A 72,089-nucleotide genomic window follows, 5' to 3' on the forward strand; every position below is an offset into this window, starting at 1 on the left:
ATAAGTAAATCAGAATCAAAGGACTTGTCGGGCATTATGGAAAAAGATGAATTACAACCGAGGAGGGGCATTTTGGTCAATTCACTCCTAATAGTGACTTTTGACCTAAATATCCATTAAATTGAGTGAAATTACAATATTGAAAAATAATCAAAAGTAAGAAGAAAGATGTATGGAGAAGAAAATAGATAAGAATTCAAATTTTATTTTACATTTATGACATCATAATGACATAAGCATGACACAATTAAAATTTAATAATCAAATTATTTTCTTGTTATGGATAATTATAAGAGTAAGAGGACAAAAATTTCACTAAAAATCAAAACTATTTTCTCTCTTCTTCCTCATTAGGCCGAAACCCATTCTCTCTCTCCCTTCTTTCATTCTTCCACCATTAATGAATATACCAAGCTTTGAGTTCTTGTGTTTTCTTCCATAAATCACCTAGCAACTTGAATAAAGACTTAATCTTGGATCTTTATTAGAAGATTGGGAGCCAAAGTAGCAAGGAAATTGAAGAGTTTGGAAGACTAGAAGTTGGTTAAGTTAGGTAAGTCACTCTTCCAACTTAAATTGTTGTATACTTATGGAACTAAGGGTGATTAAGTGGAAAGTAACTTGAAAATGAAAGAAATCATGCATGTATAGGGAGGTAAGAATTTCAGCTAGCCATAGGACTTTAGGGTTTTGATATGTTTTAAATGAATTGGACATGATTCCTAACTTAGATGATGATGTATGCTTGATTGGTGTATTGAATTTATATGGGTTACATGAAATTGCGAAAATGGAATATTAGGGTTTTGGGTGAAATTAGGGTTTTTATGATAGGTTAATCAATTGATGTTGTGATGGTAAATTAAGGTCATATGAGGTGCAATTGATGTTGAATGGATGAAAGGAATGAGTGAATTGGTAGTGTGCCTATGAGCTGGAATCTAGACCCTTGAGTCTAGCATGTTTAAATGGGTATAAATTGAGCTACAAAGCTCCAATTGGTGTGAGGCCAATTAGAGATGAAACTTAAGACATAATATTAGAAATGTCATGAAGACACCTTGTCCATAAACTAATTATAGGTTGCCCTAAAATTATCTTGAATATGGATTTCAATTCTGGACCTGACCAAAAATGACTAAATGAATAGTGTTTAGTAAATTAGGCACAAATCACTCTAGAAACCTTCAAATTAGGTGATTCTTGAACCAATGGAAACCTTAAACATAGGAGAACAACTCTTGTGAAGAACATAGAGCAAAATTATGATCCTAAATTGATCAAATTGCTAGCCAAATTTGGCACAGCAAATCTGTCCTGATTCTGTACTAACCTGGAAATTCTGAACAATTACCTATCCGATCAGTTTTGGCAAAATTGCCATAACTTGGGCTACAAAATATGTAAATTAGGTGATTCCAAAACCAAATTTCTCATAAGGCATAGAACTAAAAATTCCATGTTTTGACCAGAACCCAGATCTTAGGGCAACTTAGGGAAATTGTTAGATCAAGTTAAAAATGCATAAGCTGGATTTCCTACAATTCAGCGAAATGGCCTTATGACCCCCAGATGGTTAATAGGTCATAACTTTCTCTACAAAACCCCAATTAGAGTGATTTAAAATGATTTGGAAACCTAAGACAAAGACCTAAAACATTGTTTTAGGGAGCAGGGTCAAATTATAAGCTTAAAATGCTCGGTTATAAAATACAAAGTTGGGACACAAATTTGGAAACCTGGAATTTTAAGATATGGCACCTAGAACAGTGTTGAGTAATTTGGCCATAACTTGAGATCCAGAACTCCAAATTGAGTGATTCAAATTGGAAAATAAAAATGAGAGGAAAAATTTTCATGAGAAAACTTCACCAAATTATGAATAGAACTAGGTTGAAATTGGATTCAAAAGTCAGGGCATAAAACTGTCCAGAACCCAAACTTCTTGAATTTGCATAAATAACTTAAGCATTCATTAGGCATTCATTTGATTAGTTATTAGAGATACTTGGGATAAGTATTGAGACAATTCCATTGTGTATTTTCAATGGAAAAAGAGCCTCCTAAAGAGGGGAAAAGTTGAACTAAGTAAGAGGAGTATAAAGAGGTTTCTACACAACTAAACCATCCCCTTTTGTTTCAAATTGTAAATGGTTTGAATGAGTACTTTAATTTTGAAAATTAAGTTTATGATTTTAGAAAGGCAGATGCTAGCCATTTTATACCATTGTAGCAGGAGGCGGGCCGATTTTGAATGAAATTTAAAGTGTTTGAGAAATGGTGTGCTGCCGACCCTTTTTGGGTAATTATTTTGAATGAAATGTGATTATGAATTGGTAAATATATTTTGATGAATGAAATTGTTTTAAAACCACAGTTAGCATGACAGTCTCATTCGAAATTCTCCAGTAGTAATGGCTATTTGGGGTCTGATAATTGATTATGATTATGTCCCCCATTAATAACGGTTAGTGGGTGAGACTATATGAGTACTCATTAGCTAGATAGCCTTCCCTCATTAATAACGGTTAGTAAGGTTGATTTGTTTCGTCGTAGTGTACAACACGGCATTGATTGTGAAATTTTGTATCATGGTCCAAACTGTGTGTTCTTGGCAACACTTATGTTTTGTGGATTATGATTGTAATTCTTAAATGAAATGTGATTTTAAATAAATGATTATTACTGATTTAGAACTATGAAATGTTTCTTTAGTTATGGAGATCCTAATTTATTGTGTTTTAATATATTATGCTTGATAATGAGTTTTAAATTTTTAGTTATGTACCACTGAGTGAATTACTCAGCGATGGCCGTTTCATGCTATCGCAGATAAGGAGAAGGGCAAAGCAGCAGAGTGAGCTACTGGTAGTTATGGTTGAAGCCTCTTTTGGATCTTTTTCAGGTATATTATTTCTACCCTTGTAAATTCATTTTGATGTAATTTAGTCCATATGTTTCTAAAAGATAACTGAACAGTTATACAAATGAACTTGTAATAATATTTTGTTATTTGTTTTGAATTGTAGATTTGTAAATAAATACCCATTTTGATTTGTGTATGAGATAATCACAATTGCTTGGTGTTGGTTGAATGAAATGAGTTTGATTGAGTTTCAATTGAGTATGCTATACTTTATAAATTGCTTTTTAATAGGTTTGGAAGAACTATTTTATTGTATTTTTAGCTGGCACCATGCAGAATTTTTACAAAATTTTAAAACGGCTAAATTAATTATAAATAGTTTATGTGGCTTTTATTAAAATTAGAAACACCTTAATAACTATTTAAACACCATGCTACATTTAAAAATAAAATGGAATTGTTTAAAATTTCTTATAGTATATTTAATAGGTTATCGGTAGATGAAGCTCGATAATTCATTAGGTATACTATAGGAGCATGTTATACCTTACAGAAGGGTAAGGTATGACATGTTTTAGTGGTATCAAAGCTTTCGTTTTGAATTGTAATTTTGAAAAATTTTTTATTAGTACAACTGCTTAATTGTCCTTGATTGATACATATAGTATATTTACATCTTAAATATAGACTAATGGAGAGAATTCTCCTTTTTGTTGGTTGTCAGGAAGTAGAAATCCCTGTGAATTAAATTGGAAGAAGGGGATCGCTTAGTAGAGCAGTCTGTTGCGGCTGAGGCACAGGGGGAGGCCCCAACTCCTAAGAACGCTGGTGGGTCAACTACACCAGCCCCACCCATGCAGTTTCCAATTCAATTTACTCAGCAGATGACAGCCTTATTCCAACAAGTGGATGGCAATGTACCAATTCAAGCACCAATGCAAGCACTAGCAGTACAACCCCAACCTCCAGTATGATAGTATGATAAATTAATAAAGTATGGGGCAACAGAATTCAAGAGCATAGTAGATCCTTTGAAAACAGAACAGTGGTTTAAGAGGATGGAAAGAGTATTCAAAAAGCTGCATTGCACTGATGAATTGAAATTTGAGTACTCAATTTCCCTACTACATGGGGACACATATGAATGGTGGAAGACCATTCCCCACAGTCTAGTAGAGCCACCAATCCTAACTTAGGAGGATTTTCTGAGGAATGTAGACAAAAGTACATTCTCGACACATATGTAGATATGAAGCTACAAGAGTTTTTGGGTTTGAAGCAGGGGAACAGAATGGTGGCCGAGTATGAGAGGGATTTTTCCCGTTTGAGCCACTATGTGGGGAACTTGCTTACTACCAATAAAGACCAATGCAAGCGGTTTGAGTCTAGCTTGAGGCCCAGCTTGAGGTTGCAAGTGGTAGGATTATGACATGAAAATTTCTCTGAATTGATCTCTCAAGCCCTGGAGTTAGAAAGAATAGAGCTGGAAGGGATATCTGAGAAGGGGACGATAGAAAAAGAGAAAAGTGGAAAGACCACATGTCAGAGTTCAAATGGTAATTAAGGTAAGAGAAAGAACTTTGGGGAACCAAGTAGCAAAAAATCTGGTAGGGGAAAGTTCTTAAGACAGAGACCACCTAGATCCAATCAGCAAACATCCAGAGGAATAGTACCAGTTCGAACTTGTGAAACATGTGGCAAAGTACATAGAGGGGTATGCTTTAAGGCCACAGGAGCCTATTACAACTGCAGTGGAACTAGGCATTTTGCCAAGGATTGCACTAGTGCCCACAGATCTGGGCCACCTACCACCACTGACTGATCTGTTCAAGGTTCTGCTATTAAAGGCTCACAGTCAGTTAGCAGAGGCTGGGGCAGAGGTAGAGGTAGTACTTCCAGCAGCCAAGGCACAGTTAATCAGCTAGAGCAGGGTAGTGCTCTAATTAGAGTATATACTATACGCCAAAGGGAGGAGGCTGAAAGTTCAGATGTGGTTGCGGGTACTTTCTCCATCCTTGATCAAGATGTTTATGTGTTGTTTGATCCTGGCTCCACTCATTCTTATGTTAATGCCAAGATTATTTGTTCTACTGTTATCCCTTGTATAAATAGATTGTATAAGGATTTTCCTTTGGTGATCCAAGGACATACTTTCCTATCTGATTTGATCGAAATGCCCTTCCGAGATTATGATATCATCTTGGGCATGGATTGGCTAGCCAAGCATCATGCTATGATTGACTGTAAACTGAAGACAGTCACTTTTGGCCTTCCCATGTATGCAGATGTAGTGATACACGGGGAGTGGCAGTTATTACCATCAAATCTCATTTCGAATGCACTTGCTAGAAAAATGATTCGAAAGGGGTGTAAAGCATATTTGGCCCATGGGATAGACACCCAAATAGGAAGTCCAGAATTGAGGGATATTCCTATTGTATGTAATTTTCTGGATGTTTTTCCTGAAAAGTTTCCAGGATTACTTCCGAAAAGAGAAGTGCAATTTGAAATTGAGGTTATGCCTAGTGTGGAACCAATTTCCATTACTCCATATAGAATGGCACTTGCTGAATTAAAAGAGTTGAAGGTGCAGTTGTAAGAATTACTTGATAAGGGCTTCATTCGCCCTAGTGTGTCACCTTGGGGAGCACTAGTTTTGTTTGTTAAGAAGAAGGATGGTACTTTCCATCTGTGTATCGACTACAAACAGTTGAATAAGGTGACCATAAAGAATAGATATCCTCTACCATGAATAGATTATTTATTTGATTAGCTGAAGGATGCAATTGTATTCTCCAAAATTGACTTGAGATCGGGTTATTATCAGTTGAGGGTGCAGGAGTAGAGCATTCCAAAAACTACCTTCAGGACTCGCTATGGCCACTACGAGTTCTTAGTAATGCCATTCGGGTTAACTAATACTCTAGCTGCTTTTATGGACCTGATGAACACTATCTTCAGGCCATATCTTAACCAGTTTGTTGTGGTATTCATTGATGATATTCTGGTATACTCGAAGAATGCAGAGGAGCATGACAAGCACCTGAGAATCGTGCTGCAGACTTTGAAGGAGAACCAGTTATATGCCAAACTGTCAAAATGTGAATTTTGGCTGAAGGAAATTGCATTTTTAGGGCACATTGTATCAGCTGAGGGTATCAAGATAGATCCTAGAAAGGTAAAAGCTATTTTGAATTGGAAGCCACCCAGAAATGTCATAGAAGTTTGGAGTTTCCTTGGTTTGGCTGGTTATTACCGCAGTTTTACCTACTCTGGGTAAAGAATACACCATATACAGTGATGCTTCTCACAATGGTTTAGGCTGTGTGCTGATGCAAGATAGATATGTCATGGCATATGCTTTACGCCAGCTTAAACCACAGGAGAGGAATTATCCTACACATGACTTGGAGCTAGCAGCCATTATATTTGCTCTGAATATTTAGAGACACTACTTGTATAGGGAGAAGTTTTACATCTATACAGATCATAAGAGCTTAAAATATTTAGGTACACAGAAGGAGTTCAATTTGAGGCAAAGGAGTTAGTTAGAGCTGATAAAAGACTATGATTGTTTGATTGACTACCAGTCTGGGAAAGCAAATGTGGTTGTGGATGCCTTAAGTCATAAGACCATGGCTAGTCTGAGGATTTCACCTTTGTCCATGGTCTATGACTTGAGGTCCTTACATGCTAATTTGGAGATTGATGATAATGGGCAGATGATAGCTACTTGGAAAATGAAGCCAATGTTGATTGATCAAATTAAAATGGAAGCTCAAAATGATGATAAGTATGTAAAATTGATGGAAGAAGCTCAGGATGGCAAGAAACCTAGATTTTTAGTGAATGATGAGGGCTTATTGCTATACCAGGGTAGAATGTGCATTCCTAATGATGTTGAATTGAGGCAAATCATTTTGAAGGAAGTACATGACTCACCATTTGCTATGCACCCTGGTGGAACCAAAATATACAGAAACATAAAAGAACATTATTGGTGGATTGGCATGAAGAAAGATATTGCCGAATTGATGGCTAAATGCCTAACTTGTCAGCAAGTAAAGGCAAAATACCAAGTTCCAGTAGGGTTGCTACAATCATTGCCAATTTTTGAGTGGAAATGGGAACGGATTACAATGGATTTTGTGATGGGACTTCCATGGACACAGAAGAATCATGACGCAGTTTGGTCATTATGGACAGATTAACCAAGTCTGCACACTTTCTGCTAGTGAAAATGGACTACAATCTAGACAGATTGGCTAAATTATACATTGATGAGGTAGTGAGACTACATGGAGTGCTAGTGTCCATTGTGTCAGACAGAGATCCAAGATTCACTTCTAGATTCTGGGGTAATCTCCAAAAAGCCCTAGGAACTAGATTGAACTTCAACACCACATTCCATCCACAGACAGACGGCCAGTCTGAGAGGATCATCCAGATTTTGGAGGACATGCTTCGAGCTTGTGTGATTGAGTTTGAAGGAAGTTAGGATATACACTTTCCCTTGATTGAATTTGCCTACAACAATAGCTATCAGTCAAGTATTGGGATGCCTCCATATGAGACTCTGTATGGAAGGAAGTATAGAACTCCCTTGTATTGGGATGAAATGGGTGAGAGAAAGCTAATTGGCCCAGAAATTGTATAGCAGACGGAGGAAAATATTAAGCTTATTAGAGACAGACTTAAGGCTACATCAGATCGCCAGAAGTCCTATATAGGTCTAAAGAGAAGGGATATTGAATATTTTGTGGGTGATAAAGTATTCGTTAAGGTTTCTCCTTGGAAGAAGATCATGAGGTTTGGCAGAAAGGGGAAACTATGTCCTCGCTTTATAGGCCCATATGAGGTTATGGAAAGAGTCGGTCCTCTTGCATACAGACTTGCATTGCCTCCAGAGTTAGAAAAGATTCATAATGTCTTCCATGTTTCTATGTTAAGAGGTACAGATCAAACCCCTCTCACATCTTACCAGTAGAGGAGATTGAAGTGAATTTAGACCTTACTTATGATGAAGAACCCATAAAGATCTTGGCACATAAGGTGAAGCAGCTAAGAAACAAGTAGATACCATTAATTAAGGTGTTTTGGAACTATCACTCAGGCCAGAAGGCTACATGGAAATGCGAAGAGGATATGAGGAAACATCACCCATAGCTACTCAAAGACTGATACCAGGTAAAATTTCGGGAAGAAATTTTTTTTAAGGAGGGGGGAATTGTAACACCCTCATACTAAGTAGTCCTATACATTATACTATTCCGATGACTAAGGTCTATCCGAATAGCTAGAATGTCTAGAACTATACCTAAATCACATAGAGAAACCATAAATAAAATTGATAAAGATCAAAAGAAGTTAGATAAAATATAAGAGAAATAAATTACAATCGGTTAAATGAGCCGAAGGTCCCGGTGATGGGTGACCGATCTGGGAAGTGACAGCGAGCTCAATTGCCACCCTAAATTCATGTGGGACCCCATGACATCCTTAGTTGAGGGTTAATTGTGAAACTACTAGGAATTAGAAAATCCTAAAAATAAAAAAGGAACAAGCACAAATAAGTGAATCAGAATCAAAGGACTCGTCGGGCATTATGAGAAAATATGAATTAGAACCGATGAAGGGCATTTTGGTCAATTCACCCCTAGTGGTGACTTTTAACCTAAATGTTCATTAAGTTGAGTGAGATTAAAATATTGAAAAATAATCAAAATTATGAAGAAAGATGTATGGAGAAGAAAAGAGATAAGAATTCAAATTTTATTTACATTTATGACATCATAATGACATAAGTATGACACAATTAAAATTTAAAAATCAAATTATTTTCTTGTTATGGATAATTATAAGAGTAAGAAGACAAAAATTTCACTAAAAATCAAAAACTATTTTCTCTTTTTCTCCTCATTAAGCCGAAACCCATTCTCTCTCTCCCTTCTTTCATTCTTCCACCATTAATAAATATACCAAGCTTTGAGTTCTTGTGTTTTCTTCCATAAATCACCTAGCAACTTGAATAAAAACTTAATCTTGGATCTTGATTAGAAGATTGGGAGCCAAAGTAGCAAGGAAATTGAAGAGTTTGGAAGATTAGAAGTTGGTTAAGTTAGGTAAGTCACTCTTCCAACTTAAATTGTTGTATACTTATTGAATTAAGGGTGATTAAGTAGAAAATAACTTGAAAATGAAAGAAATCATGCATTTATAGGGAGGTAGGAATTTCGGCCAGCCATAGGACCTTAAGGTTTTGATATGTTTTAAATGAATTGGACATGATTCCTAACTTTAGATGATGATGTATGCTTGATTGGTGTATTGAATTTGTATGGGTTGCACAAAATTGGGAAGATGGAAGATTAGGGTTTTGGGTGAAATTAAGGGTTTTATGATAGGTTACTCAATTGATGTTGTGGTGGTAAATTAAGGTCATATAAGGTGCAATTGATGTTGAATGGATGAAAGGAATGAGTGAATTGATAGTGTGCCTCTGAGCTGGAATCTAGACCCTTGAGTCCAGCATGTTTGAATGGGTATAAATTGAGCTACATAGCTCCAATTGGTGTGAGGCCAATTGGAGATAAAACTTAAGACATAATATTAGAAATGTCATGAAGACACCTTATCAGAAACTAACTATAGGTTGCCCTAAAATTGGCTTGAATCCGGATTTCAATTCTGGACCTAACAAAAAATGATAAAATGAATAGTGTTTAGTAAATTAGGCACAATTCACTCTAGAAACCTCCAATTTAGGTGATTCTTGAACCAATGAAAACCTGAAACATGGGAGAACAACTCTTGCGAGGAACATGGAGCAAAATTATGATCCTAAATTGATCAAATTGCTAGCCAAATTTGGTCCAGCAAATTTATCTTGGTTCTAGACTAACCTGGAAATTTTGGACAATTACCTATCCGACCAGTTTTGGAAAAATTGCCATAACTTGGGTTACAAAAGTGAAAATTAGGTGATTCTAAAACCAAAATTCTCATAAGACATAGAACTAAAAATTCCATGTTTTGACCAGAACCCAGATCTTAGGGCAACTTAGGAAAATTGCTAGATCAAGTTAAGAATGCATAAGCTGGATTTCCTGTAATTCAGCGAAATGGTCTTATGACCCCCGGATGGTTAATAGGTCATAACTTTTTCTAAAAAACCCCAATTAGAGTGATTCAAAATGATTTGGAAACCTAAGACAAAGATCTAAAACATTATTTCAGGGAGCAGGGTCAAATTATGAGCTTAAGATGCTCAGATATAAAATGCAAAGTTGGAATACAAATATGGAAACCTGGAATTTTAGGATATAGCACCCAGAATAGTATTGAGTAATTTGGCCATAACTTGAGATCCAGAACTCTAAATTGAGTGATTCAAATTATAAAATAAAACTAAGACATAGGGGAACAATTTTCATGGAGAACACTTTACCAAATTATGAATAGAACTAGGTTGAAATTGAGTTCAAAAGTCAAGGCATAAAACTGTCCAAAACCCAAACTTCTTGAACTTGCATAAATAACTTAGGCATTCATTTGATTAGTTATTGGAGATAATTGAGATAAGTATTGAGACAATTCCATTGTGTATTTTTAGTGAAAAAAGAGCCTCCTAAAGAGGGAAAAAGTTGAACTAAGTAAGAGGAGTATAAAGAGGTTTATACACAACTAAACCCTTCCCTTTTGTTTCAAATTGTAAATAGTTTGAATGAGTACTTTAATTTTGTAAAATGAGTTTATGATTTTAAAAAGGCGGATGTTGGCCATTTTGTACCATTTTTAGCAGGGGTGGGCCAGTTTTGAATGAAATTTGAAATGTTTGAGAAATTGTGTGTTGTCGAACCTTTTTGGGTAATTGTTATGAATGAAATGTGATTGTGAATTGGTAAATATATTTTGATGAATGAAATTATTTTAAAACCGCAATTAGCATGACAGTCTCATTCAGAATTCCCCAGTAGTAACGGCTATTTAGGGTCTGATAATTGATTATGATTATGTCCCACATTAATAACGGTTAATGGGTGAGACTATATGAGTACTCATTAGCTAGCTAGCTAGCCTTCCCTCATTAATAATGGTTAGTAAGGTTGATTTGCTTTGTCGTGGTGTACAACACGGCATTGATCATAAAATTTTGTGTCATGGTCTAAACTGTGTGTTCTTGGCAATGCTTATGTTTTGTGGATTGTGAATTGTGATTCTTAAATGAAATGTGATTTTAAATAAATGATTATTACTGATTTAGAATTATGGAATGTTTGTTTAGTTATAGAGATCCTGATTTATTGTTTTTTGATATACTATCCTTGATAATGAGTTTTAAATTTTTAGTTATGTACCACTGAGTGAATTACTCAGCGATGACTGTTTCATGCTATCGCAGATAAGGAAAAGGGCAAAGCAGCAGAGTGCTCTGCTGGTAGCTATGGTTGAAGCCATTTTTGGATCTCTTTCGAGTATATTATTTATACCCTTGTAAATTCATTTGATGTAATTTAGTCCATATGTATCTAAAAGACAAACGAACAGTTGTACAAATGAACTTGTAATAATATTTTGTTATTCCTTTTAAGTTGTAGATTTGTAAATAAATACCCATTTTGATTAGTGTATGAGATAATCACCATTGCTTGGTGTTAGTTGAATGAAATGAGTTTGATTGAGTTTCAATTGAGTATACTATACTTTATAAATTGCTTTTCAACAAGTTTGGAAGAGTTGTTTTATTGTATTTTTAGCCGGCACCATGTAGAATTTTTGTAAAATTTTAAAATTGCTAAATTATTTTTAAATAGTCTATGTGGCTTTTATTGAAATTAGAAACACCTTAATAACTATTTAAGCACCACGCTACATTTAAAAATAAAATGAAATTGTTTGAAATCTCTTGTAGTATATTTAATGGGTTATCGGTAGGTGAAGCTCAATAATTCATTAGGTATACTACGGGAGCATGTTACACCTTGCAGAATGATAAGGTGTAACAGTTATCAACCTCTGGATTCAAGATCCAAGTTCATTTTAATTTCCTGCAATTTAAATTTCAGTTATCAACCTCTTAACTCAAGATCTAAGTTGATTTAAATTTTCAACACTTAATTTCTGTTATCAACCTCTGGATTCAAGATCTAAGTTGATTTTAAATTTTTCATAATTTAAATTTCTATCATCAACCTATAGATTCAAGATCCAAGTTGATTTTAATTTTCAATTATTTAATTTTCTGTTATCAACCTCTGGATTCAAAATCCAAGTTGATTTTAAAGTTTCCTCAATTTAAATTTTTGTCATTAATCTTTGGATTCAAGACCCAAGTTGATTTTAATTTTCTAGCATTTAATTTCCTGTTATCAACCTCTAGATTCAATATCCAAGTTGATTTTAATTTCCTGCAATTTACTTTTCAGTCATCAACCTCTAGATTCAAGATCTAAGTTGATTTTAATTTTCAAGCATTTAATTTCTTGTTATCAACCTCTTGATTCAAGATCCAAGTTGATTTTAATTTCTTGCAATTTAATTTTCAGTTATCAACCTCTGGATTCAAGATCTAAGTTAATTTTAATTTTCAGCATTTAATTTCAGCTATCAACCTTTTGATCCAACATCTGAGTTGATTTTAATTTCCAACCTTTAATTTCTTGTCATCAACCTCTGGAATCAAGATCCAAGTTGATTTTAAGCATTTAATTTCAGCTATCAACCTCTGGATTCAAGACACAAGTTGATTTTTAATTCTCAGCAATTTTAATCAACCTCTGGATCCAAGATCCAATGTGACTTTTAATTCTCAGCAATTTTAAATTTCCTGTCATCAACCTCTGGATTCAAGATCCAAGTTGACTTTAAATTTTCCTTAATTTAATATTCTATCGTCAATTTCTGGATTCAAAATCCAAGATAATTTGAATTTCAACACTCCGTTCGCCCAAAATATGCTTTTAAATCTTTACATGATTTCTATACAAGAGAATATCATTCTCTTGAATAGAAAACATGTAAAGAGGGGCAGCTGTAGACACCGTATTTTGGTCCATCTTCAAAAGGCGTAACTCGTGTAATTAATATACAATTTTTAAAAAGGGTTGTAATTTAGTTTATCTCTCATGATTATTGTTTTATCCGATCTCAACCTGTTACCTAGCCACAGGTCATCTTCCCTGAACTGGTAGTAACCTAAGTTATCTCTCAGATAAATAATAAATTCCAAGTTTATTCGACCTCATGTACGTCCAAGTCAAATTTTTTCGATCTCTCCGTTTCTACTCAACCTATTTAGATTAGTGTCGGATCTTCGAAATGCCTAATCTTATATTTTGTTGTTTTTCGATCTCTTCGTGTTCAAAATTCCAAATTCTAGGTAGTTTTGTGATTAGGTATCTCGCTCAAATTGTTTAAGTATTTAACCAAGTTGATGTGTTATCCAATCTCTAAATAAGTGGTCCCGAACTTAACAAATTCAGACTAGGACCCATTCTCAAATAATTTTTTTTTTTAATGTTTCCAAGTTTTAATTGATTTCCAGTCACAAGGCTATCCGATCTCATATTCACGACTAATATTCTTCGATCTCTTTAAGCAATCATGTTTTATGATCGATAACCAATCTTAGGTTCTATGTTCGAACTTATCCAATCAATTGGGAGTTGATTCAGTACTCATCCAAACTTAGTTTGATATTTTTTGATCTCATCAAGAATTGATCACAAAAACTTTAAAATTCATTTCAAGAAATAAAAATATACAAGTTATTCAGCAGAAAGGTCTTCCCTAGCCTACTCTTTAGGTACATTTTCAATGTTCTCTCCCTTCTCTCTCTTCTTCCTCTTCACTCTTGGCCTCAACACCCGGGGAGAGCTTCTCCAGCCAGGTGAAGTCTTCTTCTGGATAGCACTTCACTAGCTCGGCTAGAAGATCGCTATGGGCATTCAAATAGGCATCGACTCCTTCACCAGAGCTTCTTCCTCCTTGGCCTTTATCTCTTTAGAGAATTGGTCTAGATCGATAGCCCGACAGGCCCGAACGTCTTCAAGCTCCCTCTCCAGCTGAGCCATTCTTTCCTTAGAAGACGTCACCTAGCCTTCAAAGTCAACGAGCTAATCATTAGCAACCGAGAGTTGGGTCTTTACAACTGCTGCATCCTAGACCGCCTTAATGATCTCCCTCCTTAAGAGATGGGCTTTCTCCCTGATCACTTGCTGGTTCGCAACCGCCTTCAAGACCAAACTCATTGTCTGAGTCAGGAGATCATCAATGCTATCCTGGGCCACCCGAGTTCGATCTTCTTGAAAACAGATTAAAGAGCCCAAGACTTTAGCCAGATTGGGATTTCCCCAAACTGAGCGGTTCCTCTCCAGTGATTGAAGTAGAACTTGAGCGCCCCGGGAAAGAGATCAAGTGGCTGGGACAACTGGTCCAGAAGGACCGCCCTCTACATCTGAAGAGACCGAAGGCGGAGGAGGAGGTTCAATAGGTTGAATAGGAGGCTGCGAGGTGATGACCTCTACTTCTGAGGTTGGCCGTTCTTGAGGTCAAAATGGAGAGCTCTGCACTTATTCCAAAGCCTATCTCTGAGTAGCGGTAGTGGCTTCTTTCATCTCCAACACTTTTTGGGCGAGTTCCCTCTTCTACTTATGACTCTCCTTTGCGAATTCGCCCCCAGCCATACTTGCGCATAAAACAAGTTAGTGAGTTCACTAAGACTAAAAGACCTAAGGTTCAAGTTTTACAGGGGCTGAGGTCAAAGAGTTGCAATCGGTAGTCTTCGCGGGTGATCACTCGCATCATCCACAATTTTAGTTCGGCCATGATCACGTCAAAACATGAATATTTGTGAGTGATCGCCTAGTTCTTCAATTCCTTTACCATGGCATCCTCGTCAATGTTTAGAGTGATCTTCTTTGGTTTTTTTAGGGACCACATAATTCCAGTTATTTGGAATGCCCCTGAAGCCATTAGGATCTTTACTCCTCAGTATGAAAAATTGATCTTTCTAGTTCTTTAGTGAATAAGGGAGATCGGTGAAGGGCCCGCCATTTGGCTTAGCTTTGAAAAACTAATATTCATCATATTTTCACCGAGCAAGCTTATGCAGTTCAGCAAAAACCTTCACTGTGGGCTCTAGTCCCTTAGCCCAGTAAAGGCCTCTGAAGGCCACCATAGTCCACCAAGAATTCAAATGTACTTGAGCTACGCTGACTCGGTGGAAATTCATAACGTCTTTATAAAATTCATCCAGGGGAAACCGAAGCCTGGCTTTTAATTATTCTTCGTACACAATGATCCGATCAATTTCGTCAAAGAAGTGATCAGCTCAAAGACCCTCATGGCATCTAATTAGCTCGAAAGAATTGATCTGGAGATTGTATTCTTGGCTGATGGATTGGACTTCGGCTTTCTAGAGGACCGATGGTAGTTCATCCACGAGTAGATTTTCTTTCCTTGTCGTCGAAGCTTGTGCTTGTTTTGACCCGGCTAGTTGACTAGAGATCGGGACGATGTCCATGATAGGTTCAGATTGCCCACTTGGCCCGATTGCATCGCCTTCTTTAGAGATCCTTAAAAAGTGAACGGAAGAGGGGCTCGCAACTATCTGACCTTCGATACTGATCATTTTCAACAAATAAAGATAAACTTGATCGAAAAAAGATTAAAACCCTTACTAGAGTGTAAATTGGCGCCAGAAAATTTAGAAACTAAGAGAGAACGACGAGTTATTTGGGGAAGTTAAGAATAACGTAAGTGTGCAAATGACTATCCCCCCTTCCTATTTATACTCGTCCGAGCATTAAATGCTCACGAGGCCCTAGGTGACTCATCGGTTAGCCGAAAACCGAGTCATTTCAATTTCATGTCAAAGGAAATTCCAGAAGCATAGGGAGGAGATAGGACAAGTAAGGTCGATTGCTTTGTCATCCCAGCCTTAGCATTTTCAGCTTTGCGGGACCTCAATACTGGCCCTCCCATCACTTCAGCTCTCCACAAGTAAGTGTTTTAACCTACCATTCTCCAAATATAACTAACCTGTGTTCATGATGTAAGAACTTTCAAGATACCATGTCATGCCAAACTTTCAGGATAGGATAGCATTAGTTTAACTTATCTCACAAATACCACCTTTGGCTTCCCATTGTGATGTCTGTGTCACCTCAAAGAATTTTATTTTTATCTTTATCTTTATTTTTATCTTTTTTAATACGAGGATAAAAGTTTGGATGATATAAAAGTTACTGGAATTTCATAAGTACTATAAGGAGTACAGATGGAAGTGATGACATTAAGAGTTCCGATCTGGTTAAAGGGGAAAATAATTAGGATGAATAGACTTAGTTCAGGTAGGTGTAGAAAGGTTCGTGCAATTCATAGGAGAATGGAAATCTAGGTAAGTTCGGACAAATAAGTTATGAAATGGGAAACCGAAAGGAGCTCAAACCACAAGTTATGAATCGGAAATCGAGACGAGCTCCAAACATAAGTTATGAGATCGGGAACCAAGAAGGTTCGGATAATAAAGAGTTTGACTTAACAGTCGCAATTTTTAAAACTCACTTTTCAAATAAAGGGATCAGGAGAGAGTACTTTTCTGGAATTCCTATAATTTTTAAAAATTGTTCGGTATTAAAACAGAGGGATCGAGAGATAGCCCATTCTTAGGTTCCCATAGTTATACATCTTACAAAACTATTCGATGTAAAATATAGGGATCGGGAAAGAGTCCTTTCCTAAAATTCTCGTAGTTTTAAAAATTCTTTGGTATTAAATTAGGGGGATCAGGAGAGAGTCCTTTTCTTGGATTCCCATAATTATACTTCTTATAAAATTGGTTGGTAAGAAATAGAAGGATCGGGAGAGAGTCCTTTTCTTGCTAACCCCAGCATTTTTTTAGGATATTATAGACAAAATTTATCATATATTATAGTGATTAGTTCGCGGGAGAGTCCTTCCAAGAACCCTAAATCTTATATTGAGACTTGGCGTAGAGTCCTTCTCAAGGTCCTCGTATTATTAAGGGAGAGTTCTCTCTTCAGTTCAGCTTAATCAAAAAAATACTATAGTTCTAAAACATTAAATCATATAAGATGAAATGATATGGGAAAAGGTCTTGCCACTAATTATGCCAATAATGAGACTAGTTTTCATTAACTGAGAGTCCTCATTAATGAAGGGAATTCTCTAGGTTTTAATTAACACGTCCCTTTTGAATTAGAGTCCTAATTAGAAGGGATGAAAATATATACCAACATTAGTTCTCGTATATCCATTACACACACCGCACCCTCAGTTATTTGAATGCCAATGATGAGATACATAATGAGTGAGCCGAGAGTCCTCCTCACCTATTATGAATCTTTAGGGATCGAATAACACCTCTTCAAAATTAGAGTCCTAATTCGAGGAGGGAGGAATTTAACAAATACATAACTAAGTAAACAAATACAACATCAATTCACTGTAGGGCCATCCTATATACTCGTATTCTTGGGAAGCCCAAGATAATAAAATATTAAACGTTCCTTTTATCAATAATAAGGACCAACATCATAATTCTAACCCAAAAATTATCGATCTTAAATTATGAAGAGCACTTCGTTAAATCTACTTACCCTCATTGAGGGACGAAGTGGGGTGCCTAACACCTTCCCTACCCGTGCATGGACCCTGAACCTAGAATCTCTATTTTAGAAGTGATTTTTTTGTAAATTTTATTTTTACAAATGATTTCCTTTAATTTCTCTTAAAATTAAAGTGGCGACTCCTCACTTTTTTCGCTTCGGTGAGAATTGTCCGGCGACCACAAAACCCTTGCGACAATATGAAATAATTTGAACTAACAAATGCACGCTTTTAATAAGAAAGTTATCAATATTGCTAGACTTAAGCAAATCAGGTAAAACAGTCGAGCACCCAATCAAGAGTTTACATAACCTAAGCTTGAGCAAGAATGATAATGATGGAAAAGCAAGAGCAGGCCCAAAATTTACAAGAACAAGTTTTTGAATTAAAAGAGTAAGTTTCTAAATTAATGAAAATGATGGGAGAAAGACTCGTAACAAGGATAATTCCTCCTCATGATCCAAATACCTCTGCAAGTGCCTTACCAACAATGACAGGGGATTCAAGTGCCCATCGATCTCAAGATTAGGCCTCAACATCCTTTACTTTTTAACCCCCTAATCCAAGTCCAGCTCACACTGGTTCGATTATCACTACTAATACTCAAACCACCCTTAATACTCCAATGGTTAAAGTAAATGACTTAGCTTTCTCTATCACAACTCAACCAGTTAATCTATCTTATAACTAGGCTTTACCATATGTTGAATACTATATACCAACTCCTAATCTAGCAATCATGCCTATCACGTCCACTTCACAACCTGTTAACTTACAATATCCGTTGGTTGAAGAAATTATGTATGTGTCAATTGGGTTAGATAAGCAAAAAGATAAAGTTAAAAATAAGAAGATCTCAACCCTTGAAGAACGTCTAAGGGCCATCAAAAGTTTGAACATAGATGGCTTGGTAGATGTGTCAGCTTTGCAATTAGTCTCGGATGTAGTGGTGCCCCAAAAATTCAAGACTTTAGAATTTGAAAAAGATAATAGCACTTCAAACCCTCACATATGTTTGGCCACTTATATAGCTAAAATGTTAGCATTGACTAATGATGATAAATTACTAATCCATTTCTTCCATGAAAGGGTCACAGGCCCAGCTCTGCCACTGGTATGTTTAGTTGGATAGGAGTAAACTATACTCCTAGAAGGATTAGGCAAATGCTTTCCTGCAATAATATAAGTTTAACTATAAGGTAGCCCCAATTAGAGAGAATCTTCAAAATCTTGTACAAAAAGAGGGTGAGAGTTTCAAGGAATATGCCTAAAAATGGAGAAAAAAAGCAGTAGAAGCTTATCCACCAGTAACTAATCACGAGTTATGCTCTATGTTTTTTGAAACTTTGAAATCCCCTTATTTTAATTGGATGATTAGGAACACTTTGAACACTTTTACTGACATAATTTAGACCAGAGAAAGGATCGAGGCAAATTTGAGACTGGGAAGGTTACAGGAAGCCACGGGAGAAAATTCAGTAAAAAGGGCAACTAACCTAGGGAAGAAAAAGGAAGGAGAAGTTCATGCTATAAATAGACAAACACATCAACCACGCCCTTTACAAAATGCCTTCTATCACCAGTTCCCTATACAAAGCCCAATGGTGGCTAATGCTCCTCCATAATTACATCAATATTCTTACCTTCATCCTCAATAATTTCCACACCGTAAGATGCTTACACTCCAAGGCCACCAACCAAACCAAATCCTTTCATCTGACCACCTGTGTCACAAATTGCCTAGACTAATCCTAGACTACCCAGGAATCCCGATCTTCCTCTTTTAATACCTTTAAATGAATCTATCACTATCTACTAAGCATTATCAAATTTTCCCTATACCACTGGAGCCTTTATAACCTCTAATGCTAGATGTGATATCATAGAGGTGTAATAGGTCATTCAACTAACAATTGTGGTGCACTGAAAGGTAAAGTACAATCTCTTATTAGAAATGGGTGGCTAAAGATAGAATCGGGTGGCTCAACACCCAATGTGGCAACAAACCGATTACCAAATCATAATGTAGGAAGGGGAGGTAATGTGAATATGGTAGAGCCAATGGATAATGATTTGGTTCCTGAAGTTGAACAAGTAAGTCCCTTTTTTGAAGAGATTTTTGAATTACAATGAATGAGGGGTATCTAAGCCCTAAGATGTTGAAGCTTAAAGGTAATTAGTTAGGGTCAGGCTGTGCTTACCATGGAGGTGTAGAGGATCGTGAGATAGTATGCTATGAAGAATTTAACAATGAAGTTTCAAAGTTATTGATGTTCAAGTTATTGAGATGCAAAAGGAAATTGAAAGTAAAGGAAGGAGTAGGAGTGAATTTAACTGGATATAATGAAAGCAATCTAAATTCCACTCCTAGTCCTAGAATTGTGTTTTCTATTCCCACTACAACAACCCCATCTATTCCCCCAAGAGTTGTCATTAGAGCACCTTCATAACTCCCGATGACCAACACCCATATTGTACCATGGAATTACAATTTCCAAGTGTTTACCCAAGACGTTTTAAGCAATTCCTCTATTCTCGCCATGAATCACACTTACACTTAACTAATTACCACATCAAGGCCATACTTCCTTTTCCCTCTAACTTCAAAATTACCTTTATAAGACCATTTTGTCCTATAGGCAGCACAAATCTCTAGAACCAACAAATACCTAAGCTCAAACCTGAACTAACTCCCTAACCATCTCAACCTATCATTCAACAAACAAACCCTACCACCAACCCACCTCTACCTGATGGGGAAGTAGAGTATACTACTAGAAGTGGAATGTGTTATGCCCCAGAGGGAGTTGAAAAAAAGAAAGGAAAAGTGAAGGTAGGAGAGCTAGCAGAAAATGTTAAAGAAGGTACCAGGGAAGTAGAAAAGGGAAAATCTAGTGAGCAGAGGTATGAGGGTGAATTGCTACTGCAAATGATGAAATAAAGTGAATATGATGTGATAAAACAGCTGAAAAGAACACTAGCCAGGATCTCACTTTTATCTCTAATTCTGAGTTCAAATGTACACCGTCAGGCACTATAAAAAGTTTGGAACCAGGCCTTTATAACTCCTAATATCACACAAGGCTAATTTGAAAAGATTGCTAGACAAATTCAAGCATCCAATGTTGTCACCTTTTCTGATGATGAGATCGACCCAACTGGTCTAAAGCACACTAAAGCTTTACATGTGACATTGAAATGCAAAAGGATGTGTGGTGGATAAGGTCAAAGGATGCATGGTGGCTAAGGTTCTAATCAATAATGGGTCTGCTCTTAATGTATTTGCTAAGTACTACCTTAGCTAGGTTCCCAATTGAACCATCTTTGATGCGTTCGAGCAACATGATAGTTAGAGCTTTTGATGGAACCAAAAGAGATGTGTTAGGGGACATTGAGTTGCCACTCTAAATTGGGACATGTACTATTGATGTCACTTTCCAAGTGATGAATATTGAACCAACTTATACCATGTTGTTGGGAAGACCCAGGATTCATGCAGTCAATGCAGTACCCTTTTCTTTCCATCAAAGAACAAGACCCAGGATTCATGCAGTCAATGCAGTACCCTTTTCTTTGCATTAAATAATCAAAGATGTTATTAATGGCAAGATAATTACTATTAAAGGGGAAGAAGCTATGCTAGTTACCAAGCCTCAGTCTGTCCTATATATAGAAACAACTGAACAAGCACTAGAAAGCTCTTTTCAGACTATAACACCCCTATTTGCATAGCCTGATATATTTCACTATTCCGGTGACCGGTGTCGGTCCGAATAATTAAGAAGATTAGAACCACATCTAAGACAACTAGATAAACCATAAACACAAACAATTAGTAATTGTTAATTAGTTAAGTATAAATAAGAAAAACGGAACATAAGAAGTTAAATGAGCCGAGAGTTACAGTGATGGGTGACCTTCTCGGGAATAACTGCGAAGTCGATTTAAACTCAAATTTCGAACCGTAAAAAGTGATGCCGCGGTCCTTAGGACCATTACGAACACAGTGGAAAAGAGAAAATCATAAAAAAGAATTGTTAAGTCAATCAAACAATTAGGTCAGGGAGCCAGAAGAAATATTAAATTATTTGCAAACCGGGTTGAACCAGCGAGGGCAATTTGGTCAATTGACCCCGAGACCTGACTCCTGACCTAACTGTCAAATAAAATTGGAGAAAAGAAAATTTCAGAGTCGGGAATTAAATTAAAGAACTAATAGAAAAATAAATAGAAAAAAAAAAGAAAAAGAAAAGTTAAAAAGGTAGTGACATCATCATGGTGACATCATACATGAGGTCATAATTAATTTTTAATTGCTTGATAATTTGACTAAGTCAATTAAAGGATAAATATACAAAATAAAGAAATAAAAATTATTTTTCCTTCTTCTTCCTCTTGCTAGCCGAAACCCATCTCTCTCCCTCCTCCATGAATTTCCACCATTAAAGAGTTATTCAACCTTGAATAACTTGATGTTCTTCCACTAAAATTAACCCTAAACCCTAGAAAGCTTCTTAAGAACCCTAGACAAGAGGTATAGAAAACAGAAGGAGGAAGAAAAAATAGAAAATTGGAGTTTTGGGAATCCAAAGCAAAGATTAGTATTCTAACTTTCAATTATATAATCAAATGCATGTTTAGCTATTTAAATAAACTTAGAAACTAAAGAAATGAGATGAGATTAATTGTTAGAGGACCAAACCTAAATTTCGGTCAACTAGGGTTTTGATGTGTGTATGCATGAGTTTGATAGATTTAAAAGTGTATGTGATCTTGTTTGAGATGAAGAAACATGTATATAGGCTTTGAATCAATCAAATGCAAAGAATTGGTAAACTAGGGTTTGGACACTTAGGGTTTAGAGACAAAAATGTGAGAAATGGGTAAATAATATGATTGACCTAGTTTGAAGTGGGAAATGGTCAATGGTGACCAAATGAAGGGTGTTGAAAGTGTTGGAGTTGAGATCAAATTCGGATTGAGTGTGGTCATGCTGCTGGCAGCATGACCAAGGTTCCTTTGAGGGACCAAAAATGAAAATTTACAAGTCCAATTGGTATGAGACCAATTGAGAATGAAAATAGACACTAAATGACACAATTTTTATTCAGGAACCATGCCCAAAAAGTGACCAAAACCTAGTGAATAAATTGACCCAATCCGGAAAATCTCAATCTGCCCTGTACAAAATGACCAAATGAACAGTGTTTGTTCATTTGGCCATAACTTGAGCTAGGCAGGTCTAAATGACTTGAAATTTTACCAGTGGATAGTTGAGATATAGACCTAAAACTTCCATGAAGAATACAAACCCAAATTATGCCATTAACCAAGTCATTTGGCCACCCAAAGTTGGTGACCTAAAACTGCCAGAACCAAAATTTGCCCAGAAATCTGGGTTAAGTCCAATCCAGCAGTCATGGTTCAAATGGCTATAACTTAAGCTAAAAAACTCCAATTGGAGTGATTCAAAAAGGAGAATAAACTTAAGACAATAGAAAACATTTTATATGAAGGAAGTTTTGCCAAATTTTAACAGAAAAATGACCAATGGAACAGTGCAACTTAAGACACCAAAACTAACAATTTGCAAATTTGCCTAAAAGACTTAAAATTTGAGTAAACAACCAAAACCAACAATTTTAGTGACCAAAATGTGGTATGTGGGTGAAGTTGGAATTCCCATACCTATTAAGCCTTAGAAAGTCAACAATTTGACTTGAATAGTGTAGTGAATAGTAACCCGAAACACAAAAATTAAAGAACGTCGAGTTTAGCACATTAGAGCTAGGTAAAAGTGAAGTTAAATTTATTTTTGGATTGATGTTAAGTTATGATACTGAAACACTGTGAAACTGTGTGTTTCAGTTGAAAAGAATACCGGAAAAGAACCCGAGGGATCAAGTCAAGGCCAAGAGGTGACTCGTATAAGGTTTGTGCACAACTAACTCTTTTGTTATATTTTTACTTCTAATTCGATTTGAACAAGTTTATATTATGATTTATAATTTTTTTGTGTTGAGAATTTTAATTTGTTGAATGGAATTGTATAAATTAAATGTAAATTTTCTTATGCATTTAAGAATTTATTGCATGGTTTTGAGAATCGTAAATTTTAAGTTTGATGTATTGCCAACCTTGAGCATGAATTTATGATGATCAAATATGTTGATGATTTGTAAACACTTTGTAAATAGAAATTGTTTTGAATATGATTTGAAACCACAGTTGACATGGCAAAATTTGTTGTGAATTCTCATTAGCTTGTCTAGTGAGATATCTCCTCCATTAGATGGGGCGAGTTACTTCCTCTCTGGCTTGCCAGTTGGGGAAGAATTTGAATGAGTACTCATATATACTAGCTAATCTTTGCTTCTCCCTTTTAGCCTTGGTTATTGGGAGAATGTGAAATGTCGTGGTGTACAACACGGCATCTATTTGAATTTTGGGTCATGGGATCAACTGTGTGAATTGTTGGCAACGCCCTTTAAATTATGCATAATTTGATAAATTGTGATTGAAATAAATAATTTGTTAGTGATTCAAAATATTTTTGTATTGTTTCGGAAATTAAAAGAAATGTAAATAAATAGTTACTATTTGATTAAAACGTTATTCAAATGAATAATTTGCATGAATAAAAATAATGATTTTTGAATGTCATGGATTTTGAAGAATTTAGAAATTTTAAATTTTTATTCATTATGAATTGTTAAGAATAATTTGTATTAAGTTTTAATTTATTAGTTTGTGCACCACTGAGTTCACCACTCAGCGATAGCTTTGTATGCTGTCGCAGGTGAAAGGAATAATAAAGCAGCTGAGCAAGATTTCTGAAAAGACATAGTGAGACTATCTTCGGGTATATCGTTGGTATACCCTTGTACATTAGCTTTTGATGTAATTCTGTAATTATATGTATGAAATTTCCTTTGAGCAGTTGTACCAACTCTTTTGTAATATATATATTTAGATTGTAATCAAATACAAATTATTGTAATATTATCTTGAGATTTTATGTATTTATAAAGTTTGCACTACTAAATTTTTAATACTCCCATGAATGTAAATATTCATTTTGTTATCTTAATGAGATATTTCAATGTTTGATTTAATTTAAACTGTGTATTGAATTGCTTGTGTTGATTTGTGAAATGATGATGGTTTGAATTTTGAGACTTGAGAAATTGATTGAGATTGATTGTGAAATTTGAAGAAGTTGTTGAGAAAAATATTGGGAGTGTCTTTATTTTCAGGTTTTGAAGAACTGTTTTCTTAAAATACAGACGGCACTCTGCCGAAATTTTTGTAAAAGTTGCGGAGATTTTTAAATATCTAAAAATTTAATTTATGTTTGTACTTTAAATAAAGGTTTTTAATATCTGAGAAAATTTTACCCACTAATTTAAAAATGAACAAAAATTATTTCAAAATCCCTTATAGTATATTTAATGGGTTACCGGTAGGCAAAGTACGGTATTTCATTAGGTGTACTACGGGAGCATGTTACATCTTACGAGGAGTAGGGTGTGACACAGGCGCTAGAATTACATAGGCAAAAGTATAGCATAACTTCAACTATAAATTACTCAATACACATTTGTAATTGAAAGTACAAAGTAGAGGTGTATTATAACAATTATTCTGATGTTCAAGTTTAACCCTATATTTAAAATACAAATGCTAGTAATACAACAGTAACTCTCATAAATTACTCGACCTTAAAGTTTATGCTGGTACGTGAGGACATCAAAAATAGTTTTATATATCTAATACACCATGCACATGAATGGCCACTAAACTTGAAGTGTGAAAAAGCAAAGGCCCGCTTGACCTTGTGTTAAAATATTTAATAAATCTAAGGATTTGTTTTGGCAAAATGCCTTTCCCTAATCTTTGCTCACATAGTATAAATCAAACTATGAGGTTCATTCTTCTTGTAAGTATGTCCATTAGCTTGGTGGGTATAGAATTCTAAATATTTTCTCAAAGCTTGGCACTTGGTCCATTGCATGTCACCTTCTTCGATGGGGCACACATATTCCCGTGGACAAATATATAAATTTTTTCCCAAACCAAGTGTAGGGAGGGGGCGTGAGGCGAAATATCATCCATTAGAATTATATAAAATACACCAGGTAATGCCCATAAAAGATGGTGGAGTCACAATGGTCTCACTTTAGTACCACCTCCTTAGGCAGCATTTCCTAGACGTGCACTTCCTACAATCCTAATAGAATCAAACCACTGGTAAGTATCGTCTTCCCATAACACTACCACGGTACTAAGGATTTATGCCACGAAGACATAGATAGACAGGAGTCGTCACCCAGGTAATAACCGGGACATATTCAGTGTTTCTTTCGAGGGTCATGGATAGCAACTGACTCCTTGCAGAGTTTCCACAACCGTCATTACCATAGCCCAATGTCTAGGTTCGGAATAGTAGGTACGTAAGGGGAAGGTGTTAGGCACCCCTTACGCCTAGTCTAACCTCATTAATTCGAGTGTCAGTCCTCTACTAATGTTTCTAAAAGTCTTGTTTATTATTCCTTTATTAAACTTCATCCTAAAAAATGCAATTCTAATCCTACACACACAAGTAATTCACAAAAGGGTTGTTGTTTATATACAATTTTCATGCACAAGTAATTCCTATCTATGGGGTTGCTAATTATTTAAATGATATTTACCAGATGACTAAAATTAATTTATTATTGAGAATTTAATTTACAAACAAATTCAATTTCAAATAACCCTACATTTCTATTTAACCTAATTAATTAATTTTCACCAAGTTACCCTAAGGATAATTGAACTAAGTTAATTATGTACATGTGTAATTTATTTTAATATCACATAAGGCCTAAATAATCACAACCTAATAAAGATTTCTAACATGCAAATTTATTTTACAATTATCAAGTTTTAAATTAAATTTATTTGCCAATGTTAATTTAATTTACAAACAAGATTAATTTTAATTTATAAAGTATTTATTTAAATTAATTACATGCAAAAGTCAATTAAATTAAAAACAAAGTTAATTTTAATTTACCAAATAAAAATTCTATTATTACTACAATTTCATGCCTATGGTTATTCGAGGAGTTTAGAGCTACTTACTTGTTGGTAAATGCAGTTGCCATTGGGGCAAGCTACCCTTAAAAAAGGGTCTTCTCTTCTAGTATGGCAATGATATCCCTGGCTTACTCCCGTTTAGCTCCACATAAGCTCCACACAAATGCCCTCTTTGGTACTTACCTTAGGGCTACTTACCAATTTTGTTTGTAATAAAAAATAAAGAAATTAAAGAAAATAAAAGAAATAAAGAAAATATTAATAACAATTTACATTGGATTCTAACTCTAGTTTCCTAAAGGGTTAAGGTTCCTAATTAATTACAACTACCTAATGGTCTAAGTATTCTAACATGATCCAAATGCTTCATAACACTTCTTGAATTAAAACAACACAGAAAAATAGATCAAATATCAATTAAAACCCAAGAAAATACAGGAACATGCATAAATATACAATTTCTAAATTCTGGCAAATTAACTGTAGCAAGAAATCCGATTTTTTAAAAATAGTTAGACATGCCTAAAAATCATAAAAAAAAAAAATTACAGAAGATAGCTTACATATCATACAAGATCATAAAATTTATAAATCAAATAAAACCCTAGCCGAATGGTCTACATAGATCGTAACTTTTCTAAGTGACAAAATCATACTACTTTTTTGTAAAATTCATAACTCATTAACCACAATAGATATGAATGCAAAATCAATTGGAAAAAATTTATAAGATTCTGAAATTAATTTTAGATACTAGATTTACACAAAAATATTAAGAAACATGGGAGATATGGACTCCACAAGTCGGGTATCCTGCAAATCGGATTTTATAGGAACCCTAACTTCAAACAACCACAACTTACAAAATATTAAAGCTTTTTAGTGATTCTTGAGCCTAAAATTAATAGAATTTCATGTAGAATATGAATATAATTTTTATAAATTTTTTGCAGATTCAGAAAATAACGAAAAATAATAAAAATACGACAGACAGAAAACTGAATATGTGCAGAGTTGTGTATCCTCTCAAATTAAACATGATTACAAGATTTATATGAACATATAAAATAAATTAAAAAAACAAAGAACATAGGATTAAACATTACATGGTATAGATCTTGAAAAGAAAATAAAAAAAAAAAAAACTAACCTTTAAGAAATATCGTTAGGAAGAAAGAAGAACTAAAAGAATTTTGGCTATTCCTCTCTTTAATTTTTTTTTTTTTCTTCCCCTCCACCTCCTTCCTTTTTCTTTTTTTTTTTTTTTTCTCCCCTCTTTTTTTTTATCAGTGGGGTATTTATGGGGTTTTGGGAGAGAGGTGTGACAGGATTTGGAGTCCTAGTGTGATAAATTTCAGATAACTTAAACAACTAGGATTGCAGAATTTGAGTGAGACTGAAATATGAATGAGATGTTTCAACTAATGGGAATAGAAGGAAAGGGGAAGGCACTAATAGGGAGTGAGGAAGAGGTGTGGTAAGGTTTGAAGTCCTAGTGTGATAAGGTTCAGATAACTTAAACAATTGGGATCGAGGAATTTAGGTGAGACTGGGATATGGGTGAGGTGTTCCAACCAATAGGAATATAGGGATAGAGAAAAAGATATTTTCTTATTTTAATTTTTAAAAAATAAATTAAATAGGTCTTATTTAAAATTTCTAACTAGGCTTTCTTAGGTCCATGGTGCCCAATTAAACTCAATTAGGTCCATTTAAGAATTACCCATATTAAATTTAAACAAAACAAAATTCTATTTAAATTAAATTAATTTCCCAAAAAGCATATTATTATTATTATTATTATTATTATTATTATTATTATTATTATTATTATTATTATTATTATTATTATTTTCAAGATCATGCCACGAAATTAATAATTTAGTTCTATGCCTTCAGTTATATCTTACAGTCATACAATTTTTCATTATCGGGTTTTCCACAGCCTCAATGCACATACTCATCACAAAATAAGGGTCTACACCAAGAAATATTGTTTTGAATGAAAACCAAGCCAAATTAAAAATTTACAATCTAGTTTGGTTTTTTAATTCAATTAATACAAAACCAAACATTACAAATGTATTTTTTAAAAAATAAATAAAATTATTAATTTTTCCAAGAGAGATATTATAATTGAAATAGATAAGTCCTTGAAAATTTTTTGACTTTGATTAAGATACAAACCAAAGCTATAGCTAAAGAATCATGAGCAAATGTGTGATTTCAATGTCAAATGGTGAAACAACCAAAACCTATCCTTTAAATGCCATAACTAAACTTAAAAACCAATTAACTATAAGCTTCCAAATAATAAGCTTCCATAACATACCTTACCAGGATTCAACCAATCTCCCTCATGAGTGCAACTCCCCCTAACAAAGGTCGCAAGGAGTTGCATCAATGTAAAGGCCAATGTTAGATTTATGACCAAAAACTCAAGTTGATTTGGAATATAGTTGAAGACACTCTTTGTAGTGTAGTAGTTGTAGTAGTAAATATATATTAGATTATGTTTAGAAGAGACTGAGAGGACTAACTAATGAGTTAGAAATAATATTTTTATATAGTAGCAATGGGTTAGAAATGAAACTAATACATCATTAACCTGAAACTAATCCATCATTAACCTATCCGTCAATAATAATAAAAAATCCCTGATCCATTGTTTATCGATATTATTAGCAACGAAATTACATCTGTCACTAAAGGTCTTATTTTCTTGTAATGTGTATATCACTAACATTAGCTCCATTGGGAACCCACAAATTGAGCACCAAAAATTTTTCCTTCACAAGACTATGTAGGAGAATAATTGTTTTGTAGAAGTGGTGGGGCATTTGATGAGGCATCACAAACAAAGGTTAGCTAAGAAGTGACTCTCCCTGAACTATATAAGGATCTTGTCAACTTTTGCTATAAGGTGAATTTTATACTTTGTTTATCTCAGTTTTGTTGCTCTTTGGCTAATTTAATTCATGTATGCCTTTAATCGACAATAAGCTCATTCAAACTTAAGCTGCAACTTAGCATTCTTAAGGAACAATAGAAGTTCAAGACGATAAGGATAAATCTTCATACATCTACCATAATGGAGACCGAGATGAGTGAAATTTTAAAATACAATCATTGTATGTACAACGATTTTATTATAATGGTCAATTATGATGAGTTTTACATGAATCTCATCATAATTTGTTATACATATAACAGTTGTATTAAATAATTTCTCCCGAGATAGGAAAGTTGAAGAGAAAGTTATCGCATTGAATAAGTTACTATTATTATTTAAAAAATTAACATTAAAAAATATAGAAGTTCAAGAATTCAAAAAAAAAATTAAAATAGCAAAATAATTTTTTAAAATGTGCCTTTAATTTTAGTTGTTTAAGGAAAAAAAAATAGCGTGGCATAGTTAAAAGAGCAACACAACTCTTTTCGTTTTAGTATGGTATTATTTCAACAGAGCACGCATTCTATATATATATAAGAATAATATAATAATTATAATATGTATATTATGATGTTTTATATTATTTTATTTATTAAAATGAAAAAGATATTTTTAATAATATTTTTATTATAATTAAAATAATTTTAATAATGATTTTTTTTTATATATAATTTAGTTTGATTGAGAGTTTAAACTTGAGATCTCATAGTTTTAAAAATCACTCAAATATTACTAAATTAATATTTATTGATAATGAAATAATTAAATAGGTTAAAATTAATTAAAATTATAATAAATAAACAAAAGTAATTATATAGAAAAAGGAATAGTTTGACATTGCTCTCCAAAAAAGTCACTTTTAAAATTAAATTTAATAATGTAATGAGAAAAAGTAAATTAGAAATTAAAAAAAAAAAACAAAGTAACAAAAAACAAAAGGCCTATATTTTGATTCTTAAAATATAAGTCAATAATCACATAAACTTTTAAGCATTTAAAGGTTCTAATAAACCCTTTAAATTCTAAAAAAGATTAAATAAATTTTTTAAATTTTAAAAATTGATCAAATAAGCTCTTAACAAATAAATAAGCCTCTCAAATTTTAAAAAAAGAAAGTCCTTTAACGTTTAAAAATAGAACAAAAAAGACAAGTACCTTCAATTCAAATCTAGCCAAGATTGTGCATAAAAATATCTGATGTACAGGATACTCATTATCAATTATCCATATCTGATTTACAATATCTAGATAGATATTTACTTTATCCTATAATAAATTAATAAGTTGTTCTTTGATAAATAGTTTAATAAGTAATTTTGACTAAATTTGAATTGAAAACAAGTTATAATCGAATATCCTTTAATTTATTTTTAAAAGTTAAATAGCTTATTTGTCTCAAAACAATTAAAGAGCATTTTTTTTTAAATTTAAAAAACTTATTTAATTTTTTTAAAATTCGAACGAGCTATATTCCAGTCTCTTTTAATCTTATTTTAAATGGATCTTTTGTTTGGGGGGGGGGGGGGGGGGTGACGGGGCCGCGTTACATGCTCTGAGAAACAAAATCATTTGTTTTGTTTTGTAATTGGTAGAATGGTCAAAATATTATTATTAGAACAGTAAAGTAATATTGTGTTTTAATAATAATAATAATAATGTAACTCATTAATTGGCCTATATAAAGAGCCAAAATCAGACTAAAAGACCCATCTCCGTGGCATTGTTACACATCATTGAAGCAAAAGACAAGGTCCATTAAATTACACCGACGCAACCGACTTGATTTATAGAAATTAATTTATAAATATTTAATAATATAAGCTCATAAATATTTAAAATTTTAAATAATTAATTTTTTTAATTAAAATATTCATATATGACTGATAAATAATAAAAAATAACTTATAAGAAAATTTATTATTAACATGGTAAAATATTTAATCAAATAATCTTATAAATATAATACTTAGCACAAAAATAAAAAACTAATCCCCAACTTATTATTATTATTATTATTTATAAATTTAAATTATAAGTCTAAAAATATTATAAATAAACAAGTAAATTCATTTTTAAAATTTATGAATTAATTTAATTAATTTATAAGTTAAAACAAACAGCCTCTTATGATAAATTATGACAATTAAAAAAAACTATTTAATTATTTTAGAGTTTTTATAATTAAAACGTGTCAAATTTAAGTTTAAACTATAAACTGTTTGTTGATACCTTTTAATTAACATATTTAAGAATATATTTTTCTCAACAGAAATGTTAAATAGACCTTGCAAATTCATAATGCCTAACACTCGCTCTAACAACTAGTGAATATGCACCTTCAATGAGTTCAGATATTTGATTTATTCATGCACGTAAATGTAATCAAATGTATCCTTTCCAAATCCAAATTTCAGAAATTTCTTAAATGTAAATATACAGTTTTCATATATCGTTGAATTGAACCTCAATAGATTTTGAGGGAAAGCTACACTTACTTGCGGGAAGAATGTGTCCAACTACTGGGAAATACGCTTTCGAGGCTGGTAATCCCACGTGCTCCAACCAGCAAGAACTTCTAATTCCAGCAGCCACCCTTCAATCTTTGCAAATAAGCTCCGATGCCACTGCTGTGCCATTGTAAATTCAAATTCCATAAAGGATATTTTCCCAGTATATGCAAGTCCATAGCCAAATTGCAACCTCTTTGAGTTCAGTTTTCCTGCTTCTTTAAGTTAATCCAGTCAAATGGGTATCGTAATTATCTACCTTCCAAACAATTGTCTTCTTAATGCTGTAACTATTCTATGGAGAACCTCATAGTTTTCAGCAAGATAACGAGCTGCATGTTTGTCACTGATAACATCTCCTTCAATAAGGTAGTTGCTTCCTTCTTTGATGATGACTTGATGTTCACAAGCCAACTCCAAGATCTCAGATTCACAGCAAAAGCCTCTCCCAAACTGTATCCCAATATCAGCTTTTTTCATAGCAGGCGCCAATTTATTTTTCACCACTTGCACAGACACTGCAAGGCCACTTACCTAAAGAACAAAATTTTGTAAAAGAACTGTAAGAAGATCAATGAGAAGTTAAGAACCTCAATGGTGGAAGGAATGACAAAAGTTTGACATGCAAGGAAGACTTGAGATGATGAAAGCTGGACTAAGATTACAAAGGCGAAAATAGTGGAAAATTGAAGCAAGAAACAATAATCAATTAATTAAAGTAAAAACAGATAAGAAGAAAAAGTAGCTGGAAACATGGGAATTCACATATGATAACAGACCAATACCCATCTAGAGAAAGCACAGAATCTTTACAGCAAGATATTAAGCAAACATCAAGAGATTATCCATCATTTAAGTGCTTCAGCAAATAACGCATCTCCAAGGACTCGAATAGTATCTCAAGCTCCTTAGCAGTAATATTTAGAAGTTGTACCTTATCCTCAGTCTTGAGCAATCCTGTTTTGACCATTCTCAACCGCACAGCAGAATAGAATTTTAAGGCATTTCCCCCGCAAGTGTCCTCACCCACACATACTAGACCTTGTCCTGACTTTAAATTTGATCTAGTCTGGATTCAAAATACAAAATTAAAGAAGAATGTCACCTCCCATAACTTGTACAACACAATCATATCATGAGAACAAAAATGCTTGTAAATATGAAACTAGGCCTGAACCTGATTAAGAAATACAATAAGTGTTTTAGACTGGCATAAAGAATAATGGATTTTCCGGAGTCCTTGGCTAATTATTCTTGATTGCATGTCCTCCATCCTTATTATCGAAGTATCAAGCTCACGTTGGGGGACAAGAGCAGCTACCTGTCAACACCACATGGAAGACAATATTAGGCATGCAAATATAACCAGAATATGTGGGAGAGGAGGGAAAGGTTGAAGTGATCTACAAGATACCATTAACAAAGGCTCCAGTGGCACACAACAAAAATGAGCAATAACCACATTAAAGTATGTGGAGATATTGCCAACACAAGCTGCTTTTATGATGATGATGGTGATGGTGGTGATGATGATAGTTACAGCAACCATAATTACACTTCTAAGCAGGGAAACAATGCAACAGATAAATGAAAATGAAGATTCAGGAAAGTCTGTTGACATGTTAGCACACATTGAAGGTCTCTTTGAAAGATGTCAAGGTCAAGCTGGTATGGACCCAGTAATAGAAAGGAGAATCCGGTCAATCAAAGCCCAAAGGATAGGAAACACTCATCTGGGAGATAGGGTTGAAGGTGGGTGACCACAAAGCAGGCAATGACATAGGTCTAGATGACCAGGTGGAAGTAGTCAGTTGAGGTCGGCTGACTGATTTGAGTAAAGGAGGTTGGATGTTCCGAAATACTTTTTGCTATTTTTTTAATGGATAATGCAGAAAATTCTCTTTGTTGAACATTTCACATTTACAATAAATCATGCAAAATAAATCTAGAAGACAGAAGTTAACTTCTCCTTAAGCAAACACAAGCTAGGACTTCACAAAAATTGAATGCACTCACTTAGTCAAGCCAGTTCCCTTAGTGCAAATATGATTAAGTATATTCTCATTTTTTCCCTCCATTGCCTCTAAAAAAGATTCATGTTTAAGAAAAATAACAACAAATTGAACTCCCCCTATATAGTACAAAAGCAACCTGTCTAGACTCTAGACACATTTAGCTGCAGTTACCAGCATTTAGAAGCCAAAATTAAGGTTACCAGTCTTTCTCTATTTCCTTATTTAATTAAGTAATTCAAAATTAATGTCAGTGGTGCAGTTGCTCCAATTACAGATTGCTGTACTATATTGGATTGAACATACATGTGATGTGATGATGGGTTCACAACCACTTGAGAATTCACAAGACTCTAGACTATTGAGTATCAGGAATCAAGAGACGACATAAAAGCCTACAAGTTCGCAGCAGCAGTTAAATGAGTTCTCTGCTGAATATGGGGGGAGAGAGAGAGAGAGAGAGAGAGAGAGAGAGAGAAACAACAAGTGCACATGGCCTTTTGGCAATAGATGATGGAAACTTGTGAAAATTTGTCCATTTCAAAAAAGCACATAAACAATTTGGTTCATCAACAGCTTTGGCATAATATATTCACATCAGAATGACGAAATTTTTGCAATGAGTACCATGGCAATCCAAGATGTACTAAGCTCATTAGAAGTACTGGAAGCTACAGAAATTAATAAAAGCACAGCTGGAAGTAGCATTACAAGCATTACTACCCAGATATGTGTCCAAGAATGCATGTGTGTGAGAGTGCATGTGTATGCATGAAAATCAAACTTACACTATCAACCACAATCACATCGACAGACCCACTCTTGGTCAGTGTGTCAACTACACTCAGCAACCTTTCAGCTGAATCTGGAGGTGAAATAAGAAGATCTTCTGTGTTTACTCCCATTGATTCTACAAGTGAAGCGTCCAATGCATTCTCAGCATCAAGATATGCACAATATCCTGACAAAAGTTAGTTCGATGAAAAAAAAATAACATTAGACTTCTTACAGCCTGGATATTAAAAACACATAGTTACTCCCAGGTTAAAAACTAGTTAGTAAAAGCACCTTATCATTTCATATCAATACAAATTAAAAGAGGAAAAACAAAATAAATAAAACTTTCAAACAAGCAGACAAAATGAACATTATAAATAATTGCTTGTGATGCATTTCCATTTGGTAATGCCTCTCACTTATACCGCCACTCATCAAAATGAATAAACCCTTCTTAATTATCCCATCCAAGTCAATACAAGGAAGTGCAAAATTAGCTATTTTAATAGCTGTTAGGTATTTTAGTAGCTGTCAACTATTTTACCAACTGATAGCTGTTAGATATTAGTTATTAAAATAGAAGTGTTTGGTAAAAATAGCTATTGGATTAGCTGTTAAATGTAAAAGTAGTTATATAATCTTGTTGACCCTAGTCAAAATGCTCCCTAGTCAAAATACTCCCTCAACCTCTAAAAGCTAGGAGGAGTAGCTTTTTATGAACCACTCAACCTTTAAACACTACTAGCTTATATATATGTATTAAAAAAAAATAGTATAAATATTATGCCACCAAACAGCATAAATAAGTAAAGTAGTATTTTAACTCTAATCAAAATATTAAACACTATCTTAAAAGCTGTTGCCAAACAATGCCATAGAGAGAAGATTGAAAGATAGAAAACTTCAAAACAATAGAGTAATCACAGAGAATGCAAAGAGCAAACCAAGGAAAAGAAGTAAAAACAAACTGCGCTCATTTGTTGGCCGTTTTGTCCAAGTTGAAGTATTTTAGTTTCATCATGTCTTTATAATATAACAAATAAACTACTTTTTAAGTCAAAAATTCATGAAGAAATTGTGACAGAACTTGAAGAGTCCTTAACACTAATTTTGATACTCCACATAAACATAACCCTGAGTCCTGCCCTTTCACCTTCCTACAGTCTTGCTAAGTTCCAAGGCAAAAATGCAGTATTTAGAGAAAAGATGCTTGAGAGTTGTTTTATATGATCAAAATTTCAAACTATGTTTCTTAAGCATAATTATTAAAGGCACAAGGTGCACCAAGGTGCCAAGCGTTCTGGAGCCTAGGCGCAAGTTGCGCCCCTGACCTAGGTGAGGCACAAAAATAAAAAAAAAATCGCAAAAATAAATTATATAAGTACTATAAAGTTAATTAGTATAATATTAATTACATATATATATATATATATATATATATAATATATTATTTATTACATTACTTATTTTTATTTTATTGCACAATCACTATTGTCAATTAAATTGCATATATGAATGAAAATTATCATTAAAATGCATTATATTTATTTTATTTTAATGAAATATAGTATTGAAATGACAATTTTAATTTTGTATTGCATTATAACTTTAATTTTACTATATATTTAATTTAATAATATCTTACTAAATAACTTAAAATTATTTAAATTAAATTTTATAAACTTATTAAGAGTAACTATGTATTTAAAATAAAAGTAATTTATATTCAATATTTAATTTATGAAAAATACAATTAAAAATACATTGAAAAACACTAATAACCACCGGCCCATTTATTTAACCATTAACCCATTAAAAACCACTAGCCCATTTAAATATCAACCCATTACTCTTAACTTAGTACATGAGAGCTAACAACCAATAAAAAGAAAGCCCATTACTCTTAAATCAGTACATGCCAGTAGCCAACCAATAAAATATAGCTAAGAATACATTTATATATCTTCTTCTTCTTCTTCTTCTTCTTCCAATCGACTTTCCATAATGGTGGAGCTAACCTCATTGGGGGCAGGCCAAGCACCTTGGTGCATTTGGTGAAACCTCGATGAGCCTCTATGAGGTCACCCACCTTTGCTGGTTTAAGGCCATGTCTTCCCCGCCCAGTTCACCTCTCGTCTGAGGCGCACCATTTCACAACTATGTTCTTAAGTTTGTAGGGAACAAGTAAAAAGGGGGAAAAATTATCTATGTCCCTCTCAAAAGCATCATAAGTCAAACTTTTCGCTTGAATTGTAATCATGGTTTTAAATAATGATTTTTACGTAACATAATGGCCATTAAATACATGTTTTTTAGGGGGGCTTTACCATTACTTATGTTAAATAACAAAAACAAATTGGCATTGGTAACAGCCATAAGCCATTGCGTGCGTCCGTTACGTAATGGTAACGACCATTATTGTCCGTTAAGTAACGAGTAACAATAGTTGCTCAAGTGGGCATAGAGTCCTTTTATTTTGAAGTAGAGCGACAGATTTTCTTTCTGGTTTCTACACTTCCCCTTTTGTTTCTCTCAAATTTTCAATCTTTAACAAATCTTCATTTCTTAAGCTAAGATCTTCAATTAATGAATGTTTCTTTGAAGTGAATGAGAGCAATTAATCACACTTCTACATCCATATCTTGCATAGGGTGAATTATTTGTCTTTGTTGTTGGTGTTTTTGCTCATTCGTTGAAGAAAATTATGGTTTATGCTAAGTTGTTTATGAAATTTATAGTATGAATTATTACTTTGCCTAATTTATAGGTTATTGTCCTTTTTTTTTTTCTAATTTTTAGCTCTGTTTGGAATTATTTTTTAGCAAAATACATAAGTAATTGAAAACTATCATCAAAGAATGCTTGAGACCAAACCATATTGGGGCGTCTACACTTATGTACTAGGGCATTTAATGCTCTACTTGGCTATTATCAAACCATCTTAATCAAACATATTATGTTTCCAAACATCCATCTTAAGATTCGCACTTCTATCATTCATCTTCTAGACATGTTGTACCTTAAATGCCTAACATTCACTGTTGTACAATATAACTAGTCCGACAATAATCCTATAGAACTTAACTTTCATTTTAGATCTTACAATCGCATAATATGCTCGTCGCACTCCTCTATTTCATTCATCTTGTATTGATCTATGAGTTATATCCTCATCTAAAGCTATGTTATTCTGTATATATAACCTAAATACTTGAATTGATTATATTTAGACACCAAAACTTTATTCAAACAAATATCACCTCCATTCCTTGTATGAAAGCTAAACTCGCACTATATTTATTTCGTCTTACTTCTACTTAGCTTAAAAACCTTGCTCTCAAGAGTCCTTCTCCACAACCTCAACTTTTGATTAACTCATTCACTAGGTCCATCCACTAAGACAATATCATCTATAAATAATATACACCATTGAATATCATCTTGAATATGATTGGTCAACTCATCCATAACTAAGACAAACAAGTACATATTCAAAGTCAACCTTTGATATAAACCCACTATTATGGGACACTCGTCCATGTCCCCTCCAACTGCCCTTAGACTTGTGACCGCACCCTCATACATGTTCTCAATAACATTTATATACTTTAGATTGACCCATTTCTTGTCTAGCACTCACCAAAAAACTTTTTTCGGTACTCTATCACATGCCTTTTCTAGGCCAATGAATACGATGTGGAGATCTTTTTTCCTCTCCCCGTACATTTCTATTAATTTTCTTACTAAAAAAGATAGGCTCTATTGTATATCTATCAGGCATAAAGCCATAAAGCCAAATTGGTTCTCTGATTCTTTAGTAGTGTTCCCAAGTTTGTGCTCAACCATTCTTTCCCATAGCTTTATCATGTGATTCATTAGTTTAATACCACGATAGTTTGTATAACTTTAGATGTCTCTCTTTTTCTTAAAGATAGGAACCAAACGGTTCTTCCTCCACTCATTTTGCATCTTTCCCAATTTTAGTGTGCCATTGAGTAACTTGGTCAGTCACTCCAATCTCCCCAAGGCACTTTCATACTTCTATAGGGATACCATCTGGGCTATTAGCTCTCCCTATCTTTATATTCTTTAAAGCCTCTTAAACTTCGGCAAATCTGATTCTGCAAGTGTAGTTAAGATTCTTCTCTAAACACTAAGATTAAAGTCCTCATAACTCACATTGAACAACCTATCGAAATAGCATCTCCATCTCTCTTTAATTTCATTACCTCCTAATAAAACTTGTTGATTATTATCCTTAATACACTCAGCTTTATTTAGATTTCTAATGCACTTGAGTTGATTTAGATATCTATTCCTCTTTTATTTAAGCCATGTTAGCTTGTACATCTCCTTCTCCCCCTGTTGTGTCTCCAACTTTTGGTAAAATTGGCTAGAGATTTACCACAAGTCTTGCTAACCACTTTCTTAGCTCCTTTCCTTACAAAATTTATCCTCTACTTTGCTCCCTCTTAGGAGTGAAATGAACCAAGTGCTCTCCCAAGTGCCTTGCTAACCACCTCAAAGTGCTTCTTCGAGCTTGGTGTCCAGAATTTGGTGAGACTGGATCCTTCTTGATATTAACCTATGGTATTCATAGTTTTCTTTGAGGTTGGAATCCACCAAACTCTTGCCTATTTGCCTTAGAATCGGTCAAGGTCTCTTCATGGCTTCATAGTCATCTCTCAAGGCTTAAGACAAGCTCCAACAATTCATCTTGCTCATCTTGTGTTCTCTTACTTCAAGCTTAGACTTAGGCCAGGTGTCAACAAAGGTTAAGTTATTAATCATAATTTGTTGGAATCCTTATTATTTGGTGGTGTTGAGTATATATGAATATTACTTATATTTTATTTATTGCTATGAAAAACTAAATCATATATATAGTATTTTCTATTGATATTTCATTTTATTTCATATTTTTATATTTGATAAAAATTGATCATTAACGAACTTCTTAAACTATTAAAATTCAAAAGTCCAACGACAAATATATCTAGAATTTTATTATAGTTTATAATATGTTATAAAACCTTTAAAATGGTGGGTCATTTATATAAAATGGAGTTATAAAATGAACTATTATACTTCTAAAATATTGGAACATAATAATAACGAAAGTAATAAATAATGGGAGATATCCCACATTGGTTAAGTAACACTGGTGGAGGTTTTGTTCCACTTAAAAATAAATAACTAAACAAATAAAGAATGTAGCCCCCTTCTTTAGTATAATTAATGACCATTATAATTTTGTAAAAGGTGTCATTGTAATTATTAATTTAATTATTTTAATTTACTTAGTTTATCATTAAATGGGCATTTAGATTATAAATAATAAAAGTTATAAAAGTTTTTTTATATATAATTTGGCTCATTAAGCTCGATGAGTCGATCTCAAACCTTGAGTTTACAAGATTTATAACTGAGACAAATGTGAGATGAGCTCAAACTCTAATGGCCATTTTAAGGCTCAACTCTACTAATTCACAGCCCTAATCTCAAATAATGTCAATTAAAGTAATAAACCAATTAACGAGAACCATATATTGGATCCCCCAAACTAACAACATAGTAAGTTCACTAGAAAATGGTTTTAGCAAAAAGGCCTTACTAAGCCCAATAGCCCATTATTACTAGTTGGCTCACTAGCCCATTGTTGAGCAAGCAATTTTTCTAGAAATGTGGAATACATAGGTAAACCCCAATTTTGATTGAACACTGGAAATTGGCTTAGGTGACTAGAAGGCATAAATTGTCAATTATTGTTCAAGTACTTGATTGCATGAAATTGTTGTTCAAGCATCACATTGCAAGGCACCTATAGCCTTAGCCCAATGGTAGATGCATCTCTCAACTTATCAAATTTTCATTTTCAGGTCCTCCTCCCCCACACCCACACCCCCCCCCCCCCCCCCCCCGCAGCGGGGCCTCCTGAATAAAATAAATATAAGGACCACATTTACAATACATATAGAACTTTCAAGATAAAAATTTGGACTCATTCCCCTGATATGCCCTAATGGAATAGCAAATGTCAAAAAAAGTGAACAATATATGATATATAAGAAGAAAGGAAACTGATTAGCTGGCCATTAATCTTTTATGCCTTAAAATAAGGAGGAATGGAATGGAGACAAATGAAAGAAATTGATATTGAGTTCAATTTTTATTAGTAAATATGGTAATAACTAGATATTGGCAAGTGAAAACTAGAGCAATCATATGTAATTTTTAATTATATAAATAATTTGAATTATTTTATTATGTATTACTCAAATTTCAATTAATCAAATATGTTCTTTTACTCATCTTGAGTGCCTATTTTACAATTTACAATAATGGAAAAGTTATGCAAGCCATGTTACTAACTATTTTAATCGCAAAGCAAGTGTGATGAAGATATAAGCACATACCACCCAGTTTTTGAGCTTCCTTGATAATATGAAGTGCAAGCGTTGTCTTCCCAGAAGCTTCTCGCCCATAGATCTCAATCATTCTTCCCTAAAGAGTACAAGGTAGTCAAGTAGAGTTCATCATGTGGTAAAAATGAAATTCTAATTTTCCACAGCCTACTTAGAAAGTTGATGTTTGGCACATAAACATTCATTAAAATCCCAGTCATGCTTTCTTCAAACAAATTCAACTTTCACATCTCAAAAGACCTAAGAATTAAAGCATTGATATGCCAGATCTCTTCAACAGAACCTAAAGGAGAATCATCTAATAAATAATAAGGTTCCTAATTCATTCATCATGGCAGCTCCCACAAGTAAAAGCCATGCATTAAGGTGTAACAATCTAAGTATAAGAAGTAACTTTGGGGATGTGCGGCACTGACATCGAATGCATAGACCTCCTATTTAATATCAAATCCAAGGAAATAACTGATTAAATGAGACATAGTAGCAAAGCATGAAAGAAGAAAAGGTACTGTAAAGGTAAACCACCTTAGGTAATCCTCCAATGCCAAGAGCGAGATCAAGCTTCAATGAGCCTGTAGGTATCACAGGAGCATGCCGTGAGCTGAAAAACCGTTGCAAAGACAACATAGACTCTCTACCAAATTCACCAGCAAGTTGAGTGAGAGCCAGACGAAGTGCAGCATCTTTCTCTTTCGCTTCACCATGATCATGGCGTTGATCGCATTCAAAAAAATCTGAAAAGTTTGCTGGAAATACAAAAGCATTCGTAATTAACTAATTAGACTAAATCACCAAACTAAACATGCACTTAAAGCCAGATTCCATATAAATCGTATTCATCATCAGTTATCTCACATATATTTCTTAAAAACGGCTACAATCTTACATATAAGCACTTTAAAGAGGCCATTTCATAAGCATCTCCAGACATATAACAAGTTAAAAATAGAGTTCAACCAACCACAAACACAAAGTATTAATTTTCATCAGCGTGCTTGTTGCTATGATACATTTCTGAAGACACAATAACCATTTATTTGAGGCAATGATTACAAGCATACTTAAACCAACATGTTTGAAAGGGTTGGCTCAGTTGATACACCCGCATACAGTTGCAGGTGAGTCCATATATTTGACACCCATTAAAAATAATCTTATTAGAGAATCCCATAATTAGCAAAAACCACATAAATGATTTTCTAATGCAGCAATTGCATCTTCCGATGTCACATATAAATTGTACACCAACTGTATATTGAAATGCCTATGAGAAGTTACGCATTACCTACAGAACAAAGAAGCCGGGCTTTGCTCCCAATACAAGTGGCAGCATCTATTCTTCGGTTCTGGCAGAAAATGAGGTCATAATATCTATTAAACAAAAATAGCGCAAGTGAACACAATTATGAACAAAGTTCACAAACTAAAGAGAGAGCTGAGTAGAAACCTGAGGGAGAGGAGGGCAGAGAGAGCAAAGGCGAAATCTTGAGAAAGAATTGATAAGAAAAGAGTGAAGGAATGGCACCATTTCTTTGTGATAAGGTTTAGATTTTATAAGGAAATAAATTTCAGATATTGAGTTTTGAAGAAGGCATCGGCGCCATCTCCTTTCTGTTCTCTGCTGCGAGGGATTTCAGTTTTTACCGGTTATACCCCTTTTGACCCTGAGTACGAGCTTTTAACAATTTGACCGTATTTCCTTGGGCATTCTTTTGTTATTTACTTCTTTCTTTCCTTTTTTTAATTATTATTTAATTTCTCTAATTTAACGACATTAATTACTTAATTTTTTTTATTTTAAAAAATTAATTAATCAATTTATATATTTTTATTTTATTAGTCTTTAATCCGTCTACTTTACACTAATTTTTATATTAATCTATATATTCAGAGGGAGGAAAAATTATTGTTACTGAAACTAAATGATTCAAGGCTTAAAAAATCAAAGAGCTATATAATTATATTTTTCAAATTATCCAGATTAATATAGTTCTTAGTATAAATAAATTTTATGAAATTTATTTAAAAATTTAAAATTTAGCGTTTGATTTGAATGAAAATTCATTTAAAATTTTTAATAATCAATTCTATAAAACTTATTATAACTAAATCAAATTTTATCAAAATTGATAAAATTTATAAATAAATTCCAAACTTAAAATCATATATATTTTAAGTTATAAAATTATCTTCTTATTGTATATCATTTTATTTTGTTTTATTTATTCCAAACACAAAATTTATTTTATTTAAAATAAATTTTATATTTAATATAAAATACACCAAATAAAAAAATTCATTTGTATATGAATTCTGTTATGGAATTCATTTGTAAATACAATGAATTTTATTATAAAATTAAACTAAATATGGAATGAATGAAATTCAAACAAGCAACTTAATATAAGATTGCATTATAGATTCAAAACATTTTGGACTTGTCACGCTTTATTAACGCTTAAAATGGCTAAAAGGACTCAAAAGTAAATAACATAAAAATATAAAGACTACCTAATATATTTTTTTAAATAAAAAAAGACTAAATAATTAGTTTTATTAAAATAGAATAATTAAATAATAATTTTTATTTTTTTAATTCGAACTCAAACCTTTTATGATTTTCGCATAATTTGTCACAACTTACCCCTCTGTAAGGTATAACATGATCTTGTAGAATACCTAATGAACTACCGAACTTCACCTACCGATAACTCATTAAGTACTCTATAAGAGATTTTAAAATAATTTTCTTATTTTTATAAGTGGTGAGCATTTTCTAATAGGTATTAAAATATTTAATTAGTGTTTGAAAACTAGTTAAAATTTTTGTCCCATTTTATTTTTCGGCAATTTTTATAAAAATTTCGGTAGAGTCCCGTTTGTGTTTTGAGAAAACAATTCTTCAAATACCTGTAAAAAGCACTTCCAAAGATTTATCTCAACAACTTCATCAATTTCACAACCATTCCAGTCAATTTCAATATCATTTCTCAATTTTCAAAATTCAACAATCATCAAAATACTACCAATTAATTTCATTCAAATTAAAACAAAATACTTCCATTCATATTTCATTAAAGATAAAACAGTTTATATACATCATTCTAAAAATTTACATTAGCAAAAATCCAAACTAAAATTAATTACAAGTTTTATACAACTTTATACAACTGCTCATAACTAATTTTACATGTCCATACAGTTACATACATTTATATATATATCAAAATAGTTTTTACATTCAGAGTATAAAGTATACCCGATAACTTCAAAGTAGGTAGCTCCTTAATCCTTAGCAGTTCACTCTGCTGCTCCTCTAGTCTCTATATCTGTGACAGCAATAACAGCTATCGCTGAGTGCTAGGACTCAGTAGTGCACAACATACTAAAATAATTGTTATGCGAAATTTAAAACATATTTATTCAAAAATTAAACTGAACACGTGATATCAATACAAATATGATTTACAAGATTTTAGTTCAAACAATTTTATTTCAAAAGTATTAAAACTATTTACATAAAAACACACAGTTATATCATGCCATTCGAAATAAATATCATCTCAATAGTCAGAGGCTAAGGAGAAGTCACATCACAAGACTAGCTAGCTCAAATATATGGGAACCCATTCTTTTTCTTATTCTACTGGCACACACCTCAATACTTCAGCCAGAAAAGGAATCAAAATTCGAAACTAATTTCCCCCACTAGTCATGCTAGTGAGGTATTCAAATATATGGTCATGACACTGTGGTTTCAAAACTATCTTAACAATTTACTAAACATTTATTGTCATTTCAAACACAAACAATTAATCTTTCAACAATTTAAATCAAAAGCATAATAAACTTTTCAATTCAATTATGTCACAATTTCATATCTCAATTCATTCAAAACAATGTGCAGAAGAAAATTTACAAAAATTCTATGTTGTGGACAAACCTTATACGAGTCGCATCTTGGCCTTGACTTGACGCCTCGGGTTCTTTCCCGATATTCTTTTCCATTGAAACACACAGTTTCACAGTGTTTCAGTATCATAACTTATCATATATCCAAAAATAATTTCAAATTTACTTTTACCTAGCTTTAATATGCTAAAATTGATGTTCTTTAAAATTTGTGTTTCAGAGTTACTATTCACTATACTATTCAAGTCAATTTATTAACTTTCTTATGCTTAAAAGGTATGAGAACTCTAACTATACTCACATACCATATTTTGGTTACTAAATTTGTTGGTTTTGGTTGTTTACTCAAATTTTAAGTCTTTTAGGTAAATTTTCAATTTTTTCAGTTTTGGTGTCTTATATTGCACTGTTCCATTGGTCATTTTGCTGTTAGAATTTGGCTAAGTTTTCTTCATAGAAATTGTTCCTTATTGTCTTAACTTTATTCTCTTTTCTGAATCACTCCAATTGGAGTTTTGTAGCTCAAGTTATAGCCATTTGAATAATGGCTGCCGGATTGGCCTAACCCAGATTTTCTGGGCAAATTCTAGGTTCTGGCAGTTTTAGGTCACCAAAATTGGGTAACTAAATGACTTGGTTAAGGGCATAATTTGGGTTTGTGTTCTTCATTAAATTTTTAGGTCTATATCTCAGCTTTCCACTGGTAAAATTTCAGGTCATTTAGACCTGCCTAGCCCAAGTTATGGCCAAATGAACAAACACTGTTCATTTGGTCATTTTTATACAGGACAGCATACCTAATTCCGAATTTGGTCAATTTGTTCACTAGGTTTTAGTCACTTTTTGGGCATGATTCCTAAATGAAAAATGTGCCGTTTTGTGTCTAGTTTCATTACCAATTGGCTTCACACCAATTGGGTTGGTAAATTTTTAGTTTTGGTCCTTGAAAGGGACGTAGCATGACCCTAATCACTCACAGCATGACCCTAATCACTCCGAATTTAAACTTAATTCTAACACTTCCAACATACTACAATTGGTCATACATGACCATTTTTCAGCTCAAACAAGGTCAAACACACCATTTGACCAATTCTCAAAATTTTGTCTCCCAAACCCTAGGTACAAAACCCTAACCTCCATATTTAGTTCATTTATTGAATTATAAATGCATATTTAGTTCTCATACACTCAATCACACTTAACTAATTCATAATTTGCATCAAAATCATCCATTCTCAAACCTAAACCCTAGCTGGCTGAATTTTTATTTGGTCCTCCAAAGATGTGTTCTTTTGATTTTTAAGTTGAGTTCTAGGTTAGTTAAGCTATAAACACAACTAATAAACTAAAATTTTCAAATTAGATTGCTTACCTCCACTTTGAAGTTCACTCCTCCAATTTCTTCTCTTTTTCCTTCTTTCTTTCTTGCTCAATAGTTGAACTAAAGTGCTAGAACAAGGTTTTGTTTAATGGATTGGGAAAATTATGGCCAAAGTGAGGGTTTTGAGAAGCTTTAATCAAGCTTCCATGGAGGTTTAGAGAGTGAAGGGAGAGAAGGTGAAGGTGGACGTCCAAAGGAAGAAGAAAGGAAATAATTTTATTTCTTTTGAATTTTCAACTTTATTTATTCATAATTATCCCAAAATTTCAATTTTTAAATATTAGAATTTATTGCATCATGCTTGTGTCATGCATGATGTCATAAACTTTTTGATTTTTTTTTTGGATTTTTAATTTCTTTTTCATTTCTTTTCCATTTACTTCTTTAATTTAATTCTTGATCCCGAAATTTTCTTTTCTCCAATTTTATTAGACATTCAGGTCAAGAGTCAGCTCTAGGGGTCAATTGACTAAATTGCCCCTCGTCGGTTCGACCCAGTTTGCAAATAATTTAATATTTCTTCCGAATCCCTGATCTAATTATTTGACCAGCGTAACAATTCTTTTAGATGATTTTCTCTTTTCCACTGTGTTCGCAATAGTCCTAAGGACCGCGACATCACATTTTACGATTCGAAATTTGAGTTTAAATTGACTTCGCAATCCTTCCCGAGAAGGTCAGCCATCGCTATGACTCTCTGCTCTCTTAACTTCTTATGTTCTGTTTTTCTTATTTATACTTAACTATTTAACAATTACTAATTATTTGTGTTCAGGGCTTATCTAGTTGTCTTAGATGTGTTTCTAATCTCCTTAATTGTCCAGACCGACACCGATCACTGGAATAGTGAAATATACTAGGCTATGCAAATAGGGGTATTACATAATTCTTATTGAAGTTTTGTTTATTAGGTTGATTTTTGTTAAAAATATTTTATTGCATAAAAGGCAAAGCCCATAAAATAGAATGCCATCTTCAACCTCACATTAGTTCCTTTCCAAGTCTAAGTATTTCAAATTTACAAGGAAGCTAAGGATGACTAGTTTGTAGTATAGGGAAATACTTGCATTTTAAGTGTATAAATCTACAAATAGTATATTAGCTAAAATTATAGTAGGTTTCACATATAAATATATATTGATAACTTTTTACTTGGTTGAGTGAATAAACACCCACATATAAGTAAAAAATTATCTTGTATTAAAATAATAAAAAAAGTTATTTATTAAGAGGAAATATCATAACGAGTACAAACCCTTTCTCATCTTTTTTTTCATCATTTTTTTTCTCTTCTTTCTTTTCCTCCTTTAGATCTCCTCTTTAGGTAGCCACTAGTAATTTTTCTTAGATGGCTACCCTTGGATTTTTTTTTCTTTTTTTTTCCCCCTAATAAACTCATAGATTTGTGCCCATTTGGAATAAATATGAGTCTATCTCCTTATATCTATGTTTATTAGGAACGGATTTAAGGTTCTCACCCCAATATCAAGGTCCTATTCTTCATTACTAAGGTCCTGTCTCCTATTATTGGGGTTTTCTTTTGTTTTTGTTTCTTATTATATTTGATGGTCTTTTTGGCAATTCAAAGTATAGTATGGATTGTTGAACCCTTTTGGTTGGAGACTTTGAATCTTTGAGTATGAGTAATGCTCTTTTATCAATGGAGTTTGGTAGTGTAATCTATTCATCCATTGAAGTTTAGTGGTTTAAACTCTTTTGTGGGCTATAGAGCTAGCAAGTTCCCGAAGGGTAGTATTGCAGAAGATTTTATTTTTTGTTGCCCAAAATGAAAAAAGACCAATTACTATCTGGAATTATTTTCCTCTGCCCAAACAAATAATCTTTGAATAGAGGTTTTCAATTGTGTATGTTTTATTTATTTATTTATTTATTGCCTCTTACGAGAAGATTATGTTGTACTTACTATACTTACATTATGATGTTTATTAATGAATTGCCAAATTTTCTCAAAAAAAAAAAAAGGATAATATTGTAAAATACTCCTTATATTTTCTAAGTTCTTTTTAAAAATTTAGGTATAAAATCATAATTTCATTATTCAAAAACTAACTTTCCTTTCAATATTTTCCTCTTCATATTTAAGGGTAAATTACTTTTTAGTACCTAAGTTATATCATAAGTAAGAATTTTGTCTCTTTGTTTTAAAAGTCAATGGTTTCATCCCTAAATTTTCATTTTATCAAAATTATATGTCCTTCTATATAATAAATATGTTAGTAAATGGTTTAAAGTAAGTAAAATGAGAGAAAATAGCTTTTATTTCAAAAAAAAAAAAACCCTTAATAACTCTACTAAAACCCTAAATCCCCTAAACAGTCTTCTCCTTCTTCCTTCGCTGCTCTCGGCTCTCACATCTTCAATCCAACAATTTTGATACTCTCACCTCATTTCCTTTAGTTTTAACCCAAACCCTCTTCATTTCTTCTATCCTTCTTCAATTTTTCATCACACATTCCCTCTTCACTATAGCTTTTTTATGTTGTTACTACAAGAACAACCCTCGATGACCCCTGAAACTGAACCAAAAAACCAACTCTTCTGCCTTTAGCAAACGAGATATGCTTCCATGTATAATGATGGACTAGAGTGTCAAGTGAATGTGATGAAGAAGAAGTTAATGATGAGAGGTCAAAGGGGCACAAAAATGTCAAATTTAAGAGAGGAGGTGATTTATAGGACAATGGCTTTCAAAATCATGGTACATGTGGGTATTTGCTCTTTAATTTGATTTTTTTTTTTTTTTTTTTTTTTTTTTTTTTTTTTTTTTTTTTACTTTTGAGTAGTGGGTTGCTGACTTTTCAATGTTTTGGTATTGTGGTGGCTCGATAAGAAACAAAATTGGTATGATTACTTGGGATGTATTCTTTGGGATTTATTTATATGCATTTGCAATTGGACTACTTTTACAAGAATTTTGGAGAAAGCTACATACTATTGTTGGATGTGGGTTAAAACATCCATATGGGTCATGTGCGAATATGACAGTATTAGTGATTATGGATCTTTACTTTATTTTTGTTTGGTCTATGGGTCTATGAGATTATGGGTCATTGAACCACTGCCAGCAAACAATAAGGTAAGCTATTCTAAGACCCAATCTAAAGAGAAGGAATCAAAAAAACTTGAATCGAGTAGAGAAGATTATAAGGTGAAAGTTGAATCTAATTTAGAATCGAAAAAAGACGAGAAAAAGATTAATGGGTTTGCTTATCTGTCTGTGAATGAGCACTAGTCTCAGGAAAAGGAGGAAGAGGAGGAGGGAGAAGTAGTGTAAAATAATTCTTAATAGACCATAACAATTATAAATATAATGTGAATTATAAATATAAGATCCAACTATTACCCTAATAACAGATCTTGAACAAATAAATTCTCAAAGATCTAGAAAACGTACCTAATGCGGAGTTTAATTGAGTCATGGTAATAATTGAGAGAGACTATTTGATTCGATAAACTGATTTCTTCCTCTTGACCCTTCTTGATTCACACACAAAACTTTAGTGATGGAAGACTTTCTTGATCTGACCCTAATATCTTTGACTTTATGAAAGAGAATTTATGTGTCCTCATGAGTAGAGAGAAGACCAGAATGAATCTACAATCATGAGATTAATACCAATATGCTCAATAGACACTTTTCATTTCTAAACTTCCTCCTTAATAGCAAAATACTTTAATTCTATATGTTTGACACCTTTGGAATATTTGTTATTCTTGGAGAAAAATACTAGTGCAGAATTATCATAATAAATATTTAGCGGCTTGCTGATAATGTCGACTACCTCAAGTCCTGAGATAAAGTTCCACATCCATAATGTATGAATTATGGCTTTAAAACATGCCACAAATTCTACGTCCATAGTGGATGAAGCAATAACAGACTGTTTGGAACTTTTTCATGATATTGCCCCTTTAGCTAATAGGAACAAGTAGCTAAAAGTAGACTTTTTACTATCAACACATCCAGCAAAATCTGAATCTGAGTATCCAACCACTTCTAAATAATTAGATCTCCTATAAGTGAACATGTAATCTTTAGTTCCTTGCAGGTATCATAAAACTTTTTTTGCAGCTTTCCAATGATAAATTCTAGGATTGCTTTGATATCTACCAAGCATTCCAATGGCAAAGCTAATGCCGAGTCTTATGCAGGTTTGAGCATACATCAAACTGCCCACAACTGAAGCATAAGGAATTGATTCTATTTCTTTACATTCTACATCATTCTTTAGACGTTGATTGAGACTAAATTTGTCCCCTTTTTGTATGAGAATAATTCCTGCTAAACATTTATGCATATTAAATCTCTCTAAAATTCTATCAATATAGGCTTTCTTACACAATCCTAATAGTTCTTGTGATTTATTACGGAAAATTTCTATTCCAATTACAAAGGATGCCTCTCCTATATCTTTTATTTTAAAATTCATTAAGAGATAATCTTTAGTCTCACATAATATGCCCAAATCATTTATAGCAAGCAAGATATCGTCAACATACAAAATTAAGAAAATAAACTTACTCCCACCGATCTTTTGATATATACATCGATCAACAACATTTTCCTTAAAATCAAAAGACTTTATAGTATCATTGAACTAAATATTCCATTGATGGGAAGCTTGCTTAAGTCCGTATATTGATTTTTTCTTAAGTTTACACACCATATGACCTTTTCCTTTAATTAAGAAACCTTCAGGTTGGTTCATATAAACTCTCTCTTCAAGTTCTCCATTTAAAAAGGTTGTTTTCAAATCCATTTGGTGCAACTCTAATTCATAATGAGCCACCAATGCCAAGATAATTCTTAATGAGTCTTTCTTTAATACTAGTGAAAACGTTTCTTTATAGTCAATACCATCCTTTTGAGTATAAACCTTGGCAATAAGTCATGCTTTATATCATTTGATTTTGTCATTCAAGCCGCGCTTGGCTTTAAAGACCCATTTACACCCAACTTGTTTAGATCCTTTAGGCAATTTGATGAAATCCCATACTTTATTTTGTTCCATAGATTTTAACTCATCTTTCATGGCATCTAACCACTTATCAGACTCATATTTATTAATTCCTATGTCAAAATTTGACTCTTGCAAGTAAACCACATAATCATCAGCAATTGTCGATCTCCTTTCTCTTTGAGATCTTCTTAATAGCATTTCTTGTGGTTCACCTTCATTAGTTCTTTGTAGGTTAGCTTCTTCAAGATGTGTTTCATCATTATGTTGTGTAGCATTGTTAAGTCCTTCAATAACTACTAGAACAACATGTGGAGCAGGAGTGGATGTAACACCCTCACATTGGACAGTCTGTACATTCTACTGTTCTGGTGACTAAGGTCTGTTCGGATAGCTAGAATGTCGAGAATCATAATTAAATTACAGAGAAAAGTAATAAAATAAATTGATAAAGATCAAAAGAAGTTGGATAAAAATAAGTGAAATGAAGCCTAAATCGGTTAAATGAGCCAACGTCCAGGCGATGGGTGATCGACCTGGGAAGTGACTGCGAGCTCAGTTGCTACCCTAAATTTGTGTGGGACCCTAGGGCATCCTTAATTAAGGGTTAATTGAGAAATTATTGGGAATGAGAAAATCATAGAAATAAAAAGGGAACAAGCACAAATAAGTGAATCAAAGCTTAAGGACTCGTCGGGTATTAATTAAAAGACGAATGATAACCGATGAGGGGCATTTTGGTCAATTCACTCTTAGAGGTAACTTTTGACCTAAATGTCCATTAAAATGTATGAGATTAAATTATTGAGAAAAAGAATTAAAAATATAGAAAGAGTATGGAAAGGAAAAGAAAAGAAAAGAAAAGAAAAACTAAGGATTATAAAAAAATTCAATTTTTACAATATTGACATCACCATGACATCATCATGATATAATTAAAATTATAATTTTTAATATTTAAAAATTGTGGATAATTATCTCTACATAAGAGACAAAAGAAAGAAATTAAAAATAAAAAATTCTCTTCTTTCTTAGTCCCATAGCTGGCTCCACTTTCCTCTCTCTCTTTTCTCTCTATTTCCTCTATTAACAACATTTCTAAGCTCCCTAACCCCAAATTCTTTCCTAATTGTTACCCAAAATTAGTAGAAAATCTCTATTTTGCTTATGATTAGAAGATTGGGAACAAGAAATTGGGAGGAACTTGAAGGAATTGAAGATTAGGAAAGCTTCATAAGAGGTAAGCTTCCTCTTAAGCTTAATTAACTATTTATGTGTGGAATTTAGTTTAATTGTAAGGAATTAATTTGGGAAAAGATGAAAATCATGCTTGTATGGAAAGATGGAATTTCAGCCAGTTTAGGGATGTTAGAGTTTTGATGCGTTTAATTGAATTAAACTTGCCTTATAGCTTGATTAGAGGTGCTTACATGATATATATGTTGAGGTTGCATGGAATTGCATGAAAATGAGAAGTTGAGCAATTAGGGTTTTTGATCTAAATTGGGAATTTTGTATTGTGGCTTGAAATTCATGTTGTTGAGGTTGCTTATTGACTATATGAAGTGCCATGAATGCAATTGAAGTTTGAGAGTTGGGTGGAATTGAGAAATTGGGAGTGTTGTTTTTATGCAAGATTTCTGAACCTCTGAGTCCAGTATGCTTTTAGGGTCATAAGTAGAGCTAGGCAACTCCAATTAGTGCGAGGCTAATTGGAGATGAAACTTAAGATCTAAAGCCACTTTCATGAAGAAACCTTGCCAAAAAAACTGACCATAAGTTGGTTTAAAAATTTTTTGAATCTGAAATTGGTATTCTGGAACTGGCAGAAATGACCAAATAAATAGTAAATGTTCAAATGGTCATAACTCACTCTAGGAAGGTCAGAATGATCTGATTCTTGAACCATTGGAAAGGTTAAACATAAGAGCACATTTTTCATGAGGATTATGAGCCCAAATTCTGACTTTAACCCAACCAAATTATTAGAACAAATTAGGTCAACAAAACTGACTAGAACCAAAACTGACCTGAAATCTTAGATAAATAATCATTTGACCAGTTTTGGCAAAAATATCATAACTTGGTCCATAAAACTGCAAATGCAATAAAAGCAAAGTCAAAATTTTTATAAGACCTATAACTACAATTTTTGTGTTTTGACCAAAATACAGAACCTAATGAAACTTGGCCAATTTACTAGGACAAGTCAGCATTCCAAATTCTAGATTTCTTGAAATTGAATTAAATAGCCAATTGACCCTAGGACAGTAATTAGACCATAACTTTCACTAGAAAATTTCAAATAGGATGAGCCAAAATGATATGAAAACCTAAGACCTAGGACTACAACTTTGATCTAGAAACTTTACCCAAATTCTGAGGATAAGGAACTCAAATGTGAAATGCAATCACTGATCTGAACCTGAAATCCTGATACACAGGATTTATGAGTCTAGGTCAGTTAAATTACCATAACTCACTATACATACTTTGAAAAACTATGATTTTTGACCTGTGTGACCAGGACACATAGAGGAACAACTCATATGAAGAACATTAGAGAGGAACAACTCATATGAAGAACATTAGGCCAAAATATGATTGTAGCTGGTCCATTTGGCTGGACAAATTGAGATTTCAGAATCTGCCAGGTTTTGGAATAGTATTGGTCACTGGACTAGTATTGTAACATCCTCACTTTAGCTAGTCCGTACAGTCTACTGTTCTAGTGACCAGTGTCGGTCCGGACAGCTAGAACGTCCGGAAAAAATATTTAAACTAAAGTGAGGAGCCATAATTAACTCAAATATTAATAAAAAAAAATTTAGCAAAAATTTTAGAAATAAGATACAACAAAGTTAAATGAGCCGGTGCCCTAGCGATGGGTAACTTAGTGAGAAGTTGCAGTTCTCGCAACTAGGAGCCCTAGACCTGGGGGAAAAATTATAAAATAATTTATGGGACTCCAGAGAAGGGTTATTGAGGTTCTTATGGCATTAGAATGCTAAGAAAATACTTAGAAAAAATTTTCAATCAGTACAGACAATTTTGGCCCGTTAAGCCAAACGAGGGCATTTTGGTCATTTCGTCTTCAGAGATGATTTTTGACCAACTTGTCCAGTTAAATAAATAATTTATATAACATAAAATATGAATAAATGTCGTTAAAAATTTAATTGCAATTAAATAGATAAGAAATGAAAAGAAAATAAAGGAAAATGGACTTATGACATCATAATGATGTCATTAAAGTTCTCCCACCCAACTCAATGTTGACACATGGCATAACTTTATTTAAAAGAGACAAATGAGCTGAAAAATGAGAGAAAAACCAGATTTCTCATTTCTCCTTTCTTCCTTGCCGTAAGCCTCCACCATAGCCACCATTTTCAAGCTTTTTCAAGCTTGATTTCACCAACTTCTACCCAACTAAACTCTAAACTCCCAGCATAAAAAAGTGTTCTTGCATCTTGGAGATTCTTTTGGGAGCAAAAAGAATTAAAAAGAAAGACTTCTTATAAGCTTTGGATTAGCTCCCTAAGAGGTAAGTGACTTAAACTTATGTTTCTCTTCAAATTTATGTTGAGTAAGTATAAATGAGTGTAAATTACAAAGAAAAATTGTTGAATACCAATTGTATGTAAACCCTAAATTTTTGGCAGCCATGGTTAGGGTTTGTTTGTGATGATTTTAATGAAGTTAAAAGGTTATTATGGCTGCCCTTAATGTGCATTTTGTAAGCGGATTAAAGAAATGCAATGAAAATGCATGAATGGTAATGTTTGAGTTAGCGTTTGGGGTGGAGAAATGGGACTTTGACCTTGTGATGATGAAAATGGGTATTAATGGTCAATTAGTGACCATTTAGTTCTGTTTAAACAAAAAATGAAGTGTGTTGAGTGATGGGATTTGGGTTTGGTGTGGCTGCCCTAGGTGACCTGCAGAATTGGACATGAGTCCAGCAGGTTTGGGTAGCCATAACTTGAATTGTAGAGGTTCAATTGGTGCAAGGCCAATTAGACATGAAACTAGACACATAATGGCACAACTTTGGTGAAGAAACCATGCCCATAAAACCAAACCAAGTGGACCAAAAGCTTGCCCTAATCTGGGTGACCTGCAGTCTGCCTGGGTAAAATGACTAAATGAACAGCATTTGGTCATTTGGCCATAACTCAATGTAGAAAGGTCGAATTGTCTTGAAATTTTACCAGAAACAAGCTGAGATATAGACCAACAACTTTCATGAAGAAACATGACCCAAATTATGACCATAACCTAGTCAAATTGCCAACCAAACTTAGGTTACCAAATCTGGCAGAACCAATTTTGCCTAGAATTTTTGATTCTGTCCAATCCGGCTAGTTGTGGTTTTTGGACCATAACTTGAGCTACAAAACTCCAAATGGAGTGATTCAAAAAAGAAAATTCAACTAGACAAAATAAGGAACAACTTTCATGTTGATCATTTTTCCAAATTCCTACTACAAGAGTGACCAATGGAACAGTAAAGATAAGGTATGAAAACTGAAATTTCTGCTCAATTAACTTTAAGCTTAGAGATGGTATTGGCAACCAATACCAACAAGTTTAAAATGCAAAATGTGGTATATTGATGATATTTAAACTAATTTACCTATTGCCAATGCAAAAGTCAACATTTTGGTTGACCAATAAAATGAATAGTAATCATAAAAATTCAATTTCAAAGAATTACATAAATGAAAAGTGTTAAATGCCCTAGTAGGCCTAATGTGATTGGTTTGGATAGGTTGGCATGCCAATAGGGTTCTGTTAGCAGTACTGCATATGGCTTCATGCCATTCTGCATTTCATGGCTTTCCATGCCATTCTGTGACATAATAGTCTTTGGCTATGATATTAAGTTGTTATACTCGGGTTTAATCCCCGATAATTATTACAGCTTATTAGCTGTTCCGTTGCACACCGGGAGACACAATGTGACCGATGGTGTGATGGTCCGAGGTATTTAGTACCCGATGATCGGTTTACCCGCTTATCCATCCGATCAACTAGTATAGGTTACTCGGGCAATGTTAATAAATCTTACCAAACTTTAATCGAATAATATTGCAATAAATATTTGAAATTAAGTCTACCAAAAAATGTAAACTTACATTCTGCATACATGTTTTTATTTTATTTTATTTTATTTTATTTTATATTATCACCACTAAGCAGAATTGCTTAGTGCGTTGCTTTTGCCATGCGCAGGTACTGGAGACATAGCTGGGTAGTCCAGCCGACCTCATACAGGGTGAGTTTTCAGATCTGCACTCAGAGTTCAAAGTCACCTCACAATTGCAGTGCATTGGTAGGACATTGGGCTACCTAAGTCTTTTGTATTTATAAACTTTTGTTATGTATATTATAAACTCATGTAATCATATTTTTGCTGTAATTATCCATGAGCTGTGTTCAGAAATAAATATGAGTATTTCTCATTGAATTGGGTGTGATATGAGATGAATGTGAATTTTGAGATACTAAATTGATTTGAGAAATTGTTGAAAAATGTTGGTGGTTGACTGAGATTGAGATTATAATTATATTGGAAGTGTTTTTAAACAGGTTCAGAAGAACTGTTTTCCAATTTATAGCCGGCACTATGCCGGATTTTCTATAAAATTTGAGGAAAAATTTAGATTTATCAAAAATTATAAATAAATGAATAAAAAGGGATTAATTGAAATTGAAACATGAATTGGTGTTCCGACACACTGAGTGGCAGAACTTGCTCGGCTACACTATAGACGGGTAAGGGGTGTCACATTTAGTGGTATCAGAGCATCGGTTTAGGCGTTTCTGGGTCTAGATAGAGTACATACCATTGCATTGCATTTGTAAGTGTTGAGGTGACACTGATGCAGATCTGTTTGTTTTCTTATTTTGAATAGAAACATGGATCCTGCTTCGCAAAGAGCAGTTAATGGAGAGGTGGATAGTCATGCTCCACCAAGGGCTGAATCTGGGGGCAGGGGAGAACCTACTCCACCAGCAGCTGAGGCACCTGCTCAACCTCAGTTTGCTCTATTCCAGCAAATGACCGAATTCTATCGGCAAATGATGGGGGCAATTCCACCACCACAACCACAGCCACAACCTCCACCAGCATCACAGAAATCTCATATGGAGAAATTGAGAAAGCATGGGGCTGTGGACTTCTTTGGGAAGAGGGAGGATGATCCCATGGCCGCAGAAAACTGGTTGGATAGAACCATCAGAGTGCTGAAACAGCTAAATTGCACCCCCGAGCAGAACCTAGTGGCTGCTGTGTCCCTACTTCAGGATGACGCATATCAATGGTGGGACACAGTAACCAATGAGGTGTAACCTGAACGGATCACCTGGGAATTGTTCCTTACAGAGTTCAGGAAGAAATATATTAGCAAAGTGTATTTGGAAGAGCAAAGAAGGGAATTTATCAGTTTGAGACAGAGACAGTTGTCAGTGGCTGAGTATGAGCGTGAGTTTGTCAGACTGAGCCGGTATGGGAGGGAGATAGTCCCTACCGAGGCATAGAGGTGCAGACAGTTTGAGGAAGGGCTCAATGACAACATCAAAGTCATGATCACAGCACTGGAGATCACAAATTTTTCTAAACTCGTGGATGCTGCATCAAAAGTGGAAAGGGTCAGAATCAATGAACAAAATAGAAGGGAAAGACAGCAGAAGAGGGGTCCGGGTCAGTCCAGTGCATTTTCTGCTCCCAGTAAGAAGAGTAAGGGTCCTCCTACTCTAGGACCACCACAGGGTCAGGGCCAGTCTCAGGGGCCTAGACCACAGTTCACACCTAGGAGAGGCCAGTCCACACTATCAATGGGCAGCTCTCCAGGGACGGTGTTTAGGGGACCAGCCCCTGCATCTTCTGCTTGTCATTACTGTCAGAAGTGGCATAAGGGAGAATGTTAGCGAGTGACTGGGGCATGCTTACGGTGTGGATCAACAGAACATCAGATCAAGAATTGTTCGAAGAGGACTACTACAGTTGCTCCAACACAAATTGACAGACCTGCTCCTGCACCACAAAGAGGTAGGAAGCCTAGTAAACCTGAGGCAGCTGGTCCATCACTGAGGCCTGCATCCGAGTCAACTGAGACGCCAGACACTAGGACACCTGCCAGGGCCTATGCCATTAGAGCTCAGGAGGAGCAAGATGCCCCGGATGTCATCAGGGGTACGTTTTCCCTCTACAATACTTCTGTATATGCATTGGTGGATCCAGGATCCACTCATTCCTACATTTGCATCAAACTACCCATAGAGAGGGGAGTTCGGTGAGAGAGTGATCAAGACATTCTGGTCACAAATCCACTAGGCCACAGTGTGGTAGTAAATAAAGTGTATAAGGGTTGCCCGTTGAGGATTCAAGGGTATAAATTCTCGGCAGACCTAATTGAGTTGCCCTTCCACGAGTTTGACGTGATTTTGGGTATGGACTGGTTATCACATCATCAGGCAATAGTTGATTGCAAATTGAAGAGGATTTCTCTAAAAACTTCTGAGGGTAATGAGATCACTGTTGTGGGTGAAAGGACAGATTTCCTGTCCAATGTTATCTCAGCCACAGTTGCAAGAAGAATGATGAGAAAAGGCTGTGAAGCTTACCTAGCACACGTGGTTGATACTAGGCAGGCTAAGAAAAACTTGGGTGACATACCCACAGTAAGAGACTTCCCAGATGTATTTCCTGAAGAGTTGCCTGGTTTACCACCAGAAAGGGAAGTCGAGTTTGCTATTGAGGTAATGCCGGGTACATCACCCATTTCTATTGCTCCTTATAGGATGGCACCCACTGAATTGAGGGAGTTGAAAACTCAGTTGCAAGAGTTGCTTGATAAGGGGTTCATACGACCCAGTGTGTCACCATGGGGAGCTCTGGTGCTATTTGTGAAGAAGAAGGATGGAACCTTGAGATTGTGTATTGATTACTGGCAGTTGAAAAAAGTAACTGTGAAGAACAAATATCCATTGCCCAGAATCGACGATCTGTTTGATCAGTTGAAAGGAGCCGGTGTATTTTCAAAAATTGATCTTAGATCAGGGTATCATCAGTTGAGGGTAAAGGATGCGGATGTGTCAAAAACTGCATTCAGAATCCGGTATGGACATTATGAATTTCTAGTGATGCCGTTTGGGTTAACAAATGCACCAGCAGCATTTATGGACCTTATGAACCGTATCTTCCATTCATACTTAGATCGGTTTGTAGTGGTCTTTATTGATGATATTCTGGTGTATTCCAAGACCAGGGAAGAACATGATGAACATTTGAGGATTGTTCTGCAAATCCTGCGAGAAAAGAAGCTGTATGCTAAGTTGTCCAAGTGTGACTTCTGGATGAGTGAGATCTCTTTTCTTGGACACATAGTATCAGCTGAGGGGATTAGAGTGGATCCCAAAAAGATAGAAGTAGTGATGGAATGGAAGCCTCCCAGAAATACAACTGAGGTCAGAAGTTTCTTGGGGCTAGCTGGGTATTACAGAAGATTTGTGAAGGGGTTCTCTCTTATAGCTACTCCAATGACCAAGTTGTTGCACAAGAATGTGAAATTTGGCTGGAACGACAAGTGCCAAGCCAGTTTTGAGAGGTTGAAGGCTATGTTGACAGAAGCACCAGTGTTAACACAGCCAATGTCGGGAAAAGACTTTGTGGTCTACAGTGATGCCTTGCATAATGGGCTAGGGTGTGTGTTGATGCAAGAGGGGAAAGTGGTAGCCTATGCTTCCAGGCAGCTAAGGCCACATGAACAGAATTACCCTACCCATGATCTAGAGCTTGCAGCAATTATCTTCGCGCTGAAAATATGGAGGCATTACTTATATGGTGAAAAGTGCTACATTTACACAGACCACAAAAGTCTAAAATATTTGCCAACTCAGAAGGAGCTCAACCTTAGACAAAGGCGATGGATTGAGTTCCTGAAGGACTATGATTGTGTGATAGATTATCATCCTGGGAAGGCAAATGTAGTGGCTGATGCTTTGAGCAGGAAGTCCATCACAGCTTTAAGATCACTAAATGCCTGTCTGTCCTTAGCTCAAGATGGAGCTATTTTGGCTGAGTTACAGGTGAGGCCAACCCTGCTACAGCAGAGACAAGATGGGCAGAGGGCAGATGAAAAACTATTGGCTATTGTGGGAAAAATTCCTGAGGGGAAGGAAACTGAATATGAGGTGAAAGCAGATGGGTGTCTGTACTACAGAGGAAGAGTGTGCGTACCAGATGATGGGGAACTGAAGACTAGTATTCTGAAAGAAGCACACACTAGTGTTTATGCTATGCACCCGGGGAGCACAAAAATGTATAATGATTTGAAGCCTCATTATTGGTGGCTTGGTATGAAGAGGGATATAGCTGACTATGTGACTAAGTGTTTGACATGTCAGCAAGTTAAAGCAGAATATCAAGTTCCATCAGGATTGCTATAGCCTATAAGCATACCTGAATGGCAATGGGACTGGGTCACTATGGATTTTGTTAGTGGTCTACCTCTCACCCAAAGGAAGCATGATGCAGTGTGGGTGATAGTGGATAAATTGACAAAGTCAGCACATTTTCTGCCAGTTAGGACTGACTACTCATTAGAGAAGCTAGCAGAATTGTATATCAGTGAGATAGTTAGACTACATGGAATCCCACTTTCCATCATATCTGACCGAGACCCAAGGTTTACATCGAGATTCTGGAAAAAGTTGCAAGAAGCCTTGGGCACACAACTCCGTTTTAGCACTGCTTTTCATCCCCAGACGGATGGACAGTCAGAATGAGTAATCCAGGTAAACCTAAGACCTAATTGAATTTTTGCTATTAATAAATTGAAATGATAGTAACACTGTGAATTATGTGATAGATCTTGGAGGATATGCTAAGGAGTTGTGTCACTGATTTTGAGGGGAGTTGGGATAGATACCTCCTACTGGCAAAATTCGCATACAACAATAGCTACCAAGCTAGCATTCAAATGGCTCCGTATGAAGCACTGTATGGGAGGAAATGTAGAACCCCAGTATGTTGGACTGAATTGGGAGAAGATAAGCTGGTGAAGATAATCAAAGCTAACATGAAGGTTGCCTCAGATAGACATAAATCATATGCCAACTTGAAGAGAAAAGAGATAGAGTATGCAGTTGGCGATAAAGTGTTTCTCAAAGTCTCACCATGGAAGAAAGTACTGAGGTTTGGGAGAAAGGGTAAGTTAAGCCCTAGGTTCATCGGCCCATATGAAGTTATTGAACGTGTGGGACCAGTGGCCTATCGGCTAGCTTTACCATCAGAACTGGATAAAATTCACAATGTATTCCATGTTTCTATGCTGAGGAGATATCGCTCAGACCCTTCACATGTCATTTCCATGGAAGAGATTGAAATCCAACCGGACTTGACATATACAGAAGAACCTATACGGATCCTAGCTCGAGAAGTGAAGGAACTAAGAAATAAACAAATTCCACTGGTGAAAGTGCTTTGGAAGCATCACAACACTAAAGAGGCAACTTGGGAAAGTGAAGAGATAATGAGGCAACAGTTCCCTCAACTATTTGCATTAGCTAAATTTCGAGGATGAAATTTTTATTAGAGGGGAAGAGTTGTAACATCCTCACTTTAGCTAGTCCGTACAGTCTACTGTTCTAGTGACCAGTGTCGGTCCGGACAGCTAGAACATCAGGAAAAAATATTTAAACTAAAGTGAGGAGCCATAATTAACTCAAATATTAATAAAAAAAAATTTAGCAAAAATTTTAGAAATAAGATACAACCAAGTTAAATGAGCCGGTGCCCTAGCGATGGGTAACCTAGTGAGAAGTTGCAGTTCTCGCAACTAGGAGCCCTAGACCTGGGGGAAAAATTATAAAATAATTTCTGGGACTCCAGAGAAGAGTTATTGAGGTTCTTATGGCATTAGAATGCTAAGAAAATACTTAGAAAAAATTTTCAATCGGTACAGACAATTTTGGCCCGTTAAGCCAAACGAGGGCATTTTGGTCATTTTGTCTTCAGAGATGATTTTTGACCAACTTGTCCAGTTAAATAAATAATTTATATAACATAAAATATGAATAAATGTCGTTAAAAATTTAATTGCAATTAAATAGATAAGAAATGAAAAGAAAATAAAGGAAAATGGACTTATGACATCATAATGATGTCATTAAAGTTCTCCCACCTAACTCAATGTTGACACATGGCATAACTTTATTTAAAAGAGACAAATGGGCTGAAAAATGAGAGAAAAACCAGATTTCTCATTTCTCCTTTCTTCCTTGCCGTAAGCCTCCACCATAGCCACCATTTTCAAGCTTTTTCAAGCTTGATTTCACCAACTTCTACCCAACTAAACCCTAAACTCCCAACACAAAAAAGTGTTCTTGCATCTTGGAGATTCTTTTGGGAGCAAAAAGAATTAAAAAGAAAGACTTCTTATAAGCTTTGGATTAGCTCCCTAAGAGGTAAGTGACTTAAACTTATGTTTCTCTTCAAATTTATGTTGAGTAAGTATAAATGAGTGTAAATTACAAAGAAAAATTGTTGAATACCAATTGTATGTAAATCCTAAATTTTTGGCAGCCATGGTTAGGGTTTGTTTGTGATGATTTTAATGAAGCTAAAAGGTTATTATGGTTGCCCCTAATGTGCATTTTGTAAGCGGATTAAAGAAATGCAATGAAAATGCATGAATGGTAATGTTTGAGTTAGCGTTTGGGGTGGAGAAATGGGACTTTGACCTTGTGATGATGAAAATGGGTATTAATGGTCAATTAGTGACCATTTAGTTCTGTTTAAACAAAAAATGAAGTGTGTTGAGTGATGGGATTTGGGTTTGGTGTGGCTGCCCTAGGTGACCTGCAGAATTGGACATGAGTCTAGCAGGTTTGGGTAGCCATAACTTGAATTGTAGAGGTTCAATTGGTGCAAGGACAATTGGACATGAAACTAGACACATAATGGCACAACTTTGGTGAAGAAACCATGCCCATAAAACCAAACCAAGTGGACCAAAAGCTTGCCCTAATCTGGTGACTGCGATGCACAGGTAAAATGACCAAATGAATAGTATTTGGTCATTTGGCCATAACTCAATGTAGAAAGGTCGAATTGTCTTGAAATTTTACCAGAAAAAAGCTGAGATATAGACCAACAACTTTCATGAAGAAACATGACCCAAATTATGACCATAACCTAGTCAAATTGCCAACCAAACTTAGGTTACCAAATCTGGCAGAACCAGTTTTGCCTAGAATTTTAGATTCTGTCCAATCCGGCCAGTTGTGGTTTTTGGACCATAACTTGAGCTACAAAACTCCAAATGGAGTGATTCAAAAAAGAAAATTTAACTAGACAAAATAAGGAACAACTTTCATGTTGATCATTTTTCCAAATTCCTACTGCAATAGTGACCAATGGAATAGTAAAGATAAGGTATGAAAACTGAAATTTCTGCTCAATTAACTTTAAGCTTAGAGATGGTATTGGCAACCAATACCAACAAGTTTAAAATGCAAAATGTGGTATATTGATGATATTTAAACTAATTTACCTATTGCCAATGCAAAAGTCAACATTTTGGTTGACCAATAAAATGAATAGTAATCATAAAAATTCAATTTCAAAGAATTACATAAATGAAAAGTGTTAAATGCCCTAGTAGGCCTAATGTGATTGGTTTGGATAGGTTGGCATGCCAATAGGGTTCTCATAGCGATCGCATATGGCTTCATGCCATTCTGCATTTCATGGCTTTCCATGCCATTCTGTGACATAATAGTCTTTGGCTATGATATTGAGTTGTTATACTCGGGTTTAATCCCCGATAATTATTATAGCTTATTAGCTGTTCCGTTGCACACCGGGAGACACAATGTGACCGATGGTGTGATGGTCCGAGGTATTTAGTACCCAATATCAGTTTACCCGTTTATCCAGTCCAGTCAACTAGTATAGGTTACTCGGGCAATGTTAATAAATCTTACCAAACTTTAATCGAATAATATTGCAATAAATATTTGAAATTAAGTCTACCAAAAAATGTAAACTTACATTCTGCATACATGTTTTTATTTTATTTTATTTTATTTTATTTTATTTTATTTTATTTTATATTGTCACCACTAAGCAGAATTGCTTAGCGCGTTGCTTTTGCCACGCGCAGGTACTGGAGACATAGCTGGGTAGTCCAGCCGACCTCATACAGGGTGAGTTTTCAGATCTGCACTCAGAGTTCAAAGTCACCTCACAATTGCAGTGCATTGGTAGGACATTGGGCTACCTAAGTCTTTTGTATTTGTAAACTTTTGTTATGTATATTATAAACTCATGTAATCATATTTTTGCTGTAATTACCCATGAGCTGTGTTCAGAAATAAATATGAGTATTTCTCATTGAATTGGGTGTGATATGAGATGAATGTGAATTTTGAGATACTAAATTGATTTGAGAAATTGTTGAAAAATGTTGGTGGTTAACTGAGATTGAGATTATAATTATATTGGAAGTGTTTTTAAACAGGTTCAGAAGAACTGTTTTCCAATTTATAGCCGGCACTGTGCCGGATTTTCTATAAAATTTGAGGAAAAATTTAGATTTATCAAAAATTATAAATAAATGAATAAAAAGGGATTAATTGAAATTGAAACATGAATTGGTATTCCGACACACTGAGTGGCAGAACTTGCTCGGCTACACTATAGACGGGTAAGGGGTGTCATAAGTATTTGATTAATTGACTATAATTAGAGTTACAAAACTCCAAATGGAGTGATTCAAATTGGAAAATAAAACTAAGACAGAGGAATAATTTTCATTAAGATCATGTTATTAAATGAGGACTGGAAATAGGTTGAATTTGGGTTTTAAAGTCAAGGTATAAAACTATCCAGAACCCAGAATCAACTAAAACTTGGGAATTCATTAGAATTTTGTTTAGTTAACTATAAATGAGACTTAGAATGAGTATTAAAGTTTGATAATTGTATGATTTTAGTGGACAAAGAGACTTCCAAGGAAGGGAAGGCTTAGGACAAATAAAGAGATCCAATTTAGATTTGTGCACAACTAGTACCAATTTAATAAATATTTTACATATTCCAAATGATTAAATGATTTTATTTTTATATGTGTTATATTCATCAAGTTATGATTGTATTTCAACAATTATTGAATGCTGTTATGGTTTTAATGAATTTTATTTTGAAATTTGTGATTTGAATTGTGGTTTACATGAAAAGTATTGATTGCTAAGATTTGCATGGAAATGATTTATATTGTGATTAATTGCACACAAAAAGGGAAATGAGTTTTATGATGTTACTTTCCTATCTTACAACTAATGCTTGACATGGTTATTACCCATCCCTCATTTGTTGAGGTGACACTAGTGTTTGCTTTGTTTTGTTTTGGACACCATGGTATGTGCACATTGATATGATTTGATCTCCCTCATGTAAGAGGTGAGACTATAGCTGAAGATGGCCCTTTCGAAACATATTTATTTATGGGGTTATGGATGGCATGTGCACAATGATTTGATTTGATCTGCCTCTGATAAGAGGTGAGATGAAATCTGGAGATAGCCCTCACGGATTAATCTTGCATTAGACTGGTGGGAATAAGAATGGATTTTAAAGTGAGCAAATGCGTTTTAAAGATGAAATTTTATGCATAAATGATTTAAAAGAAACTGTTTACGAAATGAAATATCTATTCTCATGATTTGATGTGAATATCTCAATTGTATATTTATGATTTGGTAAATCATGATTATTTGATCAAACGTCATTCAAATAAATGATTTGCATTATTGAAAATATTGACTTTGATTTTATGGATTATGAAAAATTTGAATATTTTCAATCTCTTTGTTATGATTTGTTAAAGCACAGTAGTATTAAATTTTAAATTTTTAGTTGTGCATTATTGAGTTTACCACTCAACAATAGCTTTGTATGCTATCACAGGTGAAAGAGAAGATATAGCAACTAAGGGGGTGTTTGGTTTACCTGTTGAGTGCAGCTGATAGCTGATAGGCACCCAAACAGGTAAATTGTGGTATTTGGCAAGTTTTAAAAAGTAGAGCTGATAGCTGATGGGCAACCCATCAGCTGCAGTTTGTATCAGCTCTATTTTTAGAGCTGTTTCTCATCAGCTGATAGCTGATCTGGTTTTATTTTTTATTTTGACCATATTATCCTTTTTTATTTAACTTGAAAATTAATATTATTAATATTTTTATTTTTTTATTTGTAATTTTAATATTTTAATTAATGTATTTCAACTTTGTTAAAATATTTTTTATCAATAACATAAAATATAAAATATTTATTTATATCCAAAAACTTAAAATTAATTATAAATTTTTCTATTAACAATAATAATTATTTTATTATTTTATCTATATTTTTAAAATTATTTAATTATCTTAAAAAATAATTATTTTCTTATTTCAATAATAAAATAAATGATATAATATAAAAGATTAATAATTATATATTTATTTAAATAATATAATATATTAATTTAATAATTATATATTTAATTTAATAATAAAATAAATAATATAATGTAATAAATTTATAATTTTATATTTATTTAAATAATAAAATAAATTATATGATATATACCCTTATTAGTCATTTCACATATTAACAGCAACAGCTAAATATAATTTTACCAAACACTTAATATAAAACAGTTATCATCAGCTATCAGTTATCAACTATCAGCTAACAGTAACAGCTATCAGCTAATAGCTATCAGTTGTATTCAACAGTTAATCCAAACAGGCCCTAAGTGAGACTACTTGAAGCTGTGAATTGAAGCTGTCTTCAGGCATATCATAGGTACACCCTTGTATATTGAGTTTTGATGTAATCATGTAGTTATATGTATATAATTACATTCGAGCAGTTGTACAGAAAAATTTTGTAATATTATTTTGGGACTTTAATCAAATGTAAAGTATTGTAATATTATTTTTCTGAGTTGATCGTTTGAAAGTTCTGTAATATTAATGTTATTACTTCAATGAATGTAAACATCTGAACTTCTTTTTGTGTCTTATGAAGGATGACTTATTTTCATTATGATGAGATTTGTTGATACAAATTGAAACAATTTGAATTGATTGAGTTCCAATTGGGTATGGTATATTTTTTTAAATTATTTTTCCATAGGTTTAAAGAACTGTCTTGATATAGTTTTAGCCATAACTATGCGAATTTTTCTCAGCATTTAAAAAAAATGCATAATTAATTCTAAAAAAGTTTTATGAAACATACCTGAATTAAAAAACATTGAATTTAAATTTTTATCACCACGCAAACTTTAAAAATGAATTTGTTTTGTAAAAATCCCTTGTAGTATATTTAATAGATTATCGGTAGGTGAAGTACGGTAATTTATTAGGTATACTATGGGATTATGTCATTTCTTACAGAGGGGTAAGGAGTGACAGTGGATATAGGAACATTAATAGGCACATGAAAATCAATTTTAATTTCTTATATATCCACATCTTGTCTCTCAACACTTCTACTAACTTCACCATTCTCAAGGAATCTTGCATTACCAATTTCCATAATTCACTGGCCAATTCATTAATATTCCACTTATCCTTAATAATATTGTAATTGATTTGAAATGGCCCATATTCAGGAGGTAGTGAGTTCAAAATGAACTGCACCAAGAAGAAATCATCCACTACCATCCCTAAGGTCTTTAGCCTTGCTGTAATATTACTCATCCTTATAATGTGCTCATGCATACTCTTCGACTCATTATACTTCATGGTCATGAGTTATGCTATTAGAGTACCAGTGAGTGACTTGTCTGTAGAACGAAATCGTTCTTCCATAAAATTAATATATTCTTTTACATTTTCAGTTTGTGGAATTATTATCTTAATGTTGTTGGCAATAGTCATTCGCAGAAAAATAAAGCTTAATATGTTTAATCGTTTCCATTGCTTATGGTACAACTTCTCTTCTTCACTGCTTGTATTTTTAATAGCAGTGGGTTTGTCTTCCAATAATGCTAAGTCAAGTTCCAAGACACCTAAATGGAACTTGACTTGCTCACACCATTCAGAGAAGTTTAGCCTATTGAATACAATAACAGATGAAGCTTGCGAATGAAGAGTAATAGATGCAAAATATTATATACATACTCAAATTAAAATATATTTAGACAATTTAAACAATTGTAGTATACTATAGTTCTCCTTTAGGTATATATTACTATAAACTTTCCTAAATTAAATGCCTTTAAAATTGATTGGACAATAATTAACTTATATTAAATACACATGTTGTCTTTGGATATCCAATATATATTTGATAAAATGTTATTGTCCTCATAATTCTCACTATTCATAGAATAATTTATTTATCTTTAGGTAAAATCCTTAAGTTCTTATAACTAGTGGGTATCAATTAATCCAATTTTCATCATAGGCATTTACTAGTATAGATAATTGATAGTTTTTATATGCATGTAAATATCATTCATAATTTGACCACTTTGGTGACTAACAAAATATTAATTTTATTTTATTTTAGTTTGGTTTGGCCACTTTGGTGACTAACAAACTAAAACAAATATCATAAGGTATGTATATAAATTATGCATCCCAATAAAACCTATTATTTATTCAGTAATAAGGTTTAATTATAATTCTTAATTAGATTGAGTAGAGAATATAATTAATTTTTTTAAGAGATAAATTAGATCTCCATACAATACAAATTCATTTATTGTTCAAACTCTTATGGCCCAAACTCTAGCTAAACTTTAATTACCTTTTATTATTATTATTACTACTTTAACTATAATTTAATGAAATCATCTTACTTGCAAACACGTTTTCACATGTTCATCTCTAATATAGTTAGATTTATAGCTTTGATCATCACTATTGGTATTTTAATTTCTTTCTTTTTAGGAAAATTAGCTCCCAAAGCCTAAGTTTGTTCAACACGATTTTTATCATGTTCATCATCCCATGACTAGATGTTAATTCAGTTGAACTTTAATTTATTATTATTTTTCTTAATAAATCATAAACTATTAATTCTTAATTTTAAACTTTCAAGATCTATACTTTAATTCTACCCAGATCTAATTTCAAAAACATCAACATTATGTCCATCCTAAAATTTAATGGAGAAATTTAATTGTTCAAAACCTGGGACTCTGTTACCACATCTAAATAATTCTTAATAGACCATAATAATTATAAATATAATGTAAATCATAAATATAAGATTCAACTATCACCCTAATAATGGATCTTGAATAAATAAATTCTTACAGATCCAAAAAGTATACTTGATGAGGAATTTAATTGAGTAATGGTAATAATTGAGAGAAACTCTTTGATTCAATAAACTGATTTCTCTCTCTTGACCATTTTTAATTCATACATGTCGACACCATATTTTGGCCGATCTCTGAAGTCAAGGGACTTCAAAATTGACTTTATCATCTGCTTTCAACCGATGTCCCTCGGTCACAAATGACTTTTTCGAACTCACTGATAGCTTGACCATGGAATAAATTGATCCCATACTTAGTTAATTGTTTTCCAATCTCTTATCAGATGGGTTCGAATCAATGATGGGTCTCCGGACCATCCTGTCTTACCTCCAATCTCTCTTTACAAATATTATGGAACTTCATTTCACTAATGTTATGGTCGGGCTTCTCACTTGAATGCCCCAGATATTCCCTAAAATGAAGTTAAGGTTTCTATCCGGTTTAATGATGATCCCGATGTTAAGAATCCAAATCAATGTTAAGTCTTTCCGATTCTAAGGTTCTTAAGTTTTACCCGGTGTTTAATCATGACTTAGCACGATCTCATGCTTACGGATAATGTTTTTTCGATCTCTTATACTTGGGTTAATGGTTGTTTTCAAGTTTAATGTTCTAATACGTTCAAATAACTAAGTAACTCTTACAATTTGAACGCTTGCCGATCTCATCAAGAAATTAAACAGAAAGATTTCCATTCATTTTAAAAAAAATAATATACAAGTCACTCAGCAGGTGGGTCACCCCCAGCCTGCTCCCTAGGTACATCCTCCACTCTTTGATTCTTTCCCTCTCTCTCTCTCTCTGGCTCCTCGTCGCTCTCCTCTTCAGCCTCTGGGGTGAGCTCATTCATCTAGGAGAAGTCTTCTTCAGGATACCGCTTCCTCAGCTCAGCCAGAAAAGTCATTATGGGCGTTTACATAAGCCCCGACCTCTTTTGTGGTGCTCTCCTCTTCCTTAGCTTGGAGCTCCTCCTCCTTAGCTCGGAGCTCCTCTTCTTTTGCCCAAAGATCTTCAGTAAAATGAGTGAGATCGGCAGATCGACAAGCCTGGGAGTCTTCAAGTTCCCGCTCCACCTTCGCTATCCTCTCCTCATAATGCTTCATCCGATCTTCCATTTCTGCAATGTAGTCATTAGCAGAGGAGAGTTGAGCTTGTGCAGCTGAGGCGTCCTGGACCACCTTAAGGATCTCCTTCCTTAAAGCGTGGGCCTTCTCTCTAATTACGTGTTAATTCGCGATGGCCTCCAAGCCCAAGCTCATTGTCAGAGCTAAGATGTCATCGATGCTCCCCTCTGCCAACCTGTTCTGATCTTCTTGGAAGTAAATGGAAGCTCCCATAACTTTGGCCAGGCTGGGATTCCCTCTTGTAGAGCGGTTCCTTTCCAACAATTGGATTAGGAGTTGAGCGCCCCGGGAAAGCATCCTAACCGTAGGACTTGAGGACTCCCCTTCCACATTGGAAGAGATCGGAGAAAACGAGGGAGACGGAAGTTCGATTTACTGAGGAGTAGGAGTGATGACCTCTACCTCTAGGATCGGTTGCTCCTGAGGTCGGGGAGGAGAGCTCGGCACCTCTACCAATTCATGTCGAGGGGTCTGAGCATCAGCAATGGTAGCCCCCTTCATCGCCCGCACTTTTCGGGAGACCTCCTTCTTTCGCTTGCAGCTCTCCTTGGAAGTGTCGCCTCCCGCCATACCTGCATAGAAAAGAAGTCAGTGAGTTCGCTAAGATTCAGAGGCCAGAGATATGGATAGTACCAGGGCTGAGGTCAGAGAGCTGAAGCTTATAGGTTTCGTCAGTGATCAGCCATATCATCCAATACTTTAGTTCGGCCATAACCGCGTCTAAGCACGAGAATTTCTGGGTGGACGCCTGGGACTTTAACTCTTTCACCATGGCATCTTCGTCTTTATTTAAGGTGATTTTCTTCGCGATCGGAGCGATCAGGTGTTGCCAATTTCATGGGATACCCTCAAAGCCGTTCTAAATCTTACTACTCAATATAAAGAATCAGTTTTTCTAGTTCTTCAATGAAGAAGGGAGATCGGTAAAGAGACCACGGTTCGACTTTGCCTGAAAGAACCAAAATTCGCCATCCTTCCTTCGGGCAAGCCTATGCAGCTCGGCAAAGACTTGAGCCGTGGGCTCCAGTCTCTTAGCTCGGCAGAGGCCCCGGAAGGCTACTAAAGTCTGCCAAGATTTCGGATGCACTTGAGCTACCGAGACA

General features: G+C 34.0%; 1 protein-coding gene across 1 annotated transcript; it reads right to left on the reverse strand.

Annotated features, from left to right (window-relative positions):
* Positions 1-31,862: 31,862 nt before the first annotated feature.
* On the reverse strand, positions 31,863-42,918 carry LOC110638820 (DNA repair protein recA homolog 2, mitochondrial). The gene is made up of 8 exons (XM_021789511.2): positions 42,700-42,918; positions 42,538-42,598; positions 41,778-41,998; positions 41,244-41,331; positions 34,839-35,011; positions 33,216-33,359; positions 32,973-33,107; positions 31,863-32,572 (listed from the first exon to the last, which is right to left on the reverse strand). Exons 1-8 carry the CDS (start codon positions 42,778-42,780, stop codon positions 32,294-32,296), a joined length of 1,182 nt encoding a protein of 393 aa, XP_021645203.1. The 5' UTR covers positions 42,781-42,918; the 3' UTR covers positions 31,863-32,293.
* Positions 42,919-72,089: the final 29,171 nt, after the last annotated feature.

This window comes from Hevea brasiliensis, chromosome 3, assembly GCF_030052815.1.
Source record: "Hevea brasiliensis isolate MT/VB/25A 57/8 chromosome 3, ASM3005281v1, whole genome shotgun sequence".
Taxonomy (NCBI): domain Eukaryota; kingdom Viridiplantae; phylum Streptophyta; class Magnoliopsida; order Malpighiales; family Euphorbiaceae; genus Hevea; species Hevea brasiliensis.

Coding starts and splice junctions, on each gene's coding strand:
- LOC110638820 (XM_021789511.2), bottom strand. CDS start 42,780: ATGGTGCCATTCCTTCACTCTTTTCTTATCAATTCTTTCTCAAGATTT. Junction 41,999..42,537: donor CCGGCTTCTTTGTTCTGTAG/GTAATGCGTAAC, acceptor TTGTATTTCCAG/CAAACTTTTCAGATTTTTTT. Junction 33,108..33,215: donor TTATTGTATTTCTTAATCAG/GTTCAGGCCTAG, acceptor TTTTGAATCCAG/ACTAGATCAAATTTAAAGTC.